Consider the following 72,089-nt stretch of genomic DNA (forward strand, 5'->3'; position numbering starts at 1 on the left):
GTTCATGCAAATTCACTAGAAGACAAAACAAAAAACAAACAAAAGTTAAATTACACAAATCTAGCAAAGCCCAAACACCACGGAGAATGAACAGAAATTGTATTGCTTACAGTACAGAATGTAATGGGAACCAAAGAATAGTTAACACAAATGAAATCACCCCCAAAGGCCTGGAGGCTGGTAAATCAAAGCACTGGCTGCTATGGAATAAAAAGGATGAGGCTTGGAAGTCTATAGGTCAGTGATAGCAGCATCCCTTAGGGAGAGAAAGGCAGCGACTGGAAAAGAGGAGTGCCTGTTGGAACTTTGAAGCCAAGTAAATGGAAGAAAGAAAAGAAAGACATTAAATATTCTGCAGAGACAAAAGAAAATCATAAAATCTGAACACACACCAACTCCCTCCTACGCCCCAAAAGAGCACTTGAATTAAAGTTGAACTTCACTATACCAAGAAAACCTAGCACTCTTGAACAAAAATATCTATTTTTCCACCAAAATTCTTCACCCTCTTCTACTATAACTGTTATTATCATCCAGGAAAATGGGACATTTCAACAACAGAAAATATCTTTAAAAGGCATCTTTATAGAAGACGTTAAACTTTTCTGCTTGCCATAGGACCCTTTTACAATTGGGTGAAGCCACGGACTCCATTTCAGAAAAATGTCATAAATTCACTTGTAATGTGAAACACATGGGATTAGAAAGGAAATAAAATATATTAAAATGTAATTTTTAAAATATTTGTAAGATTTTAGTAAAATATTAGATGTAGTTCTTTAGTAGCACATTAAATACAATCTAGCAATGGCTACTTTAATTTTGAGCATTAAGTTGGTAAATAATGTATGAGATATTTGCAACAACTATAATGTGATATAAAATATCTCTGATCTCTCCAGGTGACAAATTCACAGGAATTGCTGATACTACTGTGATTTGTTGTCTTCATTTATAACATGTTAGTGTGAAATTTTAATCAGCGATTAGTGAAAAAACATATATTGATACAAGTGCACAGACCCTGTGTGTGTGTGTGCACATACTCATTGGAAGGGTGAATAAAAAACTAATGAAAATGGTCACCTAGAGTAAGAGTTAAAACAGCAAAACTTTTCAAGGAAAATATAGGAGAACATCTTTGAGATCTTGGGTTAGGAAAATATTTCTTAGATATGACACCAAAAGCTCTCCTCATAAAAGAAAAAAAGAATTGGTAAATTGGACTTAATAAAAATTCAAAACTATTGAGATCAAAAAACACCATTAACAAAATGAGAAAACAAGCAACAGACTAGTAGAAAATATTTGCAAAAGACATGTCTATGAAGGACTTATAACCAGAGCATAGAAAGAACACTTACACTTCAGTAATAAGAAAAGAAACAACCCAGTTAACAAATAGGCAAAAGATTCCAATAAAAGTTTCACCAAAGAAGGCATACAAATAGACAATAATCACATGAAAATTTATTCAGTTTCACTAACTGTTAGGGAAATGCAAATAAAACTACTAATGAGATACAATTCCCTACCCGCTAGAATGAACATAGTAAAGATAAATAAAAAAGACAAATAACAAATGTTGGGAAGGGTATAGAGAAACAGGAATCCTCATACTCTGCAGGTAGAAATGTAAGATGGTACAATTACTTTACAAAACATTTTGGCTGTTGGCCAAAATGTTAAACGTAGATTTACCATATGACAGAGCATTTTCACTCTTAAGTATCTACTCAAGAGAAGTAAAAACATATATCCACATAAAAACTTGTACACGACTGTTCATAGCAGTATTATTCAAAATGGCCAAAAATTGGAAACAATCTCAGTGTTCATCAACAGGTCAATGCATGGACAGAATGTAGTATATGCCTACAATGGAATACTATGCAGCAGGCAAAAGGAAGGGACTACAGATGCACACTATACCATGAGGAAACCTCAAAACCATGTTGAATAGAAGAAGCCAGACACAAGAGACCACATATGGTATGATTCCATTTATATGAAATATTCAAAATAGGCAAAGCTGTAGAGACAAGAATTAAATTCATGGTAGCCTGAGGTGGGCAACACCTCTGGAGCATAGGGATTCACAGAAATGTGCACGAGGGATCTTATTGGGGTGATGAAATTTCTAAAACTGCCGGTGATCGTGGTTGCAAAACTTGGTAAATTGGCTTAAAAGATCACCGACTTGGACACTTAAAAAGGATGAATTATTTGATATATAAAATATGCAGATAATATTTTTAAGTTATTGAAAAATGGTCACATGCAAGTGGCGGGTGGGCGAAAACGGAGAAATGATAATATGTAAGACACGATTTTTCTGTGTATGCCTTTCTTCATAGTGTTTACTTTTGAGTCACGTAAAATGTCTTGTCTATTCAAAAATTAAAATGAATTAGTTAAAAAATAGGTTATGACCACCATATATGCTACCTTATACAAAGTTGTTGCATGTTGTCTTCTCTCTATCTGCTCCTTTCTTCTATTCTTCTATTTATTTTTTTCTTCTCCTTCTGAGGGGATTTCAGAGGATTTATGGACCTCTTTTTTGTGAAGGCTATCTAAATAATATTTACTATTCTGCAACACCTTATAGAGGTTTATTTTACATTCTTTCTTCCTTTATATAGCTTGCTTCTTGTTTCCCTTACTCCTTGCAAATGAAATGTTTTTCGTAGTAGAAGAGACAATAGAATGGAGGTCCACATCCACATATAAATCTGGACCCCCTCCGACCTTAACTCTCTCCCTCCAAACGCTTACTGGAAGGTCTCAAATTTTTCACTTGGCATATTTCAGTTAGAAAGAACAATTTAACTTTTTGTTTAAAAAAAACTTTCTAGAAACAAACCATAATTCAGAGTACATTTGGTCTGCGATACTTAAAAAGTTGCATTTTTGAAAATCAAGTTAGAAAGGCTTTCAATTATCTTATTCTATGTTGCAACCTGAAATTAAATATATATAATATTATATATATTTCCTCCTCAATCTCTAAATTTTGTTGATTGATTTAATTTTATTATTGGCTTTTTATGGCCAGGGACGACTTTGGGTGCCTGAAATAGTAAAAGTGTGTGTTTGTGCGTGGCGTGCGTGCAGTGAGGGTTATGGGAGCAAACAAATGAAAAACCAAGAAGAGAACGATGGTATGAAAGAGAAACTTTGCCTCTTTTACAGTATTTCCTTGAATACTTAAGCTGATGATGTCTTCTCTGAAGAGTTTGAGAACGGGATAGACGTATAAATTTCTTGAATGCTATAAGGGAAGTAAAGCATAAAAAAACTTGCAGACAAAGCTAGATGTTTTTAATGTTATTTTTTTTTCCACGTGCCTATATCAGCGCTATGAAAAAGATACTCTTAGGGAAGTATTTATCATACTTATAAGGAAACGGATAAAGGGAATGAGATTAAACTGACTTCTTCCTATAACCTTGTAATATTTAAAACATTTCCTCTTCCATGATCTTGTTACACAGTCACAAATCCATAATGTTGCAAAGATAGTGGTTACTATCTTTTCTACCCAATTCCTCTTCCCTGATGTTGTTCAAGGAGACATAACATTCAGGTTGCAGAACTAGACACTTGACCTGGACTAGTTCAACCATCTTCTTCACTTTATAAGTAAGGACAGTTTATTTTGCACAAGGCAAAGTCCAAATCAAACTATATTTTCCTAAACTTTTCAAAGAAGTATTAATCCAATAATTGTGATTGACATGTTAGCTTCTGTATTTAATTCTGGTTGTCCCAGAGTTTAAAAGGTGCTTAATAAAGTAATGAAGGGGATGGTTTTATTATCTCAGCAGGAAGAGCTCTCTGATCAAGGCAAATGTGCTTATTATCCCTGGAAGGTGGAAAATGCTGGGTTGATAGCTCACAACCATGAGGTGGTCAACTTTCCATCAGTGATTTAAATCAAGGTGGACCTGAGGACCATATGCTTCCAGGTGATTCTATCTGCACCACAGAATCACACCTTTGGCACTTATCATTGACACGATAAATTCAGTTTACTCCAAGGCCACACTCTTAACAGGGGGGTTGTTTCCTCTTAAGACGGAGTTGCACTTTTACAAAATTACTTTGTAACCTCTTTCATTCTTCTTCATCTGATTGGAGAAGGTGGAATTGAGCAGACGCCACATGGATCACCATCACTACCACCTCCACTTCCAAATTGAAATATATATATCTGCAATATAAATAGTAGCTCACAACAGCTAATAAATAGCAGGAAGTTTAGCTGTTCTCTCTCAATGTCTTTTCTCCTAAGCACACCATTTGTGATATTGGATGTAATGTTCTTTAATATACTCAAAGGACACATTTTGGTAACAATGGAAATGCAGTCTAGAAGTTTTTATTTATTTAATGCATGGTTTATAATTTCTCTCATCCGATTTCATTTTAACTGCACATTATTTTTGCCTTAACACAGGGTCTTTTATTATTATTATTTTTTTTATTGAGGTAAAATTGGCTTATAACATTTTATAAATTTCAGGTGTACATCATAAGGTCTTTTATTTTAAGTATGTCTGCTCCCTGGGATTCTTTACTAACTTGATAGTTATAATTTCCTAACATTTCATAATAATTTCACTTCATCCAATGGTTACCCCTAAAATGTAAGATTTATTGTGAGGAATAATGTTTAACAAGATATAAAAACTAAAACAAAAGTGATTCTGTATTTATGCAAATATTGTTAAAACATATATTAAAGTAAGAAAAATTAATCAAGGGATAAAGGATATAACTATATCCATAAAGTGTCAAGTCTTTCACAAACCTTTAGCAGATGATTTTACAAAGTAAAATGTAATCCAAGCAACATCGGAACTATTTTTCCTTATATATTATTATATTTTATTATGCATTTCCCAAATATATAGTTTTGTTCCTGGAGAGAACTGATAGAGAAAATTTTAGTCTCATGCATGTTTCCTCATAATATAAAATTTGAACTTATATCTATAGTATTGGAAAATGATATTGGATGTAAAGAGTAAATGTGTTTTGATATGATAAGCATTTCCAATGCACACATAATAAATCCTTACATTAGTGGTAAGTTATTCTTTATGGTATTCAAGGAAATGGAACTGATGTCTAGTTCCTGTTATAGTGAAAGTTATGTAGTTACTGTTAAGTGAACATTCTCTGCAGATAAACATGATTTTTTTTCTGATTTGTTCACTATTTCATCTGTGGAGTAAACAAAAACTTACTATTGAAAAGTAATATGGGGCTATAGGAGAAAATGCTAAATTACCAGGGAAAAATCTAAGCCCCAAAGTGGTAATGGTAAAATGGCAGCAAAGGGGGTGAAGCTTCTGATCCTGGGAGTGCATATTTCTAAGCAGGGGGACATATATGAAGTAAATATTTCCATAATGCTAAGATTTGTATATTAAATGTCCTTAGTACAGAGAGCACTTTTTGTCCTTCTCCCTTTTTATTTGACATTATAGTTATTTATTTACCAGTAGTAATATCTGTCAGCCACTTGAGCATAGCATTTTAACTTTTACGTAATCTTTAATGTGATCCTGTAGGATGGATATTATTTCTGTATTTTACATTTTAGGAAATCAAAGTTCACAAAATTTAAGCTCCTTGATGAAAATCTTGTAGTAAATAAGTAAGTAAAAAAGTCAATCTGGAATTTGAATTCAGCTTTGTGTGGCTCACATGGAGGTTCTTCCCACCTCACGATGCTCGGGGCTCCCTCTTTGCAGGGCTGAATATTACTTATCTGAATTCATTTCTTGACATTGCCTCACTCAAAAATCCTACAGGTCAAAGGTCATTAATGGATAGTTAATTGAGAAGAGTCTGGTGGGCTTAGTGATGTTGTCCTAACACACCTGAAGAAAATGTCAGGAATCCCAGGTTCCAGTCGTGCTCTGGCTCCAAATAAGGATATTACATTAAACAAGTTAATTCACCTTCGTGTCCTTCAGATTCTTAAAATATAAAAAGAGAACTAATTGATTGTCATGAATATTACATCAGATCATGGATTTGAAATCTAGAGCACTCCACAAATAGGAGCCATTGGCAGGATAGATGAAATCGATAATCCCATGGCTGGTCCTCGTTCTGAGTTTCACCTGCCAATGCTGTTATACCAGTCAAACCTTCAAACCCTTTGTTTTGGTGTATGCATTTCACCCTTCAATGTTGCATTTTCTTCTTGGAATGACAGCCACAGGAAGCTTTCTAAAATAGCAGGAAAAGAAAACAAAGAGTCTGGAACCTAAATATAGAACTTAGAACCATTCCACAAATTTCCTACTCAGTAATTGGTGCTTTTGGTAAGTCCCTCAAAAAACGCTAAGTTGTGGGGCGGCCCCATGACCGAGTGGTTGGGTCCTCGCTCTCTGCTTAGGCGGCGCAGGGTTTCGCCAGTTGGGATCCTGGGCACAGACATGGCACTGCTTGCCGGGGCCATGCTGGGGCAGCATCCCACATGCCACAACTAGAAGGACCCACAACTAAAAATACACAACTATGTACCGGGGGCTTTGGGAGAAAAAGGGAAAAATAAAATCTTTAAAAAAAAATACTAAGGGGAAGGAGTAGCTCAAACAGTTTAAAACCTCGTTTATTATTCATGTTTTATTGACTATTCTTTCTCAACACAGCTACAGCAGTATTTTTGTGTGACTTGATTAAAATATTAAGCAGATGCTAATTTTATACCAACACAGTTTTCTCTGCCCTGGATGTTCCTCCAGCAGCAGGTGGCTCCCTTGAGCTATAGTTTCTGTGATTCAGAAGTCTGCCTGCCTGGGATTCACCTGCAATTTGGTGGATGGCAATTCCCTCTAAATACCATGGGAAGAAAGGCCAATTAACTCAAGAAAATTCAGATAATCATATTGCTTTCAAAGTGCTCTAAATGTTAGAGCGGCATTTCTTAAGATATGCTGGAAATATGGTAATATACAGATTCTCTCCTCTATTAAGGAAAACAACTTGCATATGTTTCTCCTCTAGTTTCCCTGATTCGAGGTCTATTATGTGGTGAATTTATAATTCTCTCAAGGATAAATAGCCAGAAAAGATTAAGCAATTCATTGACACGCTCATCTTTTTTATAAGTTTTTCTGCTTTCATATGTTTGACAGTGATAAGAAAGATGCAAATAAATGAATTATACATCACACTGTTAACATTTAAAGTTTTATCAAATCAGGTGAATATTTTTCCTTTATTGGATCAACATTTTATGTGGTGATTCTTGTACATAGCTAGAAACCCCAGACATGCTATGCTGAGGTTAAATGATTTTAGGTATTATATTTTAAAGACCTTATATTGGGAAGGTATAAAATAGTTTCATATTTTCTCTACACTGGCAGGTTATTTTCAATATAGAGAATTCTGCATCAGTTTTTGCCACACTCCATCCCTCACTTTGGAAGGTGACACTGTGAGCAGTGAGTGCGGGGTTCTTCGGTTTTAGTTGCCTAAGTTTCAAGATAGAAATTTTATTACCCTATAAGACGACAGAAAGTTGCTGCCAAGATAATTAAAACCAAAGCAAAACAGAGCAAATCTAATTCAAACAAGTAAATATACGCATCCAATCACCAAGTCAGGGTTGCTTCAGAAACCAGACAGATAACAATGAGTGAAGCACATTAGTGTTGTGAAAGGAATAGTGGGGAAATGGAGAGATGGAGACTTCTTGTCTGCCAGACAGTATTCATAGTCAAAAACTTTAAATCCATATGCTAAGTAAACAAAATGTATTTAGCCAAATCTAATGTTGAGTGCATGCTTAAAGATGAGGCAGTGAGGTTTGAAGAATCTGGCCTCTGCCCTTTCCATTGTTTGGGGCTTTTTCTGAAATATATAGTGCTGATAAGAGAACAAAGAGCCTTGACCAGCTGTGGGCATATACTTATTATAGCTACAGAAAGTCAGGATGGATAAGATTCAGATAAAATTAAACAGAGAATAATAGTTCAAAGGGACACGGTTTTGTAGAGATAATTTCCTAATCAAGACAGTTTGTTGTGCCTCCAAAGTTACTTAAAAAATACTGGAGTTTTCTGTTTTTCATAATAGATATGTATATGAATTTGCTGCTTCAACATTTGTTCTGGTAAGTTCCACCTTTCTCTTAGTTAATAGAAATGCTATTTATTAGAAGTCAGGGGAGATCTGGACAAAGTCTGCTATTTCTATACACAAAAGTAACATTTTAGAAATGAAAGAAAACTTATAGAATATTCAGATCAACCTTCATCTTAGAGCTAAAAGTCTAAGTTTCAGTTAGCTTAGAAAACTAAGCTAATATACAAAATTTTTTTAAAAACCAGAACACTGTTTCTTAACTTTATGTTCATATTATTGCCAGCCTCCCAGTTGTGGATAAAATATAAAGCATCTACTATACTTCTCCCTACTTTGCTGCTTTCCAAGCCAACAGCTCCATGCAATAACAGCTACACCAGTTGACCCAGCTGGAAAAATAATCAAATTCCACAAAACAGAATTAATATTGGTAACTCACATACAGCCAAGGCACACTTACCTCTAGTAACACAAACACCATTTTACCTGCTGTGACATGATCCTTTCAAATATAGAGACTTCCTATCATGGCAGAGTGTGACGTCCTCTAAACACAGACAGCCTGGATGGACACTCTGCCTCCTGAAGTTCATGTAACGTCAAACACACAGTCAGCACTCACTGGAGGACAGTATTTGACAACGGCTCAGACCTTTAGTAAACTTACACATAGAATTCTTCAATGTCAGTGAAGTAATTGTATCCTTGGAATTTCCCAAATTCATCAACACGTCTCAATTTCATTCACATTAAGGCATGTAAAATCAAGAATACTATTTGTAGAGCACACTAGGATTCCACCCCGTGATCAGACACACTTGTGAACCAGAAGTACTTTGAAGCAAAAGACATCTGTAATTCAGAGCATTTGCTGCAATGACTCCACGTTGCATGGCCCACTACTTACTTAAGTAACACTCTGCACTTGAAAGTCTTACCATTGTATCTTTGCATTATCCTTTTATCTATTTATTCAAGTAATTCTGAGTATTTCTAACGTACGTGTTGAGCACTGAACTTGATGCTGAGATGACAACAAAAAGTTCATGCGTGGAAGGATTGTCATCTCCAGCCTTTGGGAAAGCCTCAATAATTGTTCACTATAAATTAAAATAAATTTGAGGTAGAAACAAATCAGGAAAAAAATAAAGACACAGAATAAAAATCTTACTCTAAGTGTACAGAGGAGGCAATCTTTTACTAGAAAATAAGAGAACGTTTCCCAGAGGAAGTGATATTTGAAAATCCGCAGACTCCATTATCAGTGAGAACCAAGTGAGACATTCCATTCTCCTTAGTGTCAGAATCAGTGCACAAGATACTTTGTTTCATGTTGTATATGCTCTTTTAATAAAAGCTCACGGCTTTTATCAAATAGGTCCTTGGGACCCTCTATTAAGCACATTTCATTTTTATCACATGATAAAGGATATTAGGAGGAGGATGTATATGTGTGTATAGAAAAAATGAAGAGAGAGATTTTCAACAGGAGACAACTAATGAACAAAACAAAAGCTATTAAGTGCAGCTGCTTCACTGCCCCATAGTTTGTGGTTCGGTTCTTGGACCAAGGAGGTGGCCTCTAGGTGGTCTCTCCTACAGTGCACCACATTTCAACTTATTCTTTAAAGTTTTAGGATTCCTGTCGTCTTGCTTTCCTTCATTTTCCTGAATAAAATCTTACTCTCTGGTTCTTCACTTATATATATATATATATATTTTTTTTTTTCTGCCAATATGCCAAGATGCTGTCATTTAGCAATGCACAATAAGATGTAAAAAGTATTCAACCTTTTTCACCCAATAATTTTGTGCCCAGGATAAATTGTTGAAGATCGGCAGAAATTATTTCATTGTTATTGATTAGTGTCATAAACAATAAAATAATCTTGAATTGTCTAACATATAGTATTTTGGTAAATTGTGGTACATTCAAATGGTGGAATATCATGTAGATGTTATTAGTTTTTAGAAAAATATCCAGTAAATACATATTTTTAAATCCCATTTAAAAGTTGTTAAGCAAATATTAGCTGTGATTATTACTGGGTGGAGGGTTCGTATGTAATTTAAATACTCATCTTTATGATTTGCCACAATTTGGAATTTTTCTATAATAAAAATTCTTGCTTCAATCTGAATATGTACAGCATAAACGCTATCTTAACACTGTTGCCCATCTGATTTTAACTAGTGTCAAATGCTGTCTTGAGGTTAAAGATGGGAGCTCTAACTGGAATTTTCTCACCACCCAGCTGCTACAAGATGGGAGTGTTGGTAAGGAGCGTTGTTGGACCTGTCTTAATTTTCTTGAGAACTTAATTTTCTTAATTTTCTTTTAGGTAGTCAGATCTGCAATTAAGATCTTGGCCCAAGCTAACATGTTCTAATTATTTAATTTTGACTCTATTACTTCAACCTTTACCTGCACTTAAAAGAACCCAAAAACTCTTCATATAAGGAGCATCGACTGTGTGCTGGGAGCTTTGCACAATGAATTAAATAATTTTAATTCTTAAGGACAATCTTATGAGGGAGGTGTCATTAATTCCTTTTAAAAAGATGACTATACTGAAGTTCAAGGAGGTAAAATAAACTAGTTCAAAGATATTTATGTGGAACTGGGATTCCGATTCAAATTTTCTACCGCCAAAGCCAATGCTAGCTCCCCAGCACAAACACTTCACTCTACATGGCCAGTGTTCTGGGAAACAATAAAATTTCTCTTTACAGTTCTGAAGCCTTACAGTCATCAAAATTACTACATTTTCTTCTCTCTTCTGGAAAAAAATCTGTGCTTATTTAGCCGGACATAATGAGAAATTTATCACCACCGCCAAATATTACACCTGCTGCAATAAACAGTATATGTGCCTTTTGAAAATTCTTATAGAAGGATCTTTGCATCAGAAGTATACTTAATTTGCTTTGTGTTGCTGAAATGTAAAGAGAAAGCTGTCAATCAACCTGCATCAGATAAAGTATTAGAGCTATAATTAGCTCTTATCAGTGCCGCCTCGCACCAAGAATTCAAATACTCTTGCCTTTTTGAAACAATTTATTATTGTGGGTAAAAACCTGTATGGTGGGAAAAATTTGAAAGTGTTTAAATCAAATTGTACATAAGTGAAGAAGAGTGGGAAATTGTCTGCTGAGAACCAGTGGCGATTTTGTTTTCAGAAGTTTGAGAAAAGAAACAGTTTTAAAATAATCACTAGCAGAATCAGTGAAAGAAATTACCTGGAACTCATTGAAGAATTTCTAGATTGCATTAAACACCCAGACACATTTGCAAACCATGAATCTTACAGACACTTCTCTGACTGTTTGTTTTATTATTTTCTTTAATAATAGCATGTAGCCCAGGTGTAGGAGGAGATGAGCCAGATGATTATGTTATTCCATGGATGAGTTTATTTTGTTTCTTTTTACTTTGTTTCCTGACGCAAAGGAGGCGAAGATATTGAAAAGAAGCTGGTCGAAGTTTTGTTTTTTGAATCTCTAGCTAGATAAGAAGGAAAGTGACAGGAGATTGGGGCTTATATATAATGAGAAAGTAGGTTGTATAGCACAGGGACTGGAGACTCACTAGTATAAAATAATATATTTATGGAATTGACAAGAAAAAAGATACTGTGTCAAGAATGATTGATGTTTGGATTTCACATTTCTGGGTGATGCCAATTTACATGTGGCTGAAACAGAGTGAAGATGCTGGTTATTGAAGCTGAGGATGTAAACATGTTAAAAGGATAGGTGGTTATAGAAATGTCTCAGGATGACAATACTTGTGGTAAGAAGAGATGATGAAGTAAATATCAAAGCAGTCAGAAAAGAGGATAAATGTCTTAGAAATGACAGTAGATTGGCATCAATTGAATTAGGCAGTGACTCCTTTTGAAGCTGCCGTTTTAGACGTAGTTTCCACATTAGAGGAAATTGCTCCAACTCCCAGATATGGTATGGAGGTATCAATATGACAAGTGCTTTTTTTCTTGATTTTTATTTGAATTGCTTTCTTTAGCTATAAGGCGTTTTCCAGCACCATCATCCCTGGGAATGCTGAATAGCTTATATCATCACTCTATGGCAATTAGTAAAAAAATTTTTCTAAAGAAATACATTTAATAGTAAAATAAAGAAAACAATAATTCCATAGTATTCACTGATATTACCACTTATCATCCAAAAATAGTTAGCCTTAAGATTCTGGAACAACCCAGTTAATGTTCAGTTGTGGAATATATTTGGGAAAACATCTCTTGAGTTTTTGATTTGAACCAGCAATCAATATATAGTGGTTTATGGTGTAACACTAATATGGCCTTGGAAAATATATTACAGTAACAAAATTATGCTTGGGTAACAAACAACCTCAGATTTCAGCGGCATAAAACAATTGTTTCCTGCTCATTCTCTATGTCAGATAAAGGTTGATGTGTACATATGTGTGTGTATGTGTGATGAGAGATGTATGTTCTACTCTACAGTAACATAGGCACTAAGAGACCCACTCTGATGAATACCCCAGTATTTGGAATGTCAGTAGTATGGTTGATAAAGCAGGAGAAGAAATAGGTAGAGTGACATTCTAGTCCATCTCTGCTTTGGCATGAAGGTGACACACAACACTTCCACCCACAGCCCATTAGTCAGAACTACTTCTGTTGTCCCACCTAATGGGGGGGTTGAGAAATCTGGGAAAGCAGATGGAATATTTGATGAGCATGGTAGTCTCTGCCACAAGAGTCTTCTCTTTGATTGGCACCCAAGAAAATTTTAAAGCCTGGGGAAAGTCACCACAATAATGTTTGTGGTAGGCAAAATATTTGCCTTTTTGTGGAAAGTGGAAGAAAATTGTTTTGAATGAAAGTATGGCATCTGCAGTTGAATTTTAGGAAACATTATCTACAGAATTTGAGGTCCTATAAATGGCCTTAGTTTTTTCATGATTTATACATTCTAAATAGGTTGTGGCTCCAGGTGAGCAAATGCCGCAAGCATTAGTTGTTTGATCTTCTTTTGTTATGGTTTGGTGGTTGTCTTAAGTGATGGAGCAGCATGAGAATAATAACTCTGGTTCCTGGATTTCAGCTCTACATCAATCTTCTCACCTTCAGATAAAGGTCTCCGGCAATCTGTCCCATTCTTTACATACTCTCTTGTTCTGCCAATTGTTCTTTTCAACTCAGTTGTTTTATCTTCCTAAATTAATAATCAAATTATTTATTTTATCCCTATTTTTATTTATTTCATTTTTACTCATTTTTAAGCATAGATGGGAGCAAATGAGTAAAAATGAAATAAAATGCTTAAAATACTCTTCAGTTCCGATCTTTGGCAAAATATTGAAACAGTTGCATCTCTGAGGGTACAAGTAGGGAATTCTCAACTCTTTTAAACTGTATTACGTTTGGACACTGCATATTATAAAAAGCAAGTCAGCAGTCTCTATCTCCAAGTTGAGCCAAATAGACAGTATCTTCTTTGTCAGGAAGCCATAGAAATTTCCTCTCAAGTTTTTGAGTTTGTGGTCTACTCTTAGATACTCAAAATGTTCACAGCAAGCAACATTATGTATTTCTGTGTCATCCTTATTAGAAACCACATAATGATGAAAAACTCATATGTTTGGAATGCATTATTGATATCATAAAATACATTTGGTCTGCGTATACATTTTGTGAGCTCTTTAGAACTATTTCTCAGGGACATACATCCTACAAATTGGGAATTACTCATCAATGTGAACCTGTTATATCCCTGATCTTATCCTTCACTAAGCAGAAATAAAGAGTGAATATTCCTTCTCTCTATTTTTTTAACTTCTTTTCCTGAAAAAATATAAAGCTGGTCCAAAATGCCAGTAAGGAATCCATATGAAGTGATTTTTCTAGTCCCCTGAAATGGCACTGCTTAATATGCCTGTGTTTTCCTATTTTGGAAAGTAAGTTCCTGGAGGACCATATGTACTTCTGTATCTTACTTATTAGGATGCAGAAAGGTGTGCAACAAGTTTGGATGAGTTATTTTAGAAAAGATATGTATTTTCTAAATGAGATTTGGATAACAGCCTGTGTCTAATCCCCCTGCGACTAAAGATGCAAGGGATTGTCAGAACAGTTTGGTTCATCAAGCTGTAAAGTGTAAATTTATTATGACACTCTCTTGGCACATGTGAAACCAACAGAATTAAACCCTTAATCCTTAGAAGTCCTGCAAACAAGATCTGTTTCTAAGAGATAAGAGGCAGTTTAATGGACTGGATATGTACTACATGATTGGGGTGAGTTAAAGCTGAAACATTTTGAGGACCACCGCTCCTACCACCACCATCACCATGTCTCAATTGAAATATATGTATATTCAATTAGATAGCAGCTGCAATATAGATGGTAGCTAATAACAGCTAATAAATTGCAGGAAGGATAGCTGTTCTCTCTCAGTGTCTTGCTGGACTCACAGAAGCCATAACATAATGCACCTTTTAAACAAAGAAATAAGATAAGGATGTAAGGATTCTGTTATACCATCATTTGTTCTTCCTTTTCGATCTCTAGCTTTCAAGATGCATCTTGTCATTTTCCCCAGAGCTCTGTTTGTGTCACTCGCAATAAAACTTATTAAAGTGGAATGCTAAATCCAGATTCACTGTTGTGCTAAACAATACACAGGCATTTCTTCATAGTGTTTCTGTGTTTTATTGAAAAAAAGTCAAGATAATTTAAAATCATAAAATCTATGATCCTAAACCACATGTTTTCCTACATGGATTTACTTATATTCATCTCACCATGACTACTACTAATTGGTACCAATTTATACAATTATTTTTATCATCGCCTAATATTTCAGCAACAAACTCTGTGGAGGGCTGTAGGATTTTTGCATGCTGTTAATGGCAATATTCTACATTTTGTGTAGCTTTTCTTGATTTTGAAAGTATTGTGAATGGATGACAATTTCTTCTTCCATTGACTTCTCTCCTTCTCTCTTCAAGGACGATCTCCCCCTTTCTTGCTGGTGTGGAAAAGGGACTCTCAGCCTGGATTGAATGAATATAGGGTATGGATTTGTAAAGTCTGTAAATCCCCTAAAACTGTGAAATGTGAGGAGTTAACATTTTGTTTCTTTTCTCTTTTTTTGTTTCACAGGCTTCTTCAGAGAGTCCATAAACTCTAAAATGTTATGGACTTCCCAGGAAAATTCCAATATAATATAGGAATTGGTGTTACAGTCTAGGAATAAGAGTGCATTAGTGACCACCGTCTTTGAATTTTCCTTTGTAACGGACCATAGTTCATCTTTCCTAATGCCCTTACTCACATTAGACAAACAGACGAGAGCATCCCTTATCGTATATCTGCCAGCACTATTAGTGCTATGCTTTTTGCAGAAATAGAAGCAGGAGCAGGTTTAGATATAAGTGTAAGAAAGGAAGATAAAGGCCTATGTGGGAATTCAAGAACTGTGATGTTTAAGAGTGCTTTCACAATGTAGTGTTCTTGATAGCCCATAGCCCCCACTAAGTTTTCCCAACAAAGATGCAATACCGTAGAATGCTGAGATTTCCTTTTTTTTTTTAAAAAAAAGTACCCATATGAATGTAAACGTATTGTCGTTTGGGTAACTTTACATTTATTGATTTCCTTTAATCACCTGATTAATTATTTACGAGGAGATACCAGCCTTGAAGATACAACCAATTAAATAGCTAGTGAATATTGAAGACTATTTGTGGAATATGGTGACTTCTTAGAGAGTACAGATCTGAGACATAAAGTGTGGATGGGAGAGGGATGGTTCTAGACACATGGTGAGAAAGAGGAGAATTCTCAGCCCTGGAGAAATATAAAAGAAGAAGAAGAAGAGGGAGTGACTTTTGCCTGCATAATTTTTCTAAGACTTATTTTTAACCATAATGGGGCTACCTCCATAGAGACTTACTGCATCTGTACCTTTTCCTCCTCAACATAAGGCGAATTTAAATTGCATAAATCACTAAAGCAGTGGTTTTGCATTTTTCCTGGGTAGGTAGGAGTTCTTTGTGAAATGCAGCCATGAGTGTTGTCTGGGGAAATGCTTCTCAATTATCTGGGATGAAAGATGAACTTCTTATTTTTCCCAATCTGTCATGGACCAATACCTTTGTAAAATACAATAAAAAATGAATTAGGAGAAGAAATGAAATAAAAAGACACAAAATTCAATTCCTACTTTGTTATCAATAGATTCAACAGGCATAAAATTACTCTGTTCAATTGCTATATAATTTCTAAGTGATTACTCTCAAATTCTGTACATCATTTCAGACTGGTAACAAACATTTTGCAGACCATCACCAGTTGACGTATCACCGTTAAGCAGCATTGACTCAGAGGGAAGGGAGGGCAGTACACAAAGAGAAAGCAAAAATATGGACTTCTGGCCTTTTATGTTCTGTAGAGAGAGACTTTTGCCTTTTAATTCGCTCTCATGTAGAAACTCTGATTAAGATTGGCTTTGAAGTATGTTTCCCCTGCTTACAAACAAAATTAAAACTCATCCGCATGCAGATGGAAACTCACATGACCGTTTGAGGCAGTGGTTCTCAAAGGATTCTCACACTTAAAGACATTTTGTTAATGTGGACTCAGCTTATCAGACTGACTTTCTCTGTCTGACTTACTTCATTTAGCATACTGCTTTTTATTGCTCTTTCATACAACAGCTTGGCCTGTATTGATTTTAAAACAGTATTGTGTAGTCAGGTTAGATTTTCAATGAATTTTATTTCAAGATGGTAAAGGGGACCATTTAAATTATTAGTTTAGAAATTATTAGAATGTAAGTGATCCATTGGATAGACAGGATTGAAAGAAACATATAATCTTGTGCTGAGCACAAGTCTTGTGTTTTTTGTAAATTCCTTTAAGGAAGAATCTACAGTTTGTGTTCTAGACCTCTGAGTGATATTTAAGAGAAATATTCATGCACATCTTACATAGACTTAAAATTAATCTCCTTTTCTAAGCTTTAAAACTTATTCCCAGTCTGATTTTCTACTTCTCTTTATCAGACTGATCTTGTCAAAATCTTCTATTTTTATCTCCCCATCAAACTGAGTAGCTCTATCAATAATAGCCTCAAACAAAAAGACAAAGGAATGTATGATACAATAAAGTCGTGGTTCTAAATTAGCTTCATTTTATGCTAGAAAATCAAACACTCAATCAAATACAAAGGAGGAGGAAAATGTGAATCTCAAGTACCTTAAGTTACCAACTGAATGAAACTTTCGTTTCTTGTCTTGAGTCTCCTTGTGGATCTATTGATATACTAACCTCAGAGGTGGTCACAGATTAATGCTAGAGTATTAAGTATTACTGTAGCATTTACCTTTCCCAAAACTCCATATATTTTATTTTTCATAAGCTAAGGATAAATTCAATACACACTCTGTGAAAGAACATCAACTGACCTCAATGTGTGTGTTTTTTACATGTCTTTGGATAAAATCAGTTGTTTGTCTTAACTGCTAGATAACTTCCCGAAAGGAAAGTATAAAAATAAAAACTTAGATACTTAGGCAGTCACTTGATCCATTCCCTGCCCGTGCAGAAAATCCACTTCTCTTATTTAATTCTTCCCACCTTTTATGTCTTTTAATTTTCTCTCTGTCATGTTGGTCAGTGAGGTTGCATGCTGATGAGAAAAGGCTGTGGAGTACTGAGAGCATTTATTCAAAGTGAAGAAGGCACCGGGACAAGGTTAAGAAAAAGTGTTAGAGGGGACAATTATATAACCAATTGGCTAGTTATAAATAAGGGAGTTAAGAGGAGAGTGGAGGGCCAAGGTGAAATTTAGTGATGAAAACCAGAATCCAAGAGAAACCTAGAAGCATTTATTTTCTCAACTCTCTTGAATCAATGCCATGTGGTGCAATCTTTATAAGAAAAACATTAATGCAATTGTAAGAAAATGCCCTTGAGCCAAGTAGTTTGTTTAATGCAGTGTTTTGGAGGTTCACTTTATAAAGTGGCAAACTAAAGCATAAATATATTCAGAGTTGTTAGACGATAATATGAACTAATATATTTGAAAATTCCATAAAGAAAATTTCCACGAGATAACATCTTATTAATAACATATCCATCCGTAAGATTTCAGATTTTTTGAGGAGATTCTGTTTGCCTTACAAACTGAAATCACAGAACTCCTAATCCACAAAATTTTACCTGAAAACTTTATTCTTTGATGTAAAATTGAAAATTCCCCATATTTAAATGCACACTACAAGGAAGATATTAGGAAAAGATATTGATTATTGCTATGGGTCTGCCAAAATGCCATGTATTTGGCTTTTTCTTCTCTAACAAATATTGTCAGTTATATGAACGCAGATGTAGAAAAAATAATATTCAAACATACAGTTGATGTAAACTGGGAAGGAAAACTAGCATGCTTTTAAAAAATAGTGTTTCAAATACTGATAAGTGCTAACATGATGGAATTTAGCACGTATAAAAATTGCAGCTTGCATTTAGATTAAAATAAAAGCAGTTGCCCAGATGATGGAGGTCAGCTGCCTTCACTATCCAGACTAATGCAGCCAGGAGATTTCATTGACCACAAATGCTATTGGAGCAAACATTGAGACAGAATTTATCAAAACCCACATGTGGCTTCTAGACCGCTTTAATGAAAGTACAATCACTCCATCAGTAAAACTAATTGCTCTTCACTATTTTGCTGAGGGTACCCAAATACGGAGCATTAATTTAGATGCAAGTCATGTTGGTTTAAGAGAACAATTAACATCTCAAATGTGTAACCAGAATGATGATCTAGAATTCAGGATGTGTGAATAAGTATTGAGGAACTGATGGTAACGAATCTGGATGCAGGAAAATCAAGAGAACGACTGAAACCCAGATTCAGATATCTGAAGAGCCCTAAGGGAGAACGCACTTGTGTTGTTCTGCTCCAGAGGGCTGAACTATGACCAATGGTTTGGGGGAAGTGAGAGGGATTCATGCAGTAAGGAGCTGCACGACAGAGCAGCTCAGCGCACCAGCTCTGGAACTGGGCTGTCTAGGCTTAAATCCAATCTCCTTCTCTTCCTAAGTGTGCAGTCATAGGCTTGTTTTTCTAGCCTTTCTGTGTATCCTATTCTCGTAACCAAAAAAAGTGCAAAAAGCTTTTGTGACTGCTAAATGAATTAATAGAAGTAAACATTTGGCATATTGTCTGAGCATTTGGAATATTAGCAAAGGCCGCATAAATATTAGCCTCCATTCAAAATTTTAGATCTCCCCAACAATAAAAGTGTTTGTGAGAAATAGTCACCCTGACAATGCAAGGATGTGAGCTTTTACTTCCTGTAAACAAATTGTAGACTCAGTGCCCTGATTTCTCCTTGGTATTCATGACATTTAAAGTCCCTGTTAATTCTGAATCACTCATTATTAGGTACTTACGTCTGTGTGACATTTTTTACAGAATCTTTGAAGAGTGAGGTTATTAGGTATCAGGCAATGTGACTCATTCTGACTTCATTCCCCTTTTCACTTTTTTGTGATGGTTGCTTTCCTCTTCTCCTTCTCAAAACTCTCCTCTCCTCAAGTTAATACAATTTTTGATTTATTCAACTAAGATGTAAATAATTGTCGCTTCAGAAAGTAAATTTCCCCAGGAGATGTATTTATATATTTTTTTAATATAACAGATGGCCCCAAAGTCTTTATCTAACTGACTGAATATCTAATTTGAAATTTTAGTTAATGACAACCCTTTGGGTGCAAGGAGACTGAAATTATCCAGCAAAAGTCACTAATTCTTCTACTTTTGAAGAAACAGAATGCCATTGGTTCTCTACACCTTTTATAAACGGTTGAATAACTACAATGAAGGAATCTTGAAAAAGTTATCATTCAGTCATTCATTCGGCACAAATGTGATAGATTGTCACTATTCCAGGGACTCCCTCTTAGTCTTTTTGTTGGTTTATCTTTATAGATAAGGAGCCGCCAAATATCTTTCCGAGGGCTCTTCTCTTTCCAACTAATAACTTTCTTCATTTCCCTCTCCCTCGTTAATATTTTTAAAGCTTTCTTTACCATCAAGTGTCTAATGACACCCAAACTTTTATCTCCAAACCACACTCATTATTTCCAAACTCTTACTCAGCTTTTCCATTCATAAAGCTTTACATGGACCTCAAACTCACCTTTCCCAAAATTGAATTGAACAGTTTACTCCTACAAACCTAGTCCAGTTCCAGGATTCCCTATAGCATAGAAAAGATTCTCCTGCTGAACAAGACAAAAACTTGAGTCCTGCTTTAATCCTCTCCCCGCTTCTCCCTCACCCCCATATCCATATCCAATCTGGCATTGAGGGCTACATGTTTTACCTCTAAATAGCTCTCAGTTCTGTCTACGCTTCTGCAATCAGTAACCTCTGCCACAATCCCTAGAAAAATCCAGGGGCTGGCTAACTTCTCCCCTTTCTTCCATTCTTTCCCCCTTCAGTCCATCCTTCACAATGAAACAAAAAAATGTGAACAGAAACTGTTCTTTCTTCTTTCCTTATTTTTAGAGAGCTTTAATATACTCATTGACATATAATAAACTGCACACATGTAAAGTATAAAATCTGGTAAGTTTTTACATACGTATAATCCCTGAAATGATCAAAACAATCATGATGATGGACACACCACACAAAATTTCCTTCTGCCTCTTGTACACTTTGTGCTATGTCCCTCCTTGTCTACTCCCCTTGCTCCAGGCAACTACTTGGGCTGCTTTCTGCCACTATAAATTTGTTTGGATTTTATAGAGTTCTATATAAATGGGATATGCAGTGTATATTCTTTTCTGTCTGACTCTGCTTATTTAGCATAATTATTTTGCTATTATCCTCGTTGCGTGTAACAATAGTTTATTCCCTTGTATGGATAGGTAACATTCCATGGTGTGGATATACCACTGATTGTTTATTCATTTACCTGTTGATGGATCTTTGAGTCATTTTCTGTTTGGGGTTATTACTATAAGTCTAGCTGCAATGAGCATTGTGTAAAATTCTGTGTGAATATACATTTATTTGGGTAAATAATACCAGGAGTAGAATGGAAAGGTAGTATGGTAGCTTTATATTTCATTTTTTAGGAAACTGCAGAAGTGTTTTCTTAAGTAGTTGTATGAAGTTACATTCAGAACAGCAAAGTATGAAAGTTCCATTTCTCCACATCCTCACCAACACTTAGTATGCTCAGTCTTTTTAATCCTAAATATTCTTCTGGGTGTGTTTTGGTATTTCACTGTGGTTTTAATTTGTATTTCTCTAATGATGAATGATATTGAACTCTTTTCATGTGATTCTTTTCCATCCATATATCTTCTTTAGTGAAGTATTCATTCAAATCTTTTACCTACTTTTAAGAAAATTGGTTCTACGTGTCTCAATATTGAATTGTGAGAATTCTTCATACACTCTAGATAGATTTCCTTTGTCAGATATAAGTTTTTTAAATATCTGCTACCATTCTGTGGCCTGCCTTTTCATTATATTATATTAAATAAAATTATATTGTTATAATTATATTAGCAATGTCTTTCAAAGAGTAAAATTTTAATTTTGATAATGTCCAATTTATTTTCTTTTAGTTTGTTTTTAAGAATCTTTGCCAAACCAATGGTTACTTAGAATTTCACCTAAGATTTCTTCTAGAAATGTCGTAGGTTTAGCTTTTACATTTAATTGTGTGATCCACGTTTAGTTAATTGTTATATATACCATTAGGTAAGGGTTAAAGTTCATTTCTTTTAGGGGCCAGCCCGGTGGTATAGTGGTTAGGTTCACACGCTCTGTTTCAGTTGCCTGGGGTTTGCAGGTTTGGATCTTGGGCACGGACCTACACACCACTTGTCAACCCATGCTGTGGCGACGTCCCACATAGGAAAAGAGGAAAATTGGTAACGGATGTTAGCTCAGGGCAAATCTTCCTCACACACAAAAAAGTTCATTTCTTGTGAACCAGTATCATCTTTTTAAAAGATTATAATTTATCCCATTGGATTTCCTTGGCACTTTTGTCAAAAATCAACTGATCATATAAGTGTGCATTTCTAGACTCTTTATTCTATTCCTTTGATCCATATATCTATCTTTACTTCAATACCACCCTGTTGTGATTATTATAATTTGTAAGTCTTGAAATCAGGTAGAGCAGGTTCTTCCTATTTCCTTCTTTTTCAAAGTTGTTCTTGCAGGTCTGTGTTCTTTGCACATCCCTATGAATTTTAGCATCAGCTCATCAATTTGCTCAAAAAAACCCTGCTGAGATTTTATTGAATCTGTGGATTGATTTGGAGAGAATTAGCCTTTTATCAATATTGCATATTATAATCTATGAACATGATGTATTATTCCATTTACTTAATTAAGTCTTTTTTAATTTCTCTCAGGGATGGTTTGCAGTCTTAAGTGTGGAGAACTTCTATATTTTTGTCAAATTAATCTCTTAGTATTTCAGATTATTGAAACAATTTGGCTTCTATCATGCCATTTAGGCTGGGAGCAAAAGCTTTCTTAGTTATTTATTTATTTCTCGACTATTGGTTACTTTTACTGTTTGCCATAAATTTTACAAGGTATTATAGATTTTAAAGGATCTGTAATATGTTATTTTCCTCTAAAATATGTTTAGTTCTGGCGGATAGTTAAATTCCTGTCAAGTCACTTTCATCTTGTCAAAATTTGCATCTTTGACTTCATAAAGGGAAGTCTACTGCAGTAAGGAGCCTTTACTCCTGGAATATGATTCTTCCTCCTAGGGTGTGGTCTTTGGTGTCTCTACTGAAAGATGGGGATTTCTCCCCTCTTGCCACTCTTAAATTCCAGCATCTCTTCAGGCCTTTTTGGCTTCTGAAATTGCTTCCCAGCTTCCCAGAGTACTTCCTTGCACAAGGACAGCTCGGGAATCAGCTGAGTACATTAAAGCTGTTTTTCTCAATCCACTGCCCTTTGCCCACTCAGAAAAATAAAACTGTCTTTACAGTCTAAGCTGTGAATGTTTGACATTTTTATCCAAGAGCGAAACTTTTTGGTTCTTTTTCCCCCAAATTGAGCCTTTAAAAACAACCTCAGAGAGATAGCCTGGTTCAATGCAGAGCTCATTTTCTGAGCTTTCCTTCCTCAAGGATCATAGCCTGTGGTTGCTTACTATCCAAAGCTGCAAAAAAAGAGTTATTTTGTATATTTTCTCCAGCTTTTATAAGTGTTTATAGTCAGAGGATAAGCTACTTCGTCAAGGCAAGAACAGAAATATTAATTTTTCTTTGAATAATTTTTCTTGTATCATTTATCAACTCAAAACTCTTACATTGCCTTCCATTTTTCTTAATTGCATAGCTGAAATATCCAATATTATCTGACTCCTGCCTAATTCTTCAGCATCCTATATTTTACCCCTTCCCAACACACTCTATTATATACACTCTGTGCTCAGTCAAAAGGGCTTCTTTCACTGACTGGAATGAGTTGCTGCTGACCCATGATAACTTTTGTACATGTCTTGTGTTCCATTTGCTTGGAATGCTTTCCCCACATCCTATTTGATGTGTTGATTAACATTCATCTTTCAGGTAACTACTCAAATGTCTCTTCATCAGGGAACTCTTTCCTGATCCCCTCTTTGAATAGATCATTTCTCACTGTTATAGGCTCTCATACTTCCCTTAATTTTTCCTTCAGAGAATTTACTGCACTTTGTAATTCGTGATTTTGTTCTTGTTGTAATTAATATCTTCTGAAGGCAGGGACTATATCTGTTTGGCAAACACAGAATCTAGTATGAGTAGTCCTCACTTCTCACTGTTCTGATATGCAAAAATTTCAGTTTTCACTGAAATGAGATAACACCAGTCTTCAAACAAGATGTCAAGTTTCAGTTACTACCATATATTAACTGTGAAGAATTACATAAAGTACAAACATTGCTTCTAACTCTTCTATCCACAAACCACTATGTGAATAACAGGTGTGCCTGTTTTTCCGAAAGTCTGTCAGAGATTGGTCATTGCGTATCTGTTATTCAGTTCAAGTACAGACAGCAAAGCAGGTAATTACATTGCCTCTCTGTCTCCTAGTGATAAACCCATGTGACGTTTTGCAAAAATGCATAATCGAAAGAGTTTGCCAACAAAGAAAAAGCGCCACAAAGAAACAAAAAAAAAATGATAATGTTTGAAGTACAACTCAAATTGCACATAAATGGAATTGTAAAAAAAAAACCACCATGGGAATGTTGATGCTGTTTCTCTTTGATAGATACTAGATACACAATCAGAAGAATTTAGTAAAGGTGAACTTATCAAGATAAATGAGGAAAATGGTTGTGATGAAAGGCTAAAGTTTTCCTAGAGGAAGTGACACCGGCAAAAATCATAATTAAAGGAACTCTGAGAAATGTTTCACAACGTTGAAAGTGCAAAGGGTAAAATATTGGAAGCTGATCCCAGCTGTTTAAGTCAGCTTAGGCTGTCATAACAAAGTACCATAGACTGGGTGGCTTATAAACAACAGAAATTTATTTCTCATAGTTCTGGAGGCTGGAAGTCTGATATCAGGGTGTCAGCCTGGTTGGATTCTGGTGAGAACCCCTTTTGGGTTGCAGATGGATGATTTCTTGTGTTCTCATGTGCTGGAAAGACAGCTAGGTAGCTCTCTGGCCTCTTCTTATAAAGATATTAACTCTATCCATGAGAGCTCCACCCTTATAACTTAATTACCTCTCAAAGGCCCCCACCTCCAAACCCTATAATAAAAGGAATAGGGTAACAATATGAATTTTTGGAGGGCACAAACATTCAGTCCATTGTACCAACTTAGAAACTAGTGTGACAATGACAATTTACCAAGGCATAGAAAAGAAGCTCACTGTTTACTCTAAGTTTTAAAAAATAAATCAAAAACTTTTATTTTCAATATTTCTAGTGTTTTAAATTATGGTGTACTAAATAGATACTAGTTTTACTACTTTTTCCATTTTCCTATATGTTTATAATGGACTGTAAGAGAGTTTTTAATGTTTTAGGGATTTTGAAAAAGCTAGAATTTGAAGGACAAAGTAAAAGAGTGTAAGGAGCTAAGTGAGGGCTTAGAAATCTGCATTTAGGTTCTCCACACATGCAGGACAAGACTTTGGAAACCCTAGAGGAATGTCTGCTGCATGCCTATGATATGAGAAGACATGCAGCGCTGGAAACTTTGTAGCGTCAACCAAACTACATAGAGACACTGTGCTGAGTATCTCTGGCATCAACTAAAAGCCCATAAAGTTCACACTTTGACCGTAATGACCGTGCTCTAGAGTAAGATACATGCCCTAAGCCTAGGGAGAAAATTGAAATAGGTACACTCTAACAAAGAATAAAATTGGGCTTAATAGAGTTGAAAGCATACATCAGTAACTTAACAGCTATTCAGAAAAAAATTAGTCATGCATAAAGGATGAGAACACTACCCAAACTTCCTATCCTGTATATCCATGATTTCCATTAAACAATAAAAATCATTAGACAAGTGAAAAATAACCTGGAAGATATGACTCCAAAATTAAGTAAAACTTGGCCAATTGAAACTGATCATGAAATGACCAAGCTATTGGAATTAGCAAACAAGGATGATAGGAAAGATTATGAGTACATTAAGGGATCTAAGAAAAAGGCATACATAATGACAAAGCATAGAGGGGTTCTCAGCAGATAATTGGGAAATGCAAAGAAGAACCAAATGGAGATTTTGCAACTAAAATGTAGAATATTGGAAATGAAAAATGTGCTGGGTTGACATAAAAAACAGATTGGAAATGACAGTGAAAAAAGGTTAGTAAATGAAGAGATAGCAATAGAAATTTTCTGAAAATCAAGAAGGAAAAAATAAATGAACTAGCTCAGTAAATTGTGGGATAACTGGAAAACAGAGTATAATTTTATTTGAAAACAGTAACAGTTTAAAACTTCCAAAAATTTGATGAAAAATATCAACATACAAACCCATGAAGTTCAGTGAGCTTCCAAAAAAGATCAATATGTATAAAATCTCACTTAGGTACTTCACAGTCATAATGAGGAAAACCAAAGATAAAGAGAAAATGTTGAAAGCAGAAAGAGAAGGTAAAGGAGACACATTACAAACTAGGGAAAAAAGGAAATGCATGATAGCTAACTTCTCATTGGCAAAAAAAGAGCCAGATAAGGATGGAACAAAATATTTAAAAATCTGAAAAAAAAAATCAACCTTGAATTATATATCCAGTGAAAGTATCCTTCAAAAAGGTGAGTGAAATAAAGACTCCATTTTAGAAAAACAAAGGCTGTAATAATTTGTTGACAGCAGACTTACACCAAAATAAATACTAAAAGAAGTTCTTGAAGCTGAAAGAAATAACACCATTGAAAAACTCAGATCTACAAAATGAAATGGACAGCATCAGAAACACTATACATTTTTATAAGTACATGACTATTCTTCTTTATTCTGTTTCTTTATAAAATAACTGACTGTAGAGACCAAACAAGCAAAACACTGTATTGTGGAGTTCATAATGCATCTAGAAGGAAATCTGTGACATCTTCATAAAGGATAAAGGGTAAATGTGATTATACTGTTGTAAACTTATTGTATTTTAAATAAATTGGTATGATATTACCTCTGAGTAGATTATGTGATATTAAAGATGTATATTACAAACTCTAGATAAACCACTTAAAAATAACATGAAGACATGGAGCTAAAATGTCAATAGGTTAATTTAAATGAAATACTAAAAAAATAACCCAAAAGTATCGGAAGTGGGGGAGGGACCAACACAACAACAAACAGCTGAAATAATAGAAAACTAGTAGCGCAATGGTGAATTTAAACTTGATCATATTGATTACATTAAATATAAGTGGTTTAAACATTCAATTAAAGGTGGAGATTCTCAGACTGAAAAATAGCAAAGACAACTTTGCTATCTACAAGAGATACACTTTAAATGCTCAAGCAAACTAAAGTAGACAGATGGCAAAAGACATACCTCACAAATATGAATGTAATAAACTAGTATGGCTATATTAATACCTAACAGAATAAAATTTAAGGTGTATCTAAATGTAATATATCATGACCAATTGGGTTTTATCCTAGCAATGTAAAGTTGAATGTTGATTTAATATTTGAACATTGATTTTTGTTATTCAGCCTCTTAATAAAAAAGAAGTAAAAGACATTTTTGTGTGTGATTTAGCAAAATTCCAACCCATTCATGATAAAAATCTCAGCAAACTCTGTGTTGTGGGAAATTTTCTTACTCAGGTAAATGATATCTATGAAAAATCTACAGCTAATTCCATACATAATGGTGAAAGAATAAAGGTTTTCCTCTAAGTTTGGAAATAAGCAGTGATGTAGATTCCAGCTACTTCTGTTCAGCATTTTACTGAAGGTCTTAGCCAGTGGATTAAAGCAAGAAAAATAAAGGCATAGAGGCTGGAAAGGAAGAAATAACATAAGAAGTAAAAGTTTCAGAAGAAGATTAGTACATGGAAAACCCCACTGAATCTCTAAAAGATATCTACCAGCTTTAATAAGTAAATTTAGCAAAATTTCAGGATACAGGAAAAATATACAGAATATTTTATTAGCAGGAAATATATATATATTAGCAGAAAATAATTGGAAAAGAAAATATAAAAAACAAATACATCAATATTAGCATCAAAAATACCCATGAATTCTTGGGAATAAATTTAACCAAAAATGGGCAAAATTGTTACATTGGAAATTATAAAATTTTGCTGAGGCAAATTAAAGAAAAACAATTAAATGGAAAGATATATAATCATTTATTGGAATACTCAATATTTTTAAGATTTTAATTCTTACCTATAGCAATTATTCTCAAATTGAAATCTGCCTACTCTTGTGGTTTCTAGAGACCCTTTCAGGTGGTTCACAAGGTCAAAAGTATTTCAAAATACTACTAGGACTTTATTTTCTTTTTTCATTCTCATTTTCTCATGAGTGTACAGTGGAGTGTTTGTAGGGTACCTAACATAGGATATTGCAGCAGATTTAATGCAAAAATTGATATTGGAATCCAACTGTCTTCTATTAAACCAGACATTGAAGAGATTTGCAGAAATGTAAAATAATGACACTTTTATTATCATGTATTTTTTTAAACTCTAGCTATTTTTTATAAAAGTACATTATTCATGCAATGGGTTTTTCACTCTTTTATTTATTAATACTTAAAATAATTTATAAATAATACATTTTTATCAGTTTTAACTTTTAATTTGGCAAATGTTGATAGATATACCCCACTTGAAGAAATGCTACTTTGGATCCTAGCCATTTTAAAAGTATAAAAGGAGTCCTGAGACTGAAAGTTTTGAAAATTGTGAAAATTATTAGTCTGTAGATTTGCAATGGTGAATGTTTGTGTCCCACCAAAATTCATAGATTGAAATTTAACCCCCAATATGATGGTATTTGGTGGTGGGGCCTTTGGGAGGTGATTAGGTCATAAAGGGTGAGCCCTCATGAATGGGATTCATGCCCTTATAAAAGAGAACCCAGAGAACTCTCTGGCCATGTGAAGACACAGTGAGAAGATGATCATCTATGAACCAGGAAGTGGGTTCTCATCAGACATCGAATCTTTTGGCACCTTGATCTTGGATTTCGCAGCCTCCAGAACTATGAGAAGTAGACTTCCATTGCTTATAAGCCACCCATGCTATGGTATTCTGTTATAGCAGCAGCAGCCCAAATGATCTAAGAAAAAATTCAAAATTTCTCATTAAAATTCTAACTGACTTTCTTGTAGAAATAAATACAGATGATTAAATGGAAATGAGCACCAGACCCAAGCTTGAACATTCCTACTTCACTCTTAGGAAGTGACTTGGAACCAAAGACAGTCCAGTCATGCTGTGCTGTGTCTATACTTATAACATGTAGAGTGAGCTCATATAGGGTGGTCATTTTCCCTCCATGCACACTGATGAATTTTTAAATTTCGAAGTCCCAAACATTCCAAATATCTGGCAGTATTCCTGCCTGTCGTGTCTGTGAGACCCCCACTTAAATTTTTATTATAAAATTTCCATTTTTTGCATACATTAGCTCAAGTTTGTGCTTCTATTTTGCAAACAAAATGCTAATATATTTACTAGGTAACAAATTTCCAATCTCCATGATAGAAACACCAGTGTTTATTTAGTAAGTAGTTAACAGACCTTTTGAGGGTGCTAGAGTTTTCAAGAATTCCAAAAATTCATAAATATAAATTGGAGATTGGATAAATTGTTGTCTACCCAAGTACAGGAAAATCTTACCTAATTTACGTGTGTCTCTCTTGCACTGTCAAATCTACCTCTGGAGGGAGAATGTGAGCTCTTATCAGTCTCATTACATGAGAAGATTCAAGTGTGCAATGCTTTCTTGGATAGTTCACTCATGTGTTCAATGGCCTTTGTTTTCTTTCTGCAAAATGAGTCATTCCAAGCACTTCTGCTCTTAGTTCAAACTATGGATAGGGAAGCCAACTTTACACAGAGAAAAAGCCCCCATTTAACAGCTATTTATTTTTAAAAATACAAAGAGACAAATGATTTTAAGTTACGAAAGCGGAAGTTTTTATAGATATAAAATGGGGCCTGATTTAATGTGTTCCATTATTAAAACTAGAGCTGTCCTTTTAAAACTTTCCAAACATCTACTGAATGCCCAGTTAGAGGGGTTTTGCAGGTAGGGTTTCAGTTTTTAGTAGGGTTTAGGATATTCAACCTTGAAGATCATTGTGTTCTTAATATTCTATGACGTTATGTTATTACTACCAATCATGCTTTTATTTAAACATTGAAATGCATCAAGGACAAAAATATAATGATTTCTTAACTGAAGTATATAAAAGATATGTGCCCTTTGATGACACATTCATCAGAAACAAAGATGGCAAGCTCTGAGACTGTGGAGTCATGGAGGAGAGACCCTATAAATCAAATCAAAAAGCAAGAGAAAATACTCTTAGCTGCTTAAAACACTAGAAAATTGTATAATTGTTAGTGATTAGTTAACAGAGCTAGAGTGACTGTTTAGGGAAAGAAACTTAGTAAGATTAAAACAAAAAAGCTAATTTAGTACTATATCCAGGTTTCAGTTAGGAGCATACAAAGCCATTCTACTGAAGGTAAATGAAATGTCAGAATCTGTAAAGAGCTCAACTATGGAGCTATTAACATTACAGTTATTAAACATATGGAACAGAATATTTAAATATGGGTCAAGTTCACAGAAGTGGGATTTGTGGTGGTCTCCACACTGCGTTACCACCATCACAACCACCTTTACCTCAAGTGTCCAGAGTCCTCGCCTGTGTCATTGAATGATTAGCATCAAGAGAAAATTCAGAGAACTTTACTTGATATGAATATTTTATTGAGTAAGAAACAAACTGCAAACAGAGAGATTTCAAAACTGAAAGTGGCAGAAGCTTGATTCTCAGCAGTTCCGGCTCAGTTGACGAGGAAGTCCATTGTTTTCTGTTGTGATTGGTTACTAGAAACCTACATTCCTTTTTAGGGTAGTAGCACTGTGTGAGCTTACTTGTTTTTAGGCGATTGGCTAGGAAGCTTTAAGGTCACACTGACAGGAAGAAAGTTTAAATTTTGTTTAAGACGAGAATTAGCACTTCAGGGAAATCAGGACAGTTTTAAGTTTTGGTTACATGCCTATGAGTATTTAGTCGGGTTATATTCAAACTGTGGCTTCCATTTTAGTTTCTCTTTAAAGTTAGGAAATTATTGGAGTCATATCTAGGACATATACTTGTGTATTATTAGAATTTGTGGAAATCATGGATTACCATAATCATAGATTTTTAAGAAATACTTTATAATAATCATAACACTGAAATACGAGCATAACCCGATTAATCATATGTGGGTTTTTTTCATATTACAATAAATACAATCTGCGAAGAATTTTTCATTACAAAATGCACATAATTTAGATGCATTGACCCTCTGATCCTTAAATATCCTGTCATTTTATAGGTAGACAGAACCCTGGAATTCTTTTTGTCTTCATTAAATGGTAAGGAGAATGAATTCCACAGAGGCAAAGAATTTTGCACACATTCACAAATCTCATTTGTGATGGCACCTTGTATTAGTCCCATGACTCCTCATCCTTATTCGTGACCTAAAATTGATGCCGTTTCTATTTCACTTTGTTCTCTAAGCTCTCTCTCCAGCAGCGTAATTCCTCCATCACAACGACAGGGAGTTCTTGGCACCAAGGCTCTGTGCAATGGCGGACATCAGACCAGAGTTTAGTTTCCCAAATCCCCAGTCCTATTCTCTTCCTACTCCTCCAACTTGTCTCTCAAATAAATGGCATGTCACTGTCGCCATGTGTAAAAGGTAGTAGAAATCGGTGCCCTGTGTTCAGGGCTTGGAAAGGAAGGAAAAGCAGCTGATTTGGACATCTTTGGGAAAAGCTATGATTCACCACAAAGTTTGCAGGAGTTTCAGTCACTGTAGTAACATCTTTCACACTCTGATGTCTTTCACTTCTTGGTTGAGATTCTTGATCAAATGCCAATAAAACTCCCATCTTCTGACCTGAAATCTCTTGCCATTTTGAGGACTGGAGTTGTGCCAATTGGCGCAACTCTCCTGAGAACCTAGGGCTCAGAATGCCCTCTCAAGTGAGCAGTATAAGTCCAAATTCTGTATACATCAGCTATGTTTGTCTCATTATTGCCAGGAAAGAAATATCCTCTCAAGTGAAAGAGAGGAAATCTTCTGCCCCCAAATTAAGTGAGGACTAAAAACAGCTGAAGATGTTCTTTAATGGCGGAGGAAAAACTTACCTTAAAGCTTCTTTTTTAATGAAAAAGAATCTATATCCTCCCCTTGTGATAGGACTATGAAACATATTCTACTGTTCTAAAGCCACCTCACTGGCCCATTTTTGTTGCACAGTCTCTAGTTTAACTGCCAATGTTCAGACATCGTTTATATTGATGGCATGTTTTATTTCCATTATTTAAAAACCTCCTCTGGCCTCTCAGTTATTCAGGCATTATTTGTATAGAACCAAGGTTAGTGAAGAACAGAGTGGCTGGTTTTTGTCAAGACAATTCATCTTTCAGTCAGTACTAGGTGGCAATTTACAGTTGTAAAGGCTACTGTATTTTGGATAAGGGATGGTAATTTCACAGCTGAGAGATTTCCATTTACCTCTCTCTCTATTTAGCTTGTACCTGTTATTGTGCTTTCTTTGATCTAAAACATCACTTCTTTTTTTTTTTTTTTTTTTTTTTTTATTAATGTTATGATGGATTACAGGCTTGTGAAATTTCAGTTGTACATTTTTGTTAGTCATGTTGTGGGTACACCACTACCCCCTCCGTGCCCTCCCCCCACCCCCCCTTTTCCCTGGTAACCACCGATCAGATCTCCTTCTCAATATACTAATTTCCACCTATGAGTGGAGTCATATAGAGTTCGTCTTTCTCTGACTGACTTATTTCGCTTAACATAATGCCCTCGAGGTCCATCCACATTGTTGTGAATGGGCCAATTTCGTCTTTTTTTATGGCTGAGTAGTATTCCATTGTGTATATATACCACATCTTCTTTATCCAATCATCAGTTTCTGGGCATGTAGGCTGGTTCCACGTCTTGGCTATTGTAAATAATGCTGCGATGAACATAGGGGTGCAACGGACTCTTGAGATATCTGATATCAGGTTCTTAGGATAGATACCCAGTAATGGGATGGCTGGGTCATAGGGTATTTCTATTTTTAACTTTTTGAGAAATCTCCATACTGTTTTCCATAGTGGCTGTACCAGTTTGCATTCCCACCAACAGTGTATGAGGGTTCCTCTTTCTCCACAACCTCTCCAACATTTGTCGTTCTTGGTTTTGGATGTTTTTGCCAATCTAACGGGGGTAAGGTGATATCTTAGTGTAGTTTTGATTTGCATTTCCCTGATGATTAGCGATGATGAACATCTTTTCATGTGTCTATTGGCCATATTCATATCTTCTTTTGAGAAATGTCTGTTCATGTCCTCTGCCCATTTTTTGATCGGGTTGTTTGTTTTTTTGTTGTTAAGCAGTGTGAGTTCTTTGTATATTATGGAGATTAACCCTTTGTCGGATAAGTGGCTTGTAAATATTTTTTCCCAATTAGTGAGCTGTTTTTTTGTTTCAATTCTGTTTTCCCTTGCCTTGAAGAAGCTCTTTAGTCTGATGAAGTCCCATTTGTTTATTCTTTCTATTGTTTCCCTCAACTGAGGAGTTACAGTGTCCGAAAAGATTCTTTTGAAACTGATGTCAAAGAGTGTACTACCTATATTCTCTTCCAAAAGACTTATTGTCTCAGGCCTAATCTTTAGGTCTTTGATCCATTTTGAGTTTATTTTGGTGTGTGGTGAAAAAGAATGGTCGATTTTCAATCTTTTGCATGTGGCTGTCCAGTTTTCCCAGCACCATTTGTTGAAGAGACTTTCTTTTCTCCATTGTAAAACATCACTTCTTTTAATTTCCGAATTTTTGTATTTTCTTTCTGCACATGTCAATAATTTTGTGAAATACTTATTGGAGGAAAAATTATGCACTGTTACCCTTATCGAATGGAATTGGGCGGTTCCAATCAGGGAAGTCCTGTGTACTTGGCTGCTCTCTTGTGATGAATGTATTTCGGGACCTCAGCTTCCAACCTGGCACTAATATCTTCTGGTTTTTGTTCTTTATTTATCCATAGTCAGAAATGTGCACTGAGGGACACCTTCAACTTCTCCTTTCTGCCTCAAGATTTCTTCAGAATGACTAGTCCTATTTAAGAATTTGCGGATATTTAGGCTGTTAAATTTCTAGTCAACTAAGGTTTAAACCTTAATTAACTAATTCTCAATGAACTTTTGATGCTCTTTTCCTTCCTCTGACACTACACTTTCCATCTTGGTTCACTCTTATAGTAGATTGCTGTCCTGGGTCTACTTCTCCTGGGGGAGTGTCAGCAACTGAATTGATTATATTTTTATTCTACATAGCACCTGGTCTGTTGAAGGGACTCAATAAACGCTCGTTAAATCAAATGATTCAAGGATATCCACATGGTCTATAAGTGCATCAGATTAATTATACCTTATTAATGGCTTTTAATTGGTGAATTATTAAGTATAGCAGAAAAGCATGAAATTTAGAGTTGTATAGATTGTCTAATTCCCAATTTCAATATTTACAAATATTACGAATTGAACTCTGTGAGCCTTGTTTTCTTCATCTGTTAAATGTGAATATCACCTCATGTTTGTCAACTTATTTGTCACGTATTAGTATTCAAATACGAGTAGTACTATCCTAATTGGTAAAAACATAGGTTTTCAGTCCTTTGCATAATGTGTTCAAAAAAGAAAGGTTTAACATTTTGAGTCTGACTTTATAAAAAATATTGAATTAGCTGTTTTTTAATATTATTTAAGAAAAGCCTTATTGTGATTTCTAAGTGTTTTTTAAAATTAAATTTATGATCTATTTTTTTGAATTTTCCAGACAAAACACTATCAGTTACGTCAATTAATTATTATAATCTCTGAGCAAATTCTACACCATTTTCTACCCTAAGTGCTCTCTAATTACATAGTATGAAGAAATATAAGTGAAAAAAATATGCAGCATCCATGAAATATAGTTTTAAACTAGCATCTATAAAGGACCTCACCAAAAAGTGAATCTGCATCCAGATCTTGGACTTCCCAGTCTTCGGAATTAGAGGAGATAAGCTAATGTTGAAAGGAGCTGTTTGCCTAGGATTTTATTTTGATGGATGCCCAGGGTACAAGAGAAAAAAATCTAGATTCCTCTTTATGTGCTTTTTAGTCTAATATCCCCTTGTACTTGTAGTTATTAAAGAGTAAGGCATAAAATATAGGACATTGATTTTAGAAGGTCAGTAAAAAATAGTATCAACAAGTGAGGTAGGCTTTTGTAGGATTAAAGTAAACAGAGTTTGGATAAAGACAGATTTGATTTAAGTCCAAGCTTTTCCAACTACTACTTTATGGCCTTACATAAGTTTGGCATCCTCTCTGAACTTAGTATAATCATCGATAGTAGGAGAATAATAATATACACATTTAAATTTCCTGTCCCACAATGTATAAACTTGTTACATGTTCTCTGTCATCATCATTACCAACATCGTCAAATTCTTCATAATTTTTTTAAATTAACAGACTTTTCTTTGAGCAGTTTAAGTGTATAGAAAATTGAGCAAAAAGTAAAAAGAATTCCCATGTCCTCCCTCTCCTCCACTCTCCCTCTTGTTTCCCTTATTATTAAAATTTTGCATTGGTGTGGTACATTTGTTATAAATGATGAACCAATATTGATACATTGTTATTAACTAAAGTCTACAGTTTACATCGGGGTTCACTCCGTGTGTTGTACAGTTCCACAGCTATATAAGTTTTGACAAATGCGTAATGTAGTGTGTTCAATATCATGGTATCATACAGACTAGTTTCATTGTCCTGAAATTGCCCTGTGCTCCTCCTATTCATCACTCTCTTCTTGTCTCGCCCCAACCCCTGGCAACCACTGATCTTTTAACTGTCTCTAAAGTTTTGTCTTTTCTGGAATGTCATATGGTTGTAATCACACAGTATAAAGCCTGTTCAGACTGGCCTTTTTCATTTAGCAATATGCAATTAAGGTTCCTCCAAGTCTTCTCATGGCTTGCTGGAGTGTTTTTTTTTTATCGCTGAGTAGTATTCCATTGCATGGATGTACCAGTTTGTTTATCCATCACTTACTGAAGGATACGTTGGTTGCTTCCAATTTGGGGTAATTATGAATAAAGTTGCTCTAAACATTTGTGTTCAGGTATTTGTATGGACATAACTTTTCAACTCATTTGGGTAAACACCTAGAGGCACAAGTTCGTACGATTGATAGATCATATGGTAAGCCTGTGTTTAGCTTTGTAAGAAACTGCTGATTATCTTCCAGTGGGGCCATACCATTTTGCATTCTCAACAGCAATGAATGAGAGTTTTTGTTGCTCCACATCCTTGCTAGCATTTAGTGTTGTTAGTGTTTTGGATTTCAGCCATTCTCGTAGGTATGTAGTAGTATATCATTGTTGTTGCCATTTTCACTTCCCTAATAACATATGTTGAGCATCTTTTCATGGACTTATTTGCCATCCATGTATTCTATCATCATTTTTTAAAGGTAGCTACTGTTTTTACAACACCACTCACATTATTAGATTAGCTATGTTATGCTTTTGGAAGCACAGAGAAGTTCTGGAATGGGTAAAACCTAGAAAAAGAAGGGAAGAACAAAAAGAATGATAGAACTACTCATGGTACCAGAGATGCCAAAACAGGGAGGCAAGGCAGGAAAGTCAGCAAACAACAAAAAACGAACAACTTCTTATTTAAAGATATGCATGCACCAGGATTGGCTGTCTTCTGGGTAAAAAGTCCAAATACTCCTTTTGTACCCTTGATTCTACTGCACAACATTGAAATTACATGCAAAATTCTCAGGCTTGTTGTACAAGATAGCCATAAAAAATTCAAAGTAGATACATTGTGACCTTCCCCTCTCTCTGTCTTTGCCAAACTGCACTTTTCTCCAGATACGGCTACAATGAAATGTGTTTAATAAAAGAGTAATGAGAATGCTTAGTGGATGTAACCTAAGTCTTAGGTTATGCGAAAAAATTGCATTAAAAAAACCTAACATCCTATTAGTGCAAGTGTACAATGGGGCAGTATTTCATTTTGGCAATATATGACCTGCATATGTATTGATGTATCACTGTCACGTCCAGTAATTTATCTGAAGGAATTATTTATAGATATGTGTGCACTTAGCCAGAATTAAAGTCATTCAGAACTTTTTTATAACTGCAGAAAACAGAACACAAAACATTCCCAAATGAGGTAATAGTTAGATAAATTAGGGCACACCCATATATTGAAATATAATATGTGTCCATTGCGTATGAGGATGTAAAAGAATATTTATCAACATGAAAAATTGTTCAGTACATATGTTTGCATGAAAAATAGGCTATACTATGACTACTCTCTTTTTACACAAACAAAACAAATCATGGAAGGATATAAAATAAAGTGTAAAATGTTTCCTCTGGTTGGGTGGAGAATAATTCATATTCATTTTCCTTTTTTGCTTTTATTCAGAGGATGTAGAAGGTAGAAGTTTAGCACATAGAACTTGGTGTCACAAGGAAGTGTTTCCCAATATTGATTCCATCACTTAGTAGTAGTTCTGTGATTAGCTTAATATTCCAAAGCCTAGAAATCCTTTTTGTTTTCAGTGCCACAAGTTTAATGTGTGCACTAAAGTGAAAAATGTCTATGAAGTGCTCATTTCAAGCTTTGAACATACAAAGTGCAAAATAACATTAATCATAACTTTCATAATAGTGTTTATATGCATTTTCCTAAAATTTTATGCAAGGAAGAGGCATTAAGTCAGTAATTATTTTAAAAAGTTGTAGAAAAATAATAAATAGATACAGATCTAAAGCTATTTAAATAGAGATATTTGAAAAGTATGGGTCTAAGTTAGCAAGTATTGATATAGAAATATAACATATTACTTAGTAATATAGGCAGTAACTAAACAAAAAAAGTGTAAGAATATTAGAATGTTCACTCTGGGAGCAAGGATTGGTGCTAGGAATGAGCGAGGCAGAGCAGTTATGTTTCATTATACTCCTTATGAACTTATGTGATTTTACTTTGGCAGAAATTGAAAAAAAATCCATTGAAAAGAAATTTAATTTAAAAAATGATTTGGTGGACATTCTTTATTTTCTGAAGCATCATTTTGCTCTTAATTTGAGTAGTGTAATTCCAAAGTTGAAAGTGCTCATTGATAATTAATTGAATTGTTTCCTTTGTACAAACACTGGAGGGCACACATTCCGATGTAGCTTAAATTGAATGGAATCTGACAGACCTACATTCATTAATAAATGTAAAGTGCTAAAAAAAGAAACAGTTTGCAATTGCGAGGACAGTAAATAAATAAATAAATAATATTATTTTGGCTACTTTTTCTCTTTTTTCACTGCAAAGTCCTGTGCACGCAGCACTTCCTGCCATGTTTACTCTCTGAAGAGTTGAGTTATAAATGCTGCTGATTGAAGAAAGACCCCACTGCAGATTGGCAGCCATAATGACAATTGTGCCAAAGGGCTGAAGTTCAGAGTCCAGTAAACATGCTAGACAGACAGATAAGCAATTAGAATATATGAAAGAAAAATTAGTTTTATACAAAGGTAGGCAGATAATATGGCAGCACACAGAGACTCCCATCACTTTATCCTGACTGATGAATTCTGATAGAGTGAAAAGAACTCTGGGTTGGGCCTTAGGCAGGCAGGGTATGAATCTTCCCTGGTTGGGGTGCTGTAGGGAGCTGCCCCCTTTCCACCAAATCTTTAAAAATCTGTAAAATTTGGACAATAATGCCCATGTGCTAGGAGTTTAGGTAAGGATTCAATGAGGCAATGTGTATGAAGTAGGAGCACAGGGTCTATGAATGGTAAACATTTGGCAAATGTGAGTTCAGTCCTAGTTCATGTCCTCCAAACTGCTCAGAACTGAAAAACTTTTCAAACAAACGATAAATGTTCTTTAAAGTAATTAACAAACCTGTTTGTATATATCTATGGATAACTGTTGAATGTGTAAACAAATTTTGTTTTAATCTTTCATGTGTTTTTATCAAATATTTGTTCATATTATTTATCAAATAACAAATATTTGATAATATTGGTATATACTTATACATGTACATTTTCATATATATACATACTTTTTCCCACTGTAGCCATTAGGTATCTAGAAGACAATAGCAAAATAATTAAAATATTTGAGTATTTATCATCTTCCATTTATAGTACTAACTTCTTTAAATAGATTACCTCATTTTATTCCTCACAATTACCCTATGAAGTAAATATTGTTATTATGCCAATTTTAAGGCTGAGGAAACTGAAAATTAGAATAACTGCTTCATTTAGCCTATGCTACTCAACTCGTAAACATCAGAGGTAGGTTTTTAACCTAGGTGTGTTTGCGTGCAGAGTCCACCACTCTCGTATCCCTCTCTCACTGCTATGATGAAATCAGAGCTGGAATATTGCTAATGCTGCTTATATTCTCATATATGCAGGCTGAGCATTCAAGAATTACCATGCTTTGCTTTTGGTGTACACCCTCACATTTAATCATCATCAGTTCCTGCCTGTTTTAATCTTATATAACTCTCGAATCCTTTCAATCTTTTTTCTCCCCTCTAATTTCCTGAGCCATCATCTTTTTCCAAAACTAATTCAGTAAGCCTCTAAACTGACACTCCTACCTCCAGTTTTCTATCTTCTAGATTATTCTTTAATTGCAGCAACCATTTTCTTTCAAAATGTAAATCTTATCACGTCACTCTTATACTGAGCTTCCTTCGCTTTATCCCTATGGGCCATTAGATGAAGCCCCCAGTTGTAACATTATTGTAAACTCCTTGAAAATATGGACTACTTCTGCCCATTCCAAGGCCTCTTACACAGTATGTGAACAATAAATTAAATGTCTATCAGATATTGTGAGGAAGCATGTTTTTGCAAGGTCCTTCATTTTTTCCACCATCTCTTTATTTCCACACATGCCCTTGCAACCTATGGACCATCAATTCCTAAGAAGAATTAAGAAGAGAAAAATCATAAAAGTGCCATCAATAGTACCTATTACAGGAGTGCAGGACAGAATGAGAAGTGCCAGGCTGGCTGTAAATGGCAGGAGAGGTGAGGAGAAGTGGCCTGGCAAAGAGGGATGGGCAAGAGTCAGACTCCCCGAGATACTTTGAAACCAAGGAAGAATGGACACAGGGCACACAGGAAAGGAGACAGACGGTACCAGCCACAAAGAACAACCTTGGTATACAAGCCAATGGCTAAGTTATCCTTAATAGTTGAATTCTCCTGTTCTAGAATGAATCTGGCCTAGAATTTAGTTTATGTTTCTTCACAGATATTTTGCTAGGTATTGTACTGAGAGTCAATAATACAAAATTAGACAATACAGACACAGCCCAGGAATCCATCATTCCGGTTCAGAAGGCAGACACACAAATATTAATGTAAAAGGGTGGGGCATGCAGCAGGTGTGGGGGGAAAGGAAGTGAGAAGGGGCATGCTGTTCAACTGGGGGGTTTCAGGAAAGGAGGTTTGTTGATGGTAAGAACTAAAGGAAAACAGTTTCAAGTATTTGAAAAAAATACATTTAATCTTTGAAAATCCAGATTTTTATTAAAGGAGATCAACTTAATAAATACTATATTATATACAGCACATATAGAAAAAATTTTACTGACACTGGTTGTTTCTTGAGGCAAGAGGAAGGACACCTAGACCTTTCTTCTCTCCTTGAAAAAGATCAAGAACATCAAAATTCACTGTGAATGATAAATGTACGCATATACTTTTCTTCTTTTTCGGGGGGGAGAGAAGATTGGCTGTGAGCTAACATCTGCTGCCAATCTTCCTCTTTTTGCTGAGGAAGATTGTCCCTGAGTTATCATGTGTGCCAATCTTCCTCTGTTTTTGTATGTGGGACATGGGCACAGCATGGCTTGGTGCGTAGGTCCCCACCAGGGATCTAACCCTGAGAACTCCAGGCCTATACCACCAGGCAGGCCCCTTTTTTCTCTTCTTAAAATATTGCTCATGGATATTGTAAAACTTTTAGAATGAAAATAGTGTTTGGCTTAGATTTGTGGGCATACAAGTTGAAGTGACATTAGTGAGACAGAATCTAAAGCTACATTCGAGAAAGCTTGTATATGATGCTTTTCAGAACTTGATACAATATTTAAATTGAATAATTGCTACTATCAGATAAATGATTATACCTAGTACTGAAGATATTTCTTTGAAACTCCAAAAAGAGTTGAAGAATTCAATTACTTCTAATCTTAGATTTTGCTCCTAATCTATCTTTCTATTCTCTCAGAACATGCATTTGTGAAAATTTCCAAGATCTGCATTATAATCCTTTGTTTATATGTGTGTGTGTATACATGCATGTATATGTATATATGTCTTACGTATTTGCTTACGTCTATCTTTTGAATCAATCTCTATACACTTTTTTGTGTATATGTAGAAAGACATATCATTTTTTGTTTTTAACTTTGTTATAAAAAATTTCAAATATATAAACAGAATATTAAAGTGAACCACTATGTACCTCAAAACAGTTGAAATTGTTAAAAGCGCTCTGAACCTGCAAATGCCCAGAGCACACCCTTCCAGCACTTTAGAGCTAGTTTGCCAAGTTTGAAGTGATTGAACCCTCTAGAAGTTTTATTTTTCCTTTCCTATAAAAAAAGAAGTGCGTCTCTGTTTCCCCCCGTCACTCAAACACAATTGTAAGCCTCTTTTCCACTTAACCAGAATGTAGCCAGTTTGCTGCTGGATTTCAGCTCAGGGAAGGAAGGAAGCTCAGCCTGTCAGATGTGTTCCTCCGCACACCTCCAAGGAGTCAAACAGATTTAGGTGTTTGGTGGGGGGAAGATAGTGAGGTGGTGTGGTGTGCCGAGGGATAACGGTTCAGCTTTAAGAATGATTTCCTTTTAGTCCTGATGAACACAAAGAATGAGTACACAGAGCGCATGTGCTTGAACTTTCAGTGAGGGCAGAGCCCTGGAACAAACAGTCGAGGCTGCTGCTGCAGACCCTCTCTTCATCCCACAGCTCAGGGGCCCGGCAGAGATCCCGCTTCTCTGCAGTCCTCAGCTGCAGGTTTGGAGAGGTGTATTGCAAAGAGCCCATGAACACTGATGTGTTAGAAATGCAGCCTAGCCCTCTCTGCTTCTTGTCATCAAATCAAAATTAGCGAGTAGAGGACACTGGTACATGTTCAAAGAAGACTTCCCAAGTCCACCTTCTGCCAGCTTCTCTGGCTCTAAGTAGCCCCTAATTTATTGGGCCATTATCTTCACCTCTTTTCCTCCTCCACTTTCTTGCCAGTGGAGGAGGTGGGGACAAAAACAATTCTTAAAAAAAAAAAAAAAAAAACTCCAAATGACTATGCTTCAAAGAGATATTTCTCCCTTTTCACTCCCCCTCTCGGCCCCTTTTAAGGGGACACATTTTAGCATTTTTACAGAGTTTCGTTTTTACAGAGTTCTGGTTAGGAACCGCAATTCATCAGGGCGGAGAGGAAATCCACATGGGTAGGATGGCTCCGCACAGGCCACCTCCACCTTGGAGGCTGGGGGCCAGGAGGTGTGGATTCCGGGCCAAGCTGCAGCATTGAGATGAAAACTCAGAAGGATGATCGGCTGGGGTGGGGAGAGCAGCGGAATCCAGGGTCGGGGGTTAGAGAGGCAGTAAGGGGCGCAAGAAGAGAGGGGACGGGTAGGCGGTAGGAGGCCCGCCTTGCTTTCTTGTAGCACCTGCTACACTGTTCGAAAAAGTGCAAAGAGCGCAGGGAGTGCGCCTGGAAAACACCTGCCACAGCGATTGCGCGAGATGAAGGGACAGCAAAAGCAGAGGAGTTGGTGTGGACGCTAGGTGGGTGGCGATGGCGACAGTGAGGTTACCTATCATGAGGATAGCTGACTGTGCGGAGTGGAAGGGGTCCGGTGCTGCACGTGTCACTGTGCTAGACCTGGTAGAGGATACTGCGGCACGTGCTTCGCAGAGGGCTCCAGTCTTTCTGCCACAGGCTGGGCTTGTGCGTGAGCCAGCACCCGGTCTTTTTCCTCACCGTGCCCGCAGTCCTGACCATCACCTTCCTTCGGCCTCAGCGCGCTCAATCGCTTCCAGCCCGAGGGCGACCTGGAGGGCCTCGTCGCTCCCAGCGACAGCCTGGCCAAGATCGAGCGCAGCCTGGCCAGCAGCCTTTTCCCCCAGGACCAGTCCAAAAGTCAGCTCTATTTGGACTTACACCTCTATTGGGACTTACACACCCTGGGAGGTATGGCAGGGTGATCTTCCTCTCACCACCCAGGGACAGTATTTTGCTCCAGGCTGAGGGGATCCTGCAGACCCACTGAGCCTTGCATGAAATGAGGTGAGCCACAAGGGCCGTAAATTATATTTTTTCTCGTCTGTCAGGAAGAGCCATCAGCATGAGACATGCGTGCTGGATGGCATTATGTCAGTGCTAAGGGATCTCAGGCGGGGTGGACGACAACAGCCAGGGTGCAGTTGAGGTATCCCAACACTAAATTAAAGGTATGCTCCTGCATGCTTCTGCCAATTAAAGAGGCAGCACTTCATTTCTTGCCCTAAACAAGCAAAGAAAATGCAGAAGTCTCATCCTTAAGACTCAGAAGCTAATTGCTTTGTTTATTGGGGTAGGGGGTGTGGACAATTTTGGAGGGAAAAAGAGGGAAGACATTAAGTAAAACAATATAAAATGCATAATTATGTTTATTAGTAGTTAATTAGTGACTGGAAGGTGGATGGTGAGACTTGCGCCTTGCCAGGGACGTCATGTCCACTGCCAGGAGAAGTAACCACACAACCACTAGCAGCCTGGCTAGAATTTGATGTTGAGTGTCTGCACCTATGTGTGCCTGTGTGCCTGTCAGTTATAAGCTATGACTATGATTGGGATTCCAACAATAGTGTATATTTATGTTTGCCTGCAAATATAGCAGCTCTCCACATCTAAATAAAAATAATTATGTGCCACTAAGCAAGGAACTACAGCAAAGATTGGCAAACTCTTTCTGTAAATGACATAGAGCAAAGATTTTAGGCTTTCCAGGCCACACTCTGTCATCTATTCTTCTTTCTTTTTTTTTCTTTTTGTGTCTTCTATTTTACTTTTCTCTTTATTGTTTTTAACAATCCTTTTAAAATGAAAAAAAACAAAAAGTCTTAGCTCAAAGGCCAAACAAAAATATGCCAAGGGTCAGTTTTGGGCCCTGGACCATAGTTTGCTAACCTCTGAACTAGAGTGGTGTTTGATCAGTGTGTTTATCTTCCCTTTCACAAAACCCCAGACTAAATCATGTGTACTGTAACAGCTCAACAACCAAGTCTGCGTGTATTAATTACAGCAAAAATAATAGAGAATAATTATTTTAATAAGAAATAAATTGTTTGATGTGTCCTTTCAATCCAGTTTTTCACTCTTTAACTCTAGGTTGTCAAAAATTGCAGGCGAGGCATGTGGCCTCCAGGTGACTGAAGTCTCAGGGACAAATGTAAGTTCCAAAAGAGTCATCGCATCATGGGTATGCTTGACTCTGTGCATCTTCAGAAAATGCCAAGAAAGGAAAAACCAAATCCTAAGCCAGATGTAGTTCTAAAAGATAGAAAAAGGTTTTTGCTCATGGCATGTGGGCACTTCCCTTAATGCACGTGTTTGCGATTAGTCTCCCTAGGCAGTTTAGGTAGATATTCAGTTTAATAGAGAAGGCAGTACTCTTATTGTTTATTGTTTGGATTTATGGAGTGACTACAGCCAATTTAAAACTAAATCTCTTAATTCATTGGAGAACAATATCTCCCTCCTCTACATTGAATGAATATTGAATGCACTTAGAAATGTTGGGGAGTTTGGGATTCCTCAGGAAAACTGGCAATCCAGCAATTAACTGGTAATGACTTACTTATTCCAATGACCAAGACTTTGAAAGGTTACAATTTTCCAGGGTTGATGTTGAGTGAAACTAGACAGACGTTCTCAGTTTTAAATTAGGTAAATATTTGCTCATTTCACACTTAGGAAGAGAGAATGTTGCAGGATGGGTGTGGAGATGCAGCAAAGCTTTCACATTCCTGAAAATCCAGACTACAGTGAACTGTTTGCAAAACAACTGGATAAGATTGACAGACATTCTGCTTTCTAATATCTGTGTCTGCTTAATTACGTTGTCAACATCTTCTCAGAATGTCACATCCTTTTGAAAATGAGCTGAAAGTCGTGGACCCTCTCCCAAAGTTCTCTAGACACTGCTGCATGTGGACACAGCATATGACACATCTTTGAGGAGACCTCTAGAAGTCTAGGACCACCAAGTGATTCTAGCTAAGTTAACTCTAAAATCAAATGGAATAATTTTGATTTTTTGAGAGATTTTAGATGAGACTTTATAACTGTTCTATGACTTTAGTGTGAAAATGTTTCCTCTTCATTGTCTAACCTCTTCTCTTTACTCTCCAACACTCAGCTTGCCCTAACACCTGATCTTATGATTCACTGAGATCCATATGGTGTGTTTTGGCTCGCTGCTGCTGATGGTGGTCAGGGAAGAAGAAATTGAGGAAATAGGTGGAAAATGAAATAATTGCTAGACCCACTATGAGTGGGATCACACAATTGTTTGTCATGGAAGAATAAGCCAATTTCTGTAAGGAGATAATCTGAAGTTAAATTCTAATTCACAAAGTTATAGGTGAGAGACTTTAAGAAAATCAGAAGACTGTTTTGTCTAAGTATGTTTAAGACACTAAGTAGACCTCAGCATAGAACTTCCTAGAACCTTTGGCACATCTGATTATTTTGACAAGGTAGAGGCACAGACCGGGCAGTTTGTGTGAACTACTAAGTTGAGTGTGAAACTTCTGGGATAAAGCTGATTTAGAGAAACATAATCAGCTTAGAATGATACCATAGAGGAAAGGAAACATGCACATGATCAAAAACAACGAGGAAAAGAGCTGAACATCTGAATGTTCCACATTTAAACAGTGTTAAAAACTCAATTGAATGCCAAATAATGTTTTCTATATTTTAAAGTCAAATTTATGGATTTAAGAATCAAGGCTCACAACCTTCTCCTGTTACCGTGAAATATGCAGTAAAGCACATGGTAGGCACATAGTAGATTCTAACATTACTCTCTGCATCTGTTTGAGATGTCCCCTATTATCTGAAATTTCTGTAAAATAATTCCAATCAATACTGTTGGACCTAGAGTTTCATCCTTCCAGTGTACCTGTTGGAGTAATCTGATGTGGGCAGATTGGCTTTTTAACTAAAACACTGTATATCACATAGGAACAAATCTCTCGACTTAAATGGAACATGGGTCTAAAACATTAATTAGGAAACAATCTAATCTAAAAATAAGTTTTTCTTGCGATTCAAATAGCCAAAATAATTATAGGTAATATTTTTAGCTTACAAAAAGGAAAGTAAGTCATCATAATATATCACCTTTTCCCTTTGATGAGTATAAGAAGATGACAATTTTTATAGATTTCCCACATTCAAATAATGGATGAGATAATCCAGTATTTCTACAATAAAACGAATGGGGAAAGAAAAACAGAAAAGCTTTGGTTACGGGTTTTATGAACCTCTACATCCAAATTTCTTGGTAAAGAAGTAAAGGCATTGAGAAAATTTGTTTCATGGCAAGAAAAATTTAAGTTGAATTCCATTTTTTTTCAGTCATAGTGTTTGTTGGTTTGAGCAGATCTTTACCTTGGAGTTGAGAAATTATACTGTAGTTAGAAATCAAGTCTCTTCAAAATACTGTTTATTGACTACAGACAATACCTAGATGGAATTCAACTGATTGTAAACATTCGCTGAAGTCAACACAAATGAACTCTTCTATAATGGCACTGTAAACTTAGACTATGAACGTAGACGGCGAAGACTGTGCTTTCCTGATCCAACAAGACCCTACCTTGCATGTGTGTTTAGTGTCCCTACTAGCTGAGTGTCCCATTAGCAACTCTGAGGACAAAGGCAAGTTACACAGAGATATGAGCGCTCTCCTGCTGCTCTATGTGAGCACCTTCCTTCTAATATGCTTCAATACACCTTACTAACTGGAAGGTAATCTAATTTTCTGTGTATGTGTGTGCAATTCTTCAACCCCAGAAATACTGCAATTTGTAATAAATGTGAGAGTTATAAATTATTATAATTTTGTGCAAAAATGTCTCTCTCATAGATGAAAATGTCATAAACTAAAATTGAATGTATCATTTTATTGTTTAAAATTATTCATATATGACTCTAGGTTATTTTTAGTTATTGATAGAGTTCTACCTGTCTCACTTAATTCAAATACTCCTTCACATAACAGTGAACTAGCTAAAGGCTAACCAAATGTGTGTTAATTTTAGTGATTTATTATTTATTGAAACTAGGAAGAAGGGTCATTTTAGCACCTAGCAATGCTCTTCTATGCAAATTCTCATATGATTCTCTGGATGAAATAAATTTTTCCAAAGTAATAATGTTTGAAAAAAGTCTATAATTGAAGATGCATCTGCATACTAAAAGCATAGTGAAAAGAAACAATGCTGGATGTCATGAACAAATTTAAAGGGTTGTGTCTGCTTTGCATCCCTCGTAATTACGCATCTTACACTTGGCTTCTCTTACTTTGACTCTTTTCTTCATTATATTTTCCCACTGATAGAGTTTGTTTCCAAATAGATAATTACCCTTGAATAGGGATAAACAGAAAAAATTAATTGTGCTTCAACTTGTATTTAATTCAGTAATTATAGCTACTTTAAATAAAGGATTTCCTTATGTTTATTATTCCATCTTTATTTTGTGGGAGTTCTAGATTGTATTTGTTTTTTTTTTGAGGAAGATTATCCCTGAGCTAACTACTGCCAATCCTCCTCTTTTTGCTGAGGAAGATTAGCCCTGAGCTAACATCCATGCCCATCTTCTTCTACTTTATATGTGGGACACCTACCACAGCATGGCTTTTGCCAAGTGGTGCCATGTCCACATCTGGGATCCAAACTGGCGAACCCCAGGCCGCTGAGTAGTGGAAGGTGTGAACTTAACCGCTGTGCCACCAGGCTGACCCCAGATTGTCCTTTTTTTTGAGGGCACTTCATAAACCTAGGTATGCCCTCCTATTCTATCATGCTAATGCTTAGTTTTATATGTATATATATATATATACACACACATATTTTTTTTTTTTTTGAGGAAGGTTAGCCCTGAGCTAACGACTGCCAATCCTCCTCTTTTTGCTGAGGAAGACTGGCCCTGAGCTAACATCCATGCCCATCTTCCTCGAATTTATATGTGGGAGGCCTGCCACAGCATGGTGTGCCAATCGCTGCCGTGTCTGCACCTGGGATCTGAACCTGCGAACCCTGCGCAGCCAAGAAGCGGAATGTGCGCACTTAACCGCTGCGCCACTGGGCCAGCCCAGTTTTATATATTTTTTAATTTCTGCTTTTGCATCTTCAAATTTCCCAGATTTCTCCAATCTTATAAAATCCACCAATATTGTTCACTGACATATCATTTTTCTTTCCTTAAGAGCTCATGGGAAGATTGAAGTTTCCTTCTCCCTTAAAGTTAGGCACAGTCATGTGATTTGTTTTGGCCACGAAACATGGCTAGAGAAACATTTATTATTTCTGAATGGAAATGATGAATTGCCAGGGTTCGTTTGTCTGCTGCTCTCCTCCCCTACCAGAACAATTATGGAAGCACCATGGGATTTGCAGCACTGACTCACGATACAGAGATCAATTGCCCAGATGATTACCCGGAGTGGAACTTACGCTAACAAGAAACCAGCCTTTGTTACCGCAAACCACTGAGATTGGAAGTTGATTAGCATTCAGTCAACTCTACCACATGATATTAATCACCGTACTGTTTTTCTTCCATAATTTCACTCAGTCCATGCTCCTGCATAGACATTTCCAGCTCTGTGGTTACTGATCTTGTCTTCACAGAACCACTGACGCAATGAGACAAAGCTCAAACATTTCTAAGCAAGAAAATATAAAGTCTGGGTGCTAAACATCACTGTTTCTACCAGCTCTGGGTGATAAACCATCAAAATCTCCTTCAAAAAATTGTCCTATAAGAATAGCTGCAATAGTCCTATTTACTTTATCATAGTGTTATAATAAAGAAAATGAGTTTATGTGGAGGTTTTCTTTGAAAGTTATCTTTATGTGGAAAATATATCATTATTATCACTACTGACCTTTTGTTGGACAATAGTGATACTAATAAATGGCCTATTTTTATTTCATATTAATTTGACCTCTTTAACACTCTACGTGTTGATTATTTCTTCTGTCATGGAAGCCTTTGGTTTCTAGCTAAATTAATGTGGATTTAAACCAAGCATTTCCAATCGCACGTATAATATTATTAGTCTTTCTTTTGTCTGTCTGATGAATTCAGGCCTGCTATTTGCAAATTTTTCTACAGAGAACACTTTATCCAACCATGCCATGTGAATCTGAATTTTCCCTAGAGTTTCAAGCCTGCTTTAGGCTATATTGTATATAACAACATGAAAGCTTGGGTAGTATATTGACTATAGTTTAAATACTTTTCTCTAAAACGTGTTTCCAAAAATAACAATCATCTTTTAAGATTAATATTACTCAGAACAGTGCTTTAATTAGTGTCAGGATTAATGCACAGAAAGATTAAATTACTCATCTGAATCAATTTCCATACTATAAATAAAAGCAGTTTTTTATATTAATGTGCAGCCCAATAATTCACAAAAGTACAATATTTTATTCTTAATGAGTTTCTTTAGAGTAAAAAAAATCTATTTGTAGCAGTTTTTTAAATCATTTCTGGAAAGCCTAGAGTAACTATCAGATGAGGTTATAATAAATCTATCTTGACCTTACTGCTCTGCTATGAAATACATAGAAACGCCTTCAGATGTGTTTTTCAACAGGTTATATTGAAGTGCCATCACTATCTTATACTAAAGGAAACTCTCTTTTTTAAAATACAAGAAATCTAAAATTCCATTTTGCATGTTTCTTTGTGGAATTAATAGAAACAATCTGATTCATAAGTTATCTGTTCAGATGCTTTCACAGTGTAAGTACCGTGGGAAGAAATTCAACTTCCATGCACAAAAAGCTGAAAGGCTTACTTTAGATCAAAACTTGTAGTCTGAGATTGAATGGTTCTCATCTCAGGAAAGCCCTAGAGATCATTCATAGCTGTTCAAGGATACCTCACAAATTGGAGTCACTCCCATCTATTTTAGCTTAGGAGCAGGGCGCCTGGCTGGAAAGAGAACAAGGCTGATTTAGAGTAGACCCAGAGCCACAGAGACACTACAAGAACCTATACTCACATGTATCCACCCCAGTCCTAGTGTGGCCCCATTGTTCAGGACCACATTAGACCGTTCTAATTTTTTCAACCATAAGCATTTTTGACTGATCTCCAGTCAGAGATTAAATTCAGCCATTTGGGAAGACTCTGTTCAATGTGTTCACTATTTTTGTTCACACTGTCTGAGATGTTGACCACAATAACGATCTTTAAATAATTACATGCTCCAATGGCATATCTTTTGATCAAATAAAAATTGCTTAGATCATCATAATGAGACATGTCCTTTATGAAATTGCAAAATAATGCCATTTCAAACTATTGTCATCCCCACGTGTTATGGACTGAATGTTTGTGTTCCCCAGAAATTTATATATTGAAACCCTAACCCCCAATTTGACTGTATTTGGAGATAAACCTGGGAGGAGGCGAAAAAGTTTCAATGAGATCATAGGGGTGGGGCCCCAATCCAGTATAGCTGGTGACCTTATAAAAAGTGGAAGAGATATCTGAGCTCTCTCTCTGCCTTGTGAGGGCACAGCAAAAAAGGCAGCCCTCTGAAAGCCAGAAGGAGAGGCTTCACTGGGAAGTGAATTAGCCAGCATCTTGATATTAGACTTAACAGCCTCCAGAACTGTGAAAAATAATTTCAGCGTTTTTTTTCTTATTACCGAGTGATACATGTTTATTGCAGATGAATTAGAAAATATGATAAAGGAAGTAAAAAGAAATTGCCAGTAACTCCCTCCAAATACCCAAAGATAATTCAGTCCTCTGAATAGGTACACATATATATATCTTCACAATATAGACAGGATCAAACTACACATTCTGTTTGGTGATGTGCTTTTTAAAAATAAGCTTTTATTGGAGAAAACTGTAGAAAAGTATACAGCAAAAGGTTACCAACAACCATCAAAAAATAAAATAACCTCATCTCCCCAGAAGTTTCTCTCTTCTCCTAGGTCCCCGCTCTCCTGACTTCTCACGTGGTAGATTTGTTTTACCTGTTTTGAACTCTAAATAGGGTATCTACTGTTTTTACAGTGTGTACTATTTTCCAACTGGTTTCTTTCATTCCACATTATGTTTGTGAGATTCATCCATGTTTTTTATTGTGTATGGCTGTGGTTTATTCCTTTTTCATTGCTACATAATAATTTACTGTATGAATCCACCACTATTTATCCATTCTTCTGTTCACGAACACCTGTGTTGCTTTCTGTTTGGGGCTGTTATGAATAGCATTGCTGTGAAGGTTACTGTGCACATATTTTGGAGCAGGTTTGTGAACATTTCTATTAGGTATATGTTCAGGAATGAAATTGCTGGAGTAAGAGAGTATGCTAATGGTTTTCAAAACTAATCATACTATTTGACATTCCCTACAACTTTATGTAAGGTTCCGATTGCTCCGTATCCCGACGTACCCTTGGTCTCATCCATCTTCTTAATTTTAGCTATTCTGGTGGGTATGCAGTGGTAGCTAATGTTGCTTTTTATTTGCATCTCCATTATGTGTGAGATTGAATATCTTTTAGTTTTTTCTTGGCTAATTGGATATCTCCTTTTGTGAAGACTTGTTTAAGTCTTGTCCATTTTTTTCTGTTAAGTTCTCCACCTTTTTGTTATGATTGTAGGTGTTTAATCCAGTATTTTGCTATGGCAGCTCAAACACACTAATATACCATCTGAAAATAACCACCTATAATTTCAGTCTTTTGAGCCATAAGTAGAGCTTTAGTGCCCTACTAAGATCCAGGCAATGTGCTAGGGACACAGAGGAAGAAAAGGCAAACTAAGATCCCATCCTCAGAGTTTTCATACACATATGAATGACGATATAAAGTAACAAAATAATAAATTTTAGAATGCAAGCTACAGACAGTTTTTATAAAGAAGATAAGATAAGGATCTGAAAAAGAGAATGTCTATAGAGTTACTTTAATTAGGGTTGTCTTCCTTCTGCTTGAAGAAGTTCCCTTCCTCCCACCTGCAAATAGCAAATGTAAAGACCCTGAGAAGGGAAGGAGCTGAGCATATTCAATGCACGGATGCAAAACCAGTGGGACCAAAGCAAAGCAAACAGATGGGTAGTAGAAGATAATGAGATCAGGGAAGTAGGAGGTCAGGCAGGCAGGGTCCAGATCGTTCAGTTCTTGCTGGCACTAGGATTATATTAGGAATATATTGTAAGTGTGCTAAACTATTTCAGGTGTTGTAAGCAGAGAATCATCTGCTTTGTTTGATACATTTAAAATATTGCTCTACTATGTGGAGAATGAATTGTAAGGGGCAAGTAAGAAACAGGGAATTGAGTTTTAGCGGCCATTGTATTAATCCAGCAAGACGTGATGGTGACTGGAACTATGGTTTTAGCAGTGGAGACAGTGAGAGGAGATAAGATTTGAAATACGGTTTGGACCTGGAGTGGACAGGACTTATTGGTGGATTTTATATGGTTGTATCAGAAAGAGGACAAAAATGACACCTAGGATTTGCCCTGAGTTGTTAGATGGTGGAACTATTTACTCATAAGAGGGAAGCTTTTGGGGAGCAGATCACTATTGTTTTGGTCAAGTTATTTGAGATGTTTACTCAAAATTTAAGAGGAAATGTCATTGAGGCAGTTGGACATCTGAGTTGTGGGTTCAGGAGAGAATCCAAACTCTGGGAATAGGAAAACGTATATTATCATCATGTCAATGAAACTGGATGAGGTTAGCTAGGGAAAGAATATAGACAAAGATGAGAAGGAAAAAAATGAAATAGAACATAGATCTAGAAGGATGTGGTTAATATCAAAAATCACTGACAGATGGCTTCCAGTGACAAAGGGAAAAAACAGGGCATTTGACTTTTAACTATTATATTTACATATAATAATACATTGTTGGTATTGCTGAAAATTGGAAACAACTTAAATGCCTAGCAATAGAAAACTGGCTAATAGCCTATTGTATTTTTTGTAAAATCTAATAATACTTTATTAAATGTAAACTAGAACTATATGTGATAAGAATTGATATGTGTAATGCATTGTTAAGTAAAAATGAATATTTGTAGATCATTACATATCATATTTGTATTAAAAGTTATATATGTGTATATGTAAAATCTTCCTTGTACAATTTCTGTCTTATTTGTTGAGTCAAATTTATAAGTCAAGGATATTCATATATTTGGTATGAGGATTAAATTAGTTAATGTATGTAGCACTTTCATGATGCCTGGTACACAGTAAATGCTACATAACCCTTAGCTCATATTGTTATTTTACTCCATCTTACTTCAACTCTGTAGCGTCCTGTCTCTCTTAAAGTTCTGAAAAACAAACAGTTATTTTGGAATTAGAGATAAACTAATATTGCAGGGTTAGAACATACCGTTTAAAATTGGTGATATACATTTCTTGTAGGCATAAGGACTAGAAATTAGCACAGTAAATAATTTAGGCTAGGTAAGAATACAAAATTGACTCAGTTTTTAATGTTTTGCCATGTAAACATAATTATAATCATTTCCTATGGACACTGAGTACCATAGAACACTGAAAAATCACAAAACCACACATAGAAACAATAATACAATGCTGAGGCATCTTGACATGGAAGATGAGAGGATGATTTCATTTTTATTGAGTAACTACTGAGTACTCAGCAATTTATATGAAAGGCTTCATTTAATCTTCACAACACTTCAGTGTGGTGATTTAGTTCTCTTGATTATATGGATGTAGAAAAATGAAGCTCATGGCTGTCTACAGCTTGTAGGTGGATATACATCTAGTAAATAATTAGCAAATGAGACAAAGTTCAAATCGCTGTTCTTTCTACTACACTTTTATGCCCTGGGAAATTGGAACTTACAGCATATTCAAATGGGTTCTTTTTTCTTTGTTTTTTTTTTTTTTTTGAGGAAGGAGGAAGATTCACCCTGGGCTAACATCCATTGCCAATCCTCCTCTTTTTTTTTTTTTTTTTTGCTTGAGGAAGATTGGCCCTGAGGTAACATTGAGCCAGTCTTCCCCGACTTTGTATGTGGGATGCCTCCACAGCATGGCCTATGAGTGGAGTAGCTCTGCACTCGGGATCCGAACCCACAAACCCTGGGCCACTGAAGCAGAGCACACGGCCCTTTAACCACTCCACCATGGGGCAGGCCCCCAAAGGGTACATTTTTGGTAACACAATTTGACAAAAACCCAAAAGTAATTCTCTAAACAGATTAGCATTGAGATAGATGAACTTTTACCAGGATTGGCATTTATTTTAATCGTATACAATAGTTATTACATGCTGTAAAAATAATGCTCGAATTACTATTTGTTTTATTAAACTTTTTCATTGTTTCAAAAGGATGAAGTAAATATAAAATAGCAATTTCAACTCCAGAGTGATATTTACATTTAATTCACAGACAAAATATTCCTAGAGAGATATAGTAAGTGTACATATATAGGAAACAACAATCATATTTAAATATCAAATTTTGTGTATATAACATCCACAAAGTAACTGAATAATTGTCCAGGAAACTTCCTTCTCTACTAGGAGCAGATTTATTGCAGTAGTAAACCAAGTAACGCATTATCTTTAGTCATCAGTAACTACTTGCGACAGAGCTTGTAGCTTTAATATAGTAAATCCTTGATAGAATAAAATTAAAAGCTGTAAATATTTATTTAACTCTAGTCTATTGCTTTCTCAATGCAGCAACATTATCAGCCAACAAAAACTAATAACCCCAAAAGACAAATAAATGGCGGGGTAGAGAATGGAGAAACAATAGATTTTTGCGTCTGATGATATATTTATGATCAAGAGGAAATGTGTATCTCAGATGTTAAGGAAACGGAATCTGTAAATAGAAATTAGGGTTTAAATGTCTTCTTGCTTTCACACTCCAGCTGAAGCAATGTATAAGGAAAGTAATGCACCGTGTGAATGTTTTTCTTATTTTTATCTTGAGGTTCTGGTTTGCACTCCCACATAGGAAAGTACAATCTAAAGATAAACTATATCAGACAGATGTGTTGGAACTTTAAAAAGGTGACCTATAATTTACATATAATAAAACACAAATCTTAAGTGTTTAGTTCTATGAAATATGACAGCTAAAAGTACCTACGTTATGATCACCATAAAAAGATAAAGAACATTTTTGCCCCAACAGGGAACTCCTGGTGTACTTTTTCAGTCAATATCCTCTACCTCAGAGGCAAACATTAGATTTTCCTACTTTTGAAATTAGCATAAATAGAATTATACTCTAGGTAATATTGTGTCTCGGTTCTTTCCCTCAACATAATGTGCTTTTTATTTTTGTTTTTTAATTCTCAACTCATCCTCAAGTGCAGGCCTGATCATTTCTCCTTTTTACTACAATGGTTCTTTTTTTTTCTTTTATGCTTTTTGGTCAGGAAGATTGGCCCTGAACTAACATCCGTTGCCAATCTTCCTCTTTTATTTTCTCCCTAAAGCCCAGTACATGGTTGTATATCCTAGTTGTAGGTCATTCTAGTTCTTCTGTGTGGGACACCGCCACAGCGTGGCTTGATGAGCAGTGTGTAGGTCTGCGCCCAGGATCCGAACCGGCAAACCCTGGGCCACTAAAGTGGAGCATGTGACCTTAACCCCTTGGCCATGGGGCCGGGCCCCTCAACATAATGTTTTGAGATCTATTCATGTTTTCACATGTATCAGTAATCCATTTTTTTAAATTTAATAAGCTTCCATTGTATAAATATACCATATGTTTTTAAATTCATTCCTCTATTGGTGAATATTTGTTTTATTTCCTAGTTTAGGGCAATGAATAAGGCTGCTATGAACATTAGTGTACATGTCATTTCTCTTGGGTAAATAACTAGGAGTGGAATTGCCAGGTCATAGTATAGTTATACATTGAATCTTCATAAGAAAATGATAAACAGTTTCCAAATAGTTATACCACTTGAAACTTTCATGAGAAAATAGTGAGAATTATAGTTGATCAATACTCCCATCAACATCTTCTTGGGGTATTTGATTTTATTCATTGCAGTGGTTGTAAACTGTGTCTTACATGGCTTTAATTTTTATATCATTGATGACTAATGATGTTGAGCATCTTTTCATGTGCTTACTGGCCATTCATCTATCTTCCTTTGAGAATTAACTCTGCATGTCTTTGCTGTGTTTTACTTTAATAGAGTTTGTCTCATTATTCTCATTATTGAGTTCTAAAATATTTTATATTCTTGATTAACGTATTTGACATATTGTGATTAATATACTACATATATTAGCCAGTTTGTGGACTGTCTATTTATTTTCATGTTTTTTTAAGAATAAATTTTAATTTGTGCAGGGTCCAATTTATTCTAATCTATTTTATTGTTTATTTGTTTTATTTTACAGTATGTGTTTTGATATATTCTTGAGGAAAACTTGGCTACTCCCAAGGTCACAATGATAATCCCCTAAGTTTCTTCTAAAAACTTTATAGCTATTGCTTTGATATATAGGTCTATGATTAATCTTGAAATAACTTTTATATGTGGAGTGAAGTAGAATTATTATTTTCCAGTTGATGTTCAGTTATTCCACCATCTCTGCTTAAAACAGTCTGTTTTTGCATGTCAATTTTGTATAAAATAAATTGAATCAAGATTTATGGTTTCCAGTTTTGCCTGTAAGGAGTTTGGAAGTTGTCACTCCATTCTTACAGCAAGTAAAAAGCTGGAGAAGGCCAAAAAATCAACAACTCTTCTTGTATCCAAGAGAGAAGAGGACATAGGACAAACAGTGGACCCCAAAGTTAAAGAGGCAGACAGGTGAATCAGTGAGCAGTGGCTAAAAAGAGCAGAAACTCACGAGCTGAAACCTTTGCAGGAACCAGAGCCCAGCTAGGAAAACCTGAACTGTAATTGACAAATTGAAAGAGGCTCAGTGTAGACAAATTTGAAAGTTAAAAACTCCAAGGAGACCCGGTGTGGGGAGGGGAGGACATAATACTTTGTGATTTTTTATATTGTGAGATTTGCCTCCAGGAGACTGACTAGATCCATACGTTAAATATCAGGGAAAAATCCCCTCAGGCTTCTGACAGGGAGAGTGAAAAGGGCACCATTTTGAAATATGCTAGAGCACTGTAGTCTTCTTAACAAGGTCTGCCTTCAGGGGAAACTAGTTAACCAGAGCCTAAACTTCTGGGGTATTATAGTAGGTTAATTGACCTGAGGAAGGGAAATACCCAACTCTAGCCAGCCGTAGCCATCCTGTCCCGATCAAGGGGGGAGAAAAAAAAGAGAAACATATCTGAAGGTCACAGTCCAGAGGCACAGACTCACTAAAAGACTGAGATCTAATTATAGGACTATAGAGCACTTCCCCTCCCCCGACACCTCACCACCGTATTACAAAAAGCCTATTTACAGCAGTCTCTTTTATCCAGTACATCATGTCCACCTATCAAGGAAAAATTACGAGGCATACCAAAAGCCAAAAAACACAGTTTGAAGAGATGGAGAAAGCATCAGAACCAGACATAGCAGGGATATGGGAATTATCAGACCAGGAATTCAAAACAACTATGATTAATATGCCAAGGACTCTAACGGGTAAAGTAGACAGCGTGCAGGAACAGATGGGCAGTGTAAGCAGAGAGGGAGAAATCCTTAGAAAAAAGCAAAAGGAAATGCTAGAGATAAAAACACTTAGAAATGAAGAATGCCTTTGGTGGGCTCATTAGTTAACTGGACAAGGCTGAGGAAAGACTCCCTGAGCTAGAGAAAATATCAATAGAACCCTCAAAAACCAAAAGACAAAGAAAGCAAAAACAGAAAAAAAAGAACAGAATTTCTAAAAGCTGTGGGACAACTACAAAAGGTGTAACATAAGGATACTAGAAAAAAGAAGAGAGAGAGAAAGGAGCAGCAAAAATATTTGAAAGAATAATGCCTGAGAATTTCCCCAAATTCATATCAGACAAAATCACAGATCTAAGCAGCTCAGAGAACACCAAGCAGGATAAAAGCCAAAAGAGCAACACCAAGGCATATATCATCTTCAAACTACAGAAAATCAAAAATGTTAGTTTAACGAGAGCTGACCCCTCAACAGTGTTCAATTTTCCAATACATGAACATGGCATATTTCTGCATTTAGTTAAGTCTCATCAATGTTTTGTAGAGATTTTTCACATCTTTAAATAGATACATTACTAGGTATTTGATGTTTTTATACAAAATAATTTATAATTGTTCAATGCTATCACATAGAAATGTAACTAATTTTTTTTTCTTTCTTGCTGAGGAAAATTTGTCCTGAGCTAACTTCTGTTGCTAATCTTCCTCTATTTGGTTTGTGTGCTACTGCCAGAGCACAACCACTGGCAGACAAGTGATGTAGATCTGTGTCCAGGAACTGAACCTGGGCTGCCAAAGTGGAGTGGTCCAAACAACTACTAGGCCACCAGAGCTGGCTGTAATTATTTTTGTGTATTGACCCTGTAGCCTGAAATATTTCTAAATGCATATGTTCATTTCAGTAATTTCTATAGTTCTTTAAATGTACATTGCCATCTGAAATAAAATCAGTTTTACTACTCTTTCTAATCTTTATGCTTTCTATTTTTTTACTTGCCTTATTGCACTGTCTAGAATTTCAACAAAAATGTGGAAAATAAGTGGTAAGAGTAGACATGTGTGCCTTGTTTCTAATTACAGAAAAAGAGATTCAACATTTCTCTATTAAGTATAATTTTAGCTTTAGGTTTTTCAGATGTTCCTTATCATATAAAAAACTATTTCCAATCCTAGCGCACCAAGAACATTTTTTTTTAAATCGTGAAGGTGCATTGAATTGTATCAATAATTTTATAAAGTGTTCCACCGCTTACTTTTATCTACTTTGGTATGATTTTACTCCTTTATTCTCTTAATGTGGCAAATTATACTATTTTACTTTTGAATTCTAGATAAGTTTTTAATTTTGGGGACCAAATTTGATAATATTGTGTTAAGGAATTTTGTGTTTACACTTATGCAGAATATTAGAATATATACACATTATATAATGTTATACATTATATAATATTAGAATGTACATATTCTAATATTCTATCTTAGCTTATATATTTTTATATATATATATTAGCTTAAAATGGTGAAGGAATTATTAGTTATTGCGCTGGTCTTATAAAGATACCATGAGAAATTACCCCTTGTTCTCTATTTTCTGAAAGAGTTTGAGTAATAATAGTATTATTTCTTCCTTATAAGTTTGATAGAGTTCAATGTTATTTTATTTTCAGCTTTGTTGAAGTATAATTGACTAAGAAAATTGTAAGATATTTAAAGCGTACATCATAGTGATTTGATATATGCATACATTGTAAAAGGATTCTTACCATCTAGTTAATTAACACATCCATCACGTCACATATTTATCTTTCCTTTTTTTTTTTTTTTTTTTGGTGAGAAATGTTAAAGTCATTTGAGCCTAGAGTTTTTGATGGAAATATTTTTTGACTTACAGTTTCAATTTTTAAATAGTTATAAGGCTATTTTCTATTCTTTTTGTTATCACTTTTGTAAGTTGTGCTTCTCGGAATTTGTTCATTTCCTCTTTTATCTGTAGAAAGTATCTTATATATCTTCTTATTATCTTTTAAATGTTTGTGGGATCTGAGTGATATCCCATTCCATCTGATATTGATGATTTGGACTTTCTCTAATTTTTCAATCAGTCTTGCTTGGGTTTATGATTGTCTTAGTGCTTGTACTCATCTTTTGACTTTCCTTTTTTTATTGCTTGCTTATATTCTATTTCATGCTTTATCTTTTAGTTGTTCTTTTTCTGTTTTATGCTTTAAATATAATTTAAACTTCTTTATATAAATTCTTTGCAGCTCACATCATTGTTGATACAACTTTTCTATTGTAGTCATGTAAAAATCTGTTTTTTTTTTATTAAGATTATGATAGTTTGCAAACTTGTGAGATTTCAGTTGTACATTATTGTTAGTCATGTTGTGGGTACACCACTTCCCCCTTTGTGCCCTCTCCCCACCCCCCCTTTTCCCTGGTAACCACTGATCAGTTCTCCATGTCTATATGTTAACTTCCACCTATGAGTGGAGTCATATAGAGTTCGTCTTTCTCTGTCTGGCTTATTTCGCTTAACATAATACCCTCGAGGTCCATCCATGTTGATGCGAATGGAACATAAAAGTCTGTTTTTTAAGTACTGCTCGAGCTGTATTAAATCTGATTTGGTACATGGTGTTTTTGTTGTCATTTAACTCATTTAATTGCTCTTTTTTATTTCTTTCAATGTGTTTTCATGTATATTAGGTGCGTACACATTTAAGACTGTGATGTATTCTTGATAAATTGGATTATTACCATTATTAAATACTCCTGCTTTTACAGAGATATTTATCAAATTTTATATACTATTTTAATATTGAATCAAAACTTTAGAACTCAGGTAAAAACTGCGTTTATTTATTTTTTCTCTGAGAATGAAAATACCCACTTGTAAAGAAAGATGAACTTAGAGCTATCCAGGATGGTGAAAACATTTCATATGACAGCAATATTATATTGTGTTATTATTATTATTATTATTTGGTGAGGAAGATCAGCCCTGAGCCAACATTTGCCGACAGGCCTCCTCTGTTTGCTGAGGAATATTGGCCCTGAGCTAACATCTGTGTCCATCTTCCTCTTTTTTACATGTGGTTCGCCTGCCACAGCACGGCTTGATAAGCTGTGCATAGGTCTGTGCCCAGGATCTGAACCTGCAAACCCCGGGGCTGCCGAAGCAGAGCATGCGAACTTAACCACTATGCCACCAGGCCAGTCCCTGTCTTATATACATCAGTAAGAAAGCAAATTTAACAGGTAATTTGAAAGAGCTGAGTAGGTGATTTACAAAATTTTGCCGAGCTTTGAAACTCTAGAATTTTGTGTCATTAATTGTCAATTGGCATTTCTGAGGTAAGAAAATGAGAGGAACGGGAAAAGTGAAATATTAATTTTCTAAAACTCTACATTCAAGAAGAATTTACTTTTGTAGTTGGAATTCCACTGTCGTATAGAACATCATTGAATAACATTAGCAAAAGACATCAGGGACCCAAACTAGGATCATGTCAGTAGAAATGAAAAAAAGTAAAGTAAATGGAGATACTGTGTAGAATACTCAGGTTTAGCAACTGGTTGAACGTAGGGAGCAAAAAAAGAAATAATTTAAAAAAATCCCAATTTAGAACTGGCTGACTAGAAGAATCATAAATAAATGAGAAAATCTTGTGTTTTTTAAAAAGAGAGGAATTCAGCTTTGGTTATGTAGTCACCCAACAGGAAATCCATGTCAAAATATTCAGCTGGGTGTATATTAGTGTTGAAATGATTACCAGTTCTGATTTTGATTATAGGTTAATTCCGTCTACGATCTTAATCATAGATTTTTTGATGACTTGGAGATGACGCACATAAATGTATAAGTTTGAGAATTCTCTGCTATGTGAAGAAAAATATCCTCACAGATGAGTGGAATCATGTTTTGAAAGACTAAAAAAGTAACTCAGAGGTCCAATCAATTCTGAACATTCTTTAAACCGAGACTTTTGTTGTTTTTATTTTGTTTTGTTCACCAGTTTTTAGGCTTTAGAAACCCAGGTTATTTATGTTTTCATCTCTTGCTAGATTCCTGGAATTTCTGGAAAACATTAGAGAATTGAAATAAATTGAGCGAAATCAAGATTCTTATAAACTCACCATAGGTGGGTTCTTACTGATGCCATCTTACTTGTTGGGCCCTCTCTGATCCTGAAGCAGGTGATAAGTTTGAATTTTTCAAGTTTAAGAATATTTTGATGAAAGACTATGGGACAGTTTACGTTAAGGATGGATGATTACTGTGCGTTTGTGTAGGTGTGTGATTAAGGTTTTTTGATTAGCTCTGGTTACCACTCACAGAATGGACAATAGTTGGACACTACAACATAATAACAAATGCTGTGAGGCATGAGGACTTAAGTACTATTAAAGGATCAGAACAAGAAAATAAACTAAGAGTTCTAACCTCAGTTATCCTTTATTAAATGACTTTTCTGTGTTAGGCACCGTGATGCTTTTTGTTGCCTTATTTCATTTAATTCTACCAATAGCCAATGTAGTATATCCAAAGTCCTGTTTTTATGTCATCCACAAAAAAATATATATATATCATGGCTCTTATCCTTCCTTTTCTCTGTTATATATAATTTCTCACTTTCTGGGTTCTCTGACTTCAAATTTATTCAGTTTCCACATCTGGCAGGGGGATGATGGACCCGTTGTCCATCTTTTGTGCTCCATTTTTTAACCATCCATTTCCAACTTTAATCTCTCCTCTAGATTAAGCAGCTTTCAGTCTGCTGTAACTGATCTGGGCGGACAACATGAACTCCTCAATTTTTAGGCTTTTTTCTTCCAAATTATTGACCTTTTCCAATCTTATTTTTGGTAAAACTCCTTGCAGAATTTGCTTACTTTTGACCACAGTTTCCACAAAACAATCTCTTTGAAATCCAAATTATTCTGGAATCTCTGTCTTCTAATCCTTCATGCTATTTTATGTATGGCTTCCTTTCCCTCTTCCTGTCCCTGATAATAGTCTTGTCTATAGTACTTATGTTTTGACACTCTATGTTTTAATGTCTTAAATATCAGTTTCTCTCCACTGATATATCTTATTTCATAGTGGTATCTATTATGTCTCTTTTGATGACTTCTAAGTTATTTTGAGTACCAGGTGTTCATCTCAGTTCATAGAATTCCCACTTCCTTCAAGTCAACTTAACTTGGAATTAGCCACCAATTTAATAAATAAAAGCTAGCAAGTAGGAGTTTCTGTTGTTCTTTTACCAAACTAAATTTACATAATGCATAATGATGAACTGTCATTTCTCCATATGTCACCTCAATTACCCTGTCCCCACTTACACTCTTTGTGCATGGGAAGAAATGTATCTTACCTTAATTGTGTGCACTTGAAGGACATATCACAATGATCTATACATAGAATGCAGTCATTAAGTGGATATTAATTGAATGAACAAGGAATGAGTAAATTATCACTTATTAATTAATAATTAATTTTCACATTGTGCTTTCTGTGTATCGATCAAAATATTTGCTCATTTTTAAGGGCATTATTAATGGCCCTAGGACTCAGACCACTCCTGGGAAATGAAAGCAAAATAGGCATTACTTTACCCAAACTGTAATAGCTACATATGGTGGATTTGGTAATGAATCTCTCATCTCTGCTTCAAGCTATTTTCATCATACTAGTTTGTGTGTCATTAGTTTTGGAGAAGACTTCATTAAATTACTAAGTAGCTGCAATAAAGCCAGTGGTATGTTCTTATAGCTAACATGCAATTAATTCCACACTGAAATAATGAACAACATTTTTATTTGATGTATCACAACAGGTCTGGGTTATAACATTTCAAGGGAAAATAGCCATCACCATATTTCATATTTACTCTATTGCTAATATTTCTTGATCCCAGAAAGACTTGCTCCATTAGTTCAGCTGTTCTGATTCAGTGGCCTGATTCAGTTCTCTGATGTCATAGGAATGAATTTGGGCTCATTCTGACATAAGCATTTTCCAATTATGGTTGATATTTATTGTACATAAAATAACAAAACAACTTGCACACATTGTAGAATTTTTACATTAAAAAATTGACAATAAACCCTAATTTATGTATAGCATTCATTCAATTTCATACTGAAAACACACTAGATATGCATGAACATGGCAACTTTTTAAAAAAATTATCAACTCAATGACCACAGTGAAAAACAAAAACGGAAAGTGTATCCTATAAAGAAAATCTATCCCAGAGCATATCTCATGATAAAATAAAATTTTAACGGGTCACAATGTAAACATTTCTTTCACCTCTTTTGACAGAAAGGTCTCCTGGAATTTCAATGCAAAATTCCTGATAACTAACTAGTATGAAGTGAGCAGACTGCTCAGAGGAATCGAATATATTGAGGTATGTGTCATCACCCTCTCATGGCACAATTAAATATTCAAATGAGACATGGAGTGTATTTACGTCATCCTTTGTTAGCTTGTTTGAATATAATGAAATGTCAATAAGAGCGAGTTTACTCCTAGTAGATTCCAGAGGTCTTTATTCTCTTCCAGGGCTGCAATCCTATGATGAATAAGTAGCTCCATCTTATAAAAGTTTTAAAATCCAGAGCAGATATAAGTCTTAAATCACACAAATCACACAAACACAAGTGATAAAACTGAGACACAGAGAGAATAAAAGAACTTGCTCAAGATCACTCAATTATTTAGTGGTGATACCAGATGTATTAGTTTTCTACTCCTGTGTAACTTATTACCAAAAACTTAATGGATGAAAATACTATCCATTTATTATCTGACAATTTCCATAGATCAGAAGTCTGGGCACAATATGACTGGGTTCTCTGATCAGGGTTTCCAAAGGTGAAATCAAGAGGCTAAACAGTGATGCCATCTCATCTGAGGCTCGAGGCCTCTCCCAAGCTCCCTGATTACTGGGAGAAGTGAACCTCTTATTTCTGTAGGACTTGATCAGTACTTTCTTGCTGACTGTGAACCAGGGGTCATTCTTAGCTCCTAGAGATCATCTGTCATTCCCAAACACGTGGCTCTCTTCACAACATGGCAGTTTGTTGACTTCGCCATCTCTGACCTCTAGGTCCTCTTTTAAAAGGGCTCACCTGATTAAGTTAGGTCCACTCATTCTCAAAGGAAGAGGATTATACAAGGTGTGCACATTGGGAGTGAAAATCTTGGGAGCTGGATCTTCAATTCTATATACCAAACTGGGTCTAGAAGAGGGGGTTCCTCACTTCCTCTCCAAGTATTTTCACTTCTATGTTTCAAGGATGACACATTCACCCAGTTCAAACATTTGTGCATCCTGGTTTCATTCAGAGGGGAAGCTATAATTTTAGAGATAAGGAGAGAGTCATTTGGAGGCATTGAACTTCATTTGAAGTTAAACAACTCTGTGTCAATTCAGTTGTCTGTAGGCAAATATTTTTTTAGATTCTACTTCTTTAGAACATAATTATGGTTCTCTGCATTGTCATAAAATTTATATGAACCTACATCACTTAGGTTTAATGAATCTAAAAGGCATATCTGAGATGGCTGCGACTGACTGTCATTGTTACTCAGGTCAGGCATCACCTATCCTTTCTTCAAATACTGCTGTGATCAGACTTTAGTTCAGGACTTTACTGTCTGCTGACGAGATCAGAGAGCCGTAGACTTGAATAGAAGTTGTGGCAATAATAGATGGGGTCTCAAAACTACAGGCACAGTGAACTGTAGTGACTCCCAAGTGTTTCCAGGAGTGTTACAAATAGGCCATGAAATTCACCTTTCTGTAGGCTTTGATCAAAATCAAAAACCTCATCCATGGAGATCAGTAATCTTGTGTCACAAGGCCATTTATGGAGTCTTCAGCTCTATCAACATCTGAACTTCTGCCAAAACTCTTTAGGAGAAAAAGGATTTTTTTTCTTTTTAGAAAGAGTACCAGACTGGAATATTCCAGAGATACATTTCCATCTAACAGGTTTTAGTTAATTATGTGATATTTGGGTAATCATCCAGGTTATCTGTACCTCAAATTCTCTAACTAAAAAGAAGCACCTCCCACAATATCAACATCTATGTTGAATTCTTCCCCCACAGCAGAATGCCAATTGGGAATTTAGCATGTGTCATTCTTACATCGCATACACGTCAGCCTCCACTCATGAAAATCTACTCTCTACTCCTGTAGCAAACACGTGTGCTTTACCTGCCGCCTCATCCAGCTTTGTTACAAACACTTATTAATTTAGGGGCAATTCTCTCTTTTCTGTTATTTCCCCTGTTTTTCTCATTCTTTTCATTAAATGTCATGTGTCTCTTGTCCTTCATAGACTACGCAATGAGTCTAATGTCAAGCATGAGCTCCTATTTAATGACTTATTCTTCTAGGTTCCTAACATTTTCTGTGACTATTTCTATGCCTCAGATTTAATTGAAATCTATCTTCTACCAGATGTTTTGCCCAAAACACATTCCAGGGGAATAGCCACCTCCCAATGCAGCAAAGAAGATAAACTTGTGTATGTGTGATGGTAATGGTGACAGGCTTCCAAAAAACAGCACCAGATTAGAGCTGCATCATTTACTTAAAGTGCGCAATGGTTCGTTGGAATATATAGAGAAAAGGATAAAAATTGGATGCATTTCTAGATCCTAGATAAAAAAACATCACAAATGTTATCATTTTATTGAGAAGGTAATGAAAATCAATGATAAATACAGGATTATCCCCTGAAGCATTAGTTACTTACTAGAAAAATAGTTTGTAAGTGGTATAAAGTTTCCTAAATCTCAAAATCAAGGCCAGGATGTCTCTAATCCTTCTAATATTAATCCAATTGGTCAAGTTGTACTTCAAAAGGACATGAAAAAAGTATAACTAGGATGGTTTCAATGGCTTCAATTTCATTGTAATGTGTTTTATGTAATCATTGTGTTATTATAACTGTTGGTGGTAGTATGCATGGACAAAAGAAGAGCCAATATATAAAAATCTGACCCCATATTCCCATTGTTTGTAATTAAGAACTCTGGATAAGTCCTCTGTCTAGGTAACAATGTGTTCAGATAATATATCATAACATTAAAGGGGAAAGATGACAAATAAATACTGGGATAACTTGTATTCTCTGCCACATCTGAACTATTGCAAGAGCTCCCTAACACATGTCTTATCTCTAGATCTTACCCTCAGATCCATGTTCCACAGCATTGCCTGGTTAATCTTCCTCGAATTTTGTTGAAACCAGTTTCCTGGACATGCATGTTTGCCTACTCTGAAAACAACAACTACAACAACAACAAACGAACTGAACACTTTATCCAAAATAGGCCATTTTGTAAGCAGCCTGCATACTTTGACTCGTGCTATTAACTTCTCTAATGTCCAGGACTTCCTTTATGGCATATTGTAATTTTATCTATATTTCTAGGCTCACCGCCTTCTATGCAGCTTTTCCTGATTAATTCATAGCAGTCCATCCCTGTGAGGAATACTGTGGTACTCTGTGTCTCTCTCATAGATTTTTCACGAATTATTTTATTGGAATCATTTATTAATGTACCATGTTTCCCCTGCTTGATTGTAAGAATTTCGAGAGCATGGGTTATGTGTTACTCATTTTCATAACTTCTACAGTAGTGGGCACATGATGCAATACCATTCTTTACACATAGAAGGTGTTCTCTAAATACCAGCTTGGTGTGAGTAAATGGATTTAAAATAAATGAATTGGGTATTTATGCTCTACATGTAGAGGGTGGCTTATCTTTTTCTAATTCCTATGCACACTGTGCCTGGTTATTTTGGGGTATGATGACAAAAAGACTATGCTTCAGTGTATATACCAATTTATTTAGTCAGAAAAAAAGATGCATTTTTAACTTGTTTACTTTTATCAGAAATTCTCTTTAGTAAAATTTATATATTGCTATATTTCTATCTATCTATCTATCATCTATTTAAATTATTGAAAGTCACAAGGCCTTCATTTGCCAAACTCTCTTCGCTTAATACATAGAGTACACTCTCTTTCATAAATTAGAATTATATTTCATAGACTTATGCAGGATGCCTTTTTTACCCCATTCTTCACATTTTCACTGTGAAGGGTGTCATCTACTCTTCTCCCGGAGTAAATTATTTTGGTAGAAAACTTCTAGTATTTCTCTCCACCCTCCTTTTTTGTCTTCATGGAAGAGAAACACTTTACCTGATTGATTATATAAGGAAAGGAGGTACCAAAGACCAACGTCTAGGGCATGTCTGCGCTTTCCTTTCTGGGTAATCAAATTGCATGCTTTATACCTTCTCTTCTCTGCCTCCTCATCTCCTCCCCACCCAGAAAGACCTTACCCCCGTGTGGGGAGGCCCTGGGTTTTTAGCTGCCTTATCTAACCCTGTACAAGTAATTTCAGCTGTTGGGGGCAGGGCAAGGGGAGTAGGAAGGACATTTTGACAATGTCTGGGATATATTCTCCAATCCACCCTTAGCAGGCGTAAACCTGACACTTAGATTGTTATGACTCTTGTATCTACCTCTCAATTGGTTCGAAGCTTGGAGGGCATAGAAAAAGGATTAATTAATTTTCCTTAAATTTGAGTGAATGCAGGTAGAAAGGAATACTGGATATTCTCCAGGCAAATTAACAGTTTCTGCCATACCTGCATTTTTTAAAACCTTTTTTTGGACAAAGTGTTACATTTCTCGTGAAAAAAAAGGAACTTTTTTTCAATTTTTTTGAGACATAGTTAACAAACAAAATTGTAAGATATTTAAAGTATAAAATATGATGATTTGATATGCATATGCATTGTGAAAGGATTTTCCTCATCAACTTAATTAACACATCCATCACCCTACATATTTGCCATTTATTTTTTGGTGAGAACATTTACATTCCATTCTCTTAGCAAATTTCAACTTCTTCTAAAGTGTTTTGGGCAGTTTAAGATGGAAAATATATGAAAATAATCAGTTACATTTGTCTGGTTATAAAAGTTCAAACTACAAATATATATTTAGTTTGAAACACGAAATTAACAATATTTGACTGTTTTATTTACAAAAATACCCATTTCATATAGTCAGTTTAATAAAACATATAGAAACAAACTATCATTAAAGAGAATTATAAGCGGAATAGTTTGAAAATGATTCCTTTTCAACTGGCATTAAGGTAGTTTTATATTTTGTAGTAGTAAAGTATGATTAAGAACTTTCTGCATTCAGTATTATTTAAATGGTAAATCTCTCCATCTGTACTCTGAAAATTGTTGCTATTTGGCATATAAAGTTAAGAATAACATAAATGTATACTTTTATCTAAGTTGTCTTTGAAAGAACTTCAGGCAGTCATTAGTCAATCGGTTTATTCCTGTCCTCTCCTGTCTCTGCAGGAATAGCATGAATCTTTTCTTTTCATCCCCTTTAATATGCCAGATGTAGTGTAGCAAATCACCAATATATTTTAGGCTGAACTGACATGGAATTAATTGAAATGTTTTGTTCCAATTTTGGCCCTCAATTATATGGTAATGTAATAATATTTTAAAGGCAGTAAAATATTTTTATTAGATGTACAAATCTACACATTCAGGGATTCATCTTTGCTGGACTCAGGGAACAATGAATATTAATGATCAGTAAAAAAGGATTTATGTCAAATTCTTGCTATTTATAGGTATTAAAGTTTAGGTAGTTGTATGCTACCTTTAAAAATATTTTCTTAGTACAATTGAATGTATTCAATTAGTTTCATTTCTTTTTTTTTTTTTTTTTAAAGATTTTATTTTTTCCTTTTTCTCCCCAAAGCCCCCCGGTACATAGTTGTATATTCTTCGTTGTGGGTTCTTCTAGTTGTGGCATGTGGGATGCTGCCTCAGCGTGGTTTGATGAGCAGTGCCATGTCCGCGCCCAGGATTCGAACCAACGAAACACTGGGCCGCCTGCAGCGGAGCGCGCGAACTTAACCACTCAGCCACGGGGCCAGCCCCCTCAATTAGTTTCATTTCTAATAATTTCAGTAACAAGTGCAGTAGATTAGACCACCTGGGAGAAACAAAACTAAAAACAACCTAAACAAAAACAACAAAGGAAAGAATAAGATGAAAAATAGAAAAACGAAAACAAAAACCTCAGTATCAATGGCCGGTAATCTTGATCTTAGTCTTAGCACTACTAAGAAATATTTCATTAAATCATATTCTGAATTCTATAATACAAATGTATTTGTTTCAGCATTCAGGGTTTAATAGACACTTACCAAGTTTTTTCTCCATATTAGACAATAAGCTATCTGGTAAGTATTCAAGGAATAAAAGGACATAATCCATGCTCTCTAGAAGCTCATGGTCTATTGGGAACGCACTTTCAAATCGATAGGAAATACACATAACAGCTTTTGTCTCTATAAATCAATAGCATTTGAAAGGAGTTGTATTTGAATCCTAAAGAAAAATTATGAGTACGTCAAATGCAAATATTGACAGTGGATAGAGCAGAACTCTATCATAACCTCACAGCTTCAGCATCAAGCAGGTCCCATCCCATACTGGGATGGAGATCAGGCCAAAAGATAAGGCGAATATGAAATATTGGCCTCAAGATCACGCTTTTATCAAACCTAATAAAGAAAATACATAGATACCAAAATGTCTCTAGTCCTCTTGGCACCTGGTTGAATCACTGGACTGCTCAAGCAAACTTACAATATTCAAGAGACAGGTCTAATTTCTAAGAGGATAATTCTAAGTATATTTAAATAGAGATTATACCTAAGTATATACTAAGAGAATCTAGGAAAATATTTGGATCAAATACCAAGCCTGAACATTTGTAACCTCGAAGATTAAAAAAACAAACTAAAATAGGGAATAAAAGAAGGTCGGACCCTTAAAAAGATTCTGCAACAGAAAAGAATAAAAATAAAACATTTATAGAAGAGAACACACTTAAAAAATATCTATAATAGTAAACACAAACAAGTTGATGCTTTAACTGATTGAACTTTATGTTAATTCTATAAAATTGAAAAACTTATACACGTTATGAAATTAAAACACAACTTGAATAAAAATATGATTGAGCGGGAAATAAATCAAAAAAGGAACTTGGATGAGAAATATAAAGAATCTGAGTCACCTGGTAACCTAACTAAAGAATTAAAAATGAGTACAACAGGAAATGAAGAGCATAATTGCTACTAAAAAGGATGAGGCAATTATACAGAGTATACACTAGAGAGACTATACCTGAAAGTGGAGGAATTAGAAAAGTTGACTGAACTTGAGAGCGGTTGCAAGCTATGAAGAATAGAAAACAGCAGCTCAAGAAGCAGACACACATTCTACCCCAAACAAAGAACTGAATGAATGGAACATATGAAATAATTGACAACACAATAGCGGAAACTGTTCCTGTACTGGAAAGAATGTATGCCTACTGATAAATGTTTTCACTATGTGACAGTTACCATAAATCATGAGTTTAACTTGCCCTTGTGAAGTTTTCAAAATCATAGTTCAAATAAATAATCTCAGACTGATCTAGACAGATAAAACCAAATATATACAAAGAAACAAACATCAGATTGACCTCAACTTCCACTTCCATATTAAATATTATAAGATCAATGGAACAACCTCTGTAAGTTTTTAAAAGGGAATATTTTTGGCCAAAATAATCTATAGCATCCTAAATTGTAGTTTCATAGATGACAACAATAAAAAGGATCTGTAGTGTTTGCTGTGGAAATTTTACCAATTTTCGTTTTTCTTTTATAAATCACATGATTGATTTTACTTGTATTAACAATGAAAGACATTTTATATATGCAAGGCCTTATAAACTATGCCACACATGCATTTCTCTTGGAAAAGTTTACTGAAGGTTTATTCCAGGTAACTGCATTATTTTCCTATAGCTGCCATACTGATTTACCACAAACTTGGTGGCTTAAAATGACAGAAGTTTATTTTCTCACAGTTCTGGGGGCCAAATGTCTGAAATACATGAGTCAGCAGATTTGCACTCCCTCCAGAAGCTCTTGGGGAGAATTCTTCTCTGCCTCTTCCAGCTTTGCTAGAGCAGAAGGCCATAAGCAGGCAGAGGCAGAGACTGGAATGATCTTCTCTTCTGTCTCTT

The sequence above is a fragment of the Equus asinus genome, chromosome 8 (genome assembly GCF_041296235.1).
Source record: "Equus asinus isolate D_3611 breed Donkey chromosome 8, EquAss-T2T_v2, whole genome shotgun sequence".
In the NCBI taxonomy this organism is placed as follows: Eukaryota; Metazoa; Chordata; class Mammalia; order Perissodactyla; family Equidae; genus Equus; species Equus asinus.